The 72089-nt window shown below is 43.1% G+C and overlaps 1 protein-coding gene across 1 annotated transcript; it reads right to left on the reverse strand.

The window, feature by feature from the left end:
- Positions 1 to 20217: 20217 nt before the first annotated feature.
- On the reverse strand, positions 20218 to 58957 carry LOC147428441 (uncharacterized). The gene is made up of 5 exons (XM_086497082.1): positions 58794 to 58957; positions 58556 to 58722; positions 21233 to 21316; positions 20841 to 20976; positions 20218 to 20474 (listed from the first exon to the last, which is right to left on the reverse strand). Exons 1-5 carry the CDS (start codon positions 58876 to 58878, stop codon positions 20350 to 20352), a joined length of 597 nt encoding a protein of 198 aa, XP_086353208.1. The 5' UTR covers positions 58879 to 58957; the 3' UTR covers positions 20218 to 20349.
- Positions 58958 to 72089: the final 13132 nt, after the last annotated feature.

Consider the following 72089-nt stretch of genomic DNA (forward strand, 5'->3'; position numbering starts at 1 on the left):
ATTTAATGTGGGGAAGTGCCAGGGGAGAAAAAGATAGAATATTGGTTAAGCTAGCAGACCGGCCACAGTAGGGATCCAAAGGAGGGAAAATAGGGATCCAAAGGGGGGGCCAAAGGGGGGGCCATCTGCAAAAGAGCCATGTGCAACAATGGGCTAAAAGACCCTAAGGTTTAGCCCATTAAGACTTCCAAAATGCTAAGGTTCCAAAATTCAAAGGTTGTGTCCAAAGGTCAACCCTAGGGAAAATTGGATGCTTTGTGTGTGCCCTAAAAGTCTTTGCACATCCCTACATGGGAGGGGGCGAGCCCTAAAGGTAGGGGATGAGAGAGAAAGCCACACACACACACACAGGCTCCCTTTACACAAAGGGAATGAAGGACACATGTCAGCTCCCTAGGCCAGATGCCCACAAGGTGTGCCCAATTTCTATTGGATGACCCTTGAAGTGGACCAATGAGAATTAAACTAGAGTAAATCTAGTTTAATTAATTTAAAAACATTTAATAAAAGAAACCAATGAGAATTAAGTCTCCTAGAAGACTATTGGGCAGTCTACCAAGAGGTCCAATGAGCATTCAGGAGCCCCATGGCTTGCCTGATTCCTATTGGCCAGGAGGCAAAGGGGTCCAATGAGAGTTTAGTTTAATTATTTAATTACCTAAAGCTCTCACAAAAGGGGAAAGGGGGACACATGTCAGAAGGCTATCACTTATGCTACTTAATTGTAACTGGCTTAACTTTGGGAGGGCCAATGAGGCTTCGGCAAGAGAAATTAGCAAGAGGGCTCGCCCAAGAGAGAGAGAGGGGGCTGATTTTTGCAAGGCATTATCACCCACACACTCACACAATCTCATGTTTGAATAAAGAGAAGACTATCTCTTCCCAAGCTTTAATGGAGAACTCATCACCTACTCCAAGCTTGTGAGATAGAAGCCTACATCAACACTCTCTTGGCATGTGGATGCAAATCCAACCAAGAGCCAAGCTTCAATGCATGCTCATCTCCTCTACCAAGCTAATTACTAAGCTAAGCTATGCTAATATGAGTGATTATGTGAGGAGATGTACATCTTTCTCGTAAGATACTCCTTCTTCCTCTCAATCTACTCTCATACCCTGCTAGCTCTCACCATCTTCGAAGGTGTGTGAGGTCTTGGGTCTGACAACGGGGATAATTCAAGTTGTGTCTATTAAGTGTTTTGCTTAGTGCATGAAGTTTCCATCTTCATTGCACTAGCTAGTCTTGAAGGAACACAAAGAATTGTATTGTACCATGTCTCTCTTGATGGGAGAAACCATAATACAAAGCCTTTTGGAGGGGGGACCGGCTCCATGCAAATCTGGTCCTCAACTGTTGTCAATAGCTTAATTTCTCTCTCTTTTGAAAGTATTGTTGATGCTATCTAACTAAGTGTTATGCTTTTTGTTGCTCTCTCCACCCAAGCACTCTTGTAATTCTCATTAGGAATCTATTCTAATGAAATGCCCACTATGTTCATGCTAATTTCCGCTACACATAAGTTATTAGGCCATTAAATGTTACATTGGTATCAGAGCTCAAGGTTTCTCTTTTCTTGCTCAAGAAGGGAGGTCCTCAAGCTAGCTACAAATGGTTGGTATTATTAATTGCCTGTGAGTAAGTAGAATAGGGATTTTTAAGCCTTGCACTGCGCCTACCTTTGTGCAGTTAACGGGGCATCACCGTCGAGAGCTATGGTCTTAATAGTGGAGTCCTACGGGGCTTGCCTACAGCTTAACCACTATTGAGCTATTAGAAGCTTGACAGGAGCCGGTGCTGTTTTGGTGTTGAAAGACCCTCTCTTCTATTCCTTGCAATTAATGGTATTCGAGCCGCGGGTACAGTAGCTTGAGTGCTTTTTCTAAAGGGGTAAAGAGGAGTAGCAACTAGGGCTTGAAGTGCCAAAGTACACCTAAAAAGTTTACACCTAAAAGTTGTTAGAATGGCTGACAATAGTAAAGAGAGTGAAATTAATGTTCATAACTTTGATTTTGCTCATGAGCAAGCTACTAATGATGCTTCAATGCTTGTTAACTATCTTGTTTCTAGGCTTCAACAAGCCATGGGCAATCCATCTCTCCAAAGTGAAGTGCAACGGCAGCTCCGTGCTCACGGGATTCTTCAAGCTAATCACCATGACGAGAGAACACCTAGGAAACCTCCTTGTGAGACTACCAAAAGAGGTCTCTCTCCAATTCGGGAAGAAGAAGAGAATCCTTATGAAGGGCTCAAGAATTTACTTCTTGATGATGTATCTCCTTCCCAAAGGAGAACTCAAGAGCCTCCACTGAAGGAACGAGAAAGAAGCGAGTCTCCCGCCACCTCGGCGGAGATGGCTCCACGAAGACGGCGGGCTAAACGCTCTCCATCACCACCAAAGCGGAGAAGACCATCGTATTCTTCTCCTCACCACAACTCAAATTGGAATGATAAAAAGCAAGAGAAGAAAAAGGCGAGAAAGAGGACACCCTCTTCTCCATCTTCTTCATCCTCTTCCTCTTATGAAAGCTATGGTGAAGACGACAAAGATCAGGACAAGAAAAAGGCGAGAAAGAGGTCACCCTCTTCTCCACCTTCTTCAAATTCTTCACCTTCTGAAGAAAGTGATGGTGCAACTTTTGAACCATCAAAAAGAAGAGGCCATAGGAAATCCTATGCCGCATGGAAGAGGTCGTCCAAGCTGAAGAAATTCAAAGAGGGAGGGAAGAGCATCTCTTTCCTTACCTATGATGGTACCTTTGGTGCCACGGACAAAGTCTTGGCCTTTATCCAGCAATTTGATGCGGCGTTTGGAGATGAGGGCTTCACGGAGTCCTCTAAGCTACGCCATGTAGCTATGCACTTTCAAAAGTCCGCCAGACAATGGTGGTCTAGCCTACGAGCCAATGGTGAAGCTCCACGAACATGGAAGGCTTTAAGAGCCTCCATTATGAAGCAGTTTTTGGCCACCGATGCCAAAGACAAAGTACTCACCGAATGGCGAAGCTTAAAACTCTCTCCCAATGAATCCATCCACAAATATGTAGACAAGTTTTGGGACTTACAACTCAAAGACACTGTCTTCAAAAAGTTGGATTTTGGAGAGCAAAAGCAACAATTTTGTGCGGGCTTAACCGAAGAAATGGCGGAGTATGTCAACTCCCAAAGGCCACGTACCATATCAACAGTAATACACCATACTATGGTGGCCTCTCAAATCAATTTCCAAACGGGGGTTAAAAGAAATAATAAGCCCCCAGAAAACAAGGGTTCCAATGAGCCTAAGGGGAAGGACAATGTCCAAAAGTATCCTAAGGGCAACTCCAACAAAGCTAAAGAGAAGGGAGTTTACAAAGGTAAGAATAAACTCTCTCTTGAAGAGCTTGAGCGTTATCGTAAGGATAACCGGTGTTTCAAGTGCGGCGAACAAGGGCATGCGTACCGTGCTTGTCCCCAAAACAACAACCACCAAGATCCTCCTAGAGCTTCCTTGGTTGAAATCCAAGAGGAGGAGACTCACCAAACTCACAACAAAGGATCTCCTCTATGCCATGCTTGGGGAAAGCTAAGAGAACATGATGCTTTTATTCTCTTTGACCCTGGTTCTACTCACAATTTTATATCTATGGAGTTAGCCACCAAGCTAGGCATACAATCCTACGAGATGGGAGATGTCCTACCCGCAGACAGTGCCTTCAAGGGGCAAGAAGCTTCAGTCACTCCCTTAATTGGGAAATTGAGGCTTCATGTCCAAGGCTATGTGGACAAAGAGGACTTCTTTATCTCTCCTCTCAAGCATGAGGATGTAATCCTAGGGGCACCATGGTTTGACCGCCTGGCTGCCGATGTTAAATTTCCTGAAAGAAGAATCTCCTTTAAGTTCAGGGAAAAAGACATGTATATAGATGCTAAGGAAATGGGTAACACCATCCCCATTGTACATACACCAGCTTTCAACAAGTCAATAAAGAGCTCTATTTCCGTGTACATGATTTCTGTTAAAGATTCTCAAAATGAACCTAATGCTTTAATAAAAGAAAATAAAAGCAACCAAAAGGAATTAGAGTTATCCAATTTTCTCAAGGGGTTTCAAGATGTTTTTATTGACGACATCCCTTGTGAGCTACCTCCTAAACGAGGTAATGATGACCATGCAATTGAACTTCTTCCAGGAAGTTCACCGCCTAACAAACCTCCTTATAGAGTTTCTCTAGCTCAACAAGAGGAGATTATGCGGCAAGTGCATGAGTTAGTTGAGAAGGGCATGGTTAGGCCTAGCTCATCTCCATTTTGCTTACCTGTGCTATTAGTGCAAAAGAAAGACGGCACATATCATATGTGTGTCGACTATAGAGCACTAAATAGGATTACTATCAAGAATAGGTTTCCCGTTCCACGGGTAGAAGACCTATTTGATAAGCTACAAGGATCGACCTACTTCAGTAGGATTGACCTAAAAAGTGGCTATCATCAAATAAGGATAGTTGATCAAGACATTGTAAAGACCGCATTTCGCACCACATTTGGTCTTTACGAATACATTGTCATGCCTTTTGGCTTGACCAATGCACCAGCCACATTCAACCGCTTGATGGAGAAGCTGTTCAGGCCTCATCGAACCTTCACTGGAGTGTTCTTTGATGATATTATCATCTACTCTAATTCATTGGAGGAACACAAGCAACATCTTCAGGTAATATTTCAAGTTTTAAGAGAGAATAAACTTTATGTTAATCGAAAGAAAAGTGAATTTTTCTTGCAAGAGATTCAGTATTTAGGTCATATTATCTCTCAAGATGTCATCCAAATGGATCCATCCAAGTTAGAGGTAATAAAAGGATGGCCTAAACCAAGGAATCTTCATGAACTAAGAAGCTTTATAGGTATGTGTGCATACTATAGACGCTTCATAGAAAAGTTCTCACAGATTGCGGGACCATTACATCACCTAACAAAGAAAAGCGTTAGGTATACATGATCTGCTAAGGAAAACAATGCTTTCGAAAAGCTTAAAGAAAATCTTATCTCTCAACCTATGCTTACACTACCGGACCTCTCAAAACCATTTGAGGTCCAATGTGATGCTTGTGGTGATTTCCTTGGAGGTGTTTTGCTCCAAGAAGGGCATGCCATAGGCTATGAGAGTCGAAGGCTCGACCCTGTTGAGCAAGCTCTAGGCATATACGAAAAGGAACTCCTTGCAGTTCTACATGCCTTAGACTCATGGAAGCACTATTTATTGGGGACTCCTTTCATTCTGCGAACGGATCACCAAAGTCTTAAGTACTTCATGACGCAGACCAAGCTCTCCGACAAACAAATGAGGTGGGCAAATTTCCTTTCGCAAATTCATTTTGATATTGCTCACATTGCTGGCAAGCATAATCAAGTAGCTGATGCACTCTCAAGACGACCGAGAGTGAATGCGGTTTCCATAGCAACTCACAATGATCTATCTTCAATGATAGATGAGTATGCTATTGATCCCGATTTTAGAAATGTGATTTCAGCCCTTGCATTAGGGAAGAAAGAAGAACCATTTACTTTACAAGATGGTTATCTTCTCTATGGCAATAGACTATGCGTTACTAACTCACTACGTGAGAAAGTAATGTATGAATCTCATGCTCCAGCTTATGTGGGGCATAGAGGGATTCAATCTACCTTAAAGGTAATTGAAACATATTTCTATTGGCCTACCATGAAAGTGAACATACAAGAGTATGTTTCCAAATGTGTGGTATGCCAAAAGACAAAATTTGATAGAGGGAAGCAACTTGGATTGATTCAACCCTTGCCAATCCCTAATTCACCATGGGAGAGCATATCCATGGATTTTATCTTTGGATTGCCTAAGTCTATCCATGGGAATACGGGAATATGGACGATAGTAGACAGGTTTAGTAAACAAGCTCATTTTATACCTGTCAAAAAGACTATCAAAGCCCATCAAATGGCAACCCTCTTCATTTCACAAATTTTCAAGTACCATGGCTTGCCAATGTCCATAGTGTCGGATAGAGATCCTAGAATGACCAGTAATTTCTGGAAGGGTCTCTTTGAGAATTTAAAGACAAGGCTAAACTTCTCTTCGGCCTATCATCCACAAACGGATGGCCAAAATGAAATAGCTAACCTAACCATCCTCGATCTACTAAAAGCCTATGTAACGGAAGTAGATCAAAGATCCCAATGGGAGAAGTACTTACCCTTAGTGGAGTATGCTTACAATAACATTGTACATACTTCCACGGGAAAAGCACCTTTCGAGGTAATTGAGGGAAGATCAAAAAGTCTCTGCTACTTAAGGTACATGGGAAGATCTTCGCTGCAGATGAGTATAGCCGAGACCTACAAGAATCTTTTCAAAAGATTAAGGATGCTATCTCTATCTCACAGCAAAGGCAAAAGGCTGCTGCTGACAAGCACAGAAGAGCCCAAGTCTTTAAAGAAAACGATTGGGTCTTGTTAAAGTTTCCCAAGGCTCGATTAAGGCACACGACGGGCAATAATCCGACGGGCCACCAAAAGTACTATGCTAAACTAGCAAAAGGTACTATGGTCCCTTTCAGATTCTTAGGCCAATCAATGAGATGGCCTATCAACTCAAGCTGCCCAATCATTGGCTCATACACAATGCTTTCCATGTGAGCCTATTAAAGCCTTACAAAGGAGAGCCACCTCAAGAACCAACTATTGAAGACCCACCGGAGATCGAGGACCAAGAGGAGGTGTTGCAGCCTGAGTCCATTCTCCGACATGAAGACAAGGTACTAAGAGGTGGTAAGACTATCCGACGATATCTTATTAAGTTTAAGAATTATCCTTTTGAAGATGCTAGATGGATGCAAGGCATACAATTAAAGGATACCCTAAACCTTTTCAATGCTTACAATGCTTCCCAAGAGTAAGCAAATGTACAAAATGTTAAAAATGAACAAAGTTTTTGTCTTATAAGACTCTCTTTTTCTTTATTTGTGCACAAAGATGAAGTACTATGCATGCTTAGATCAAGTTTGCGGAGACGACGTCTCCCAAACACCAAGTAGAGCTTGTCACTCTACTATGGAAGACTGATAGGACTAATGTGCAGACATGCTTGCGGCAGCCTCAGGCTCTCAAGCGCCAAATGGACTAGTCATCCATTGTGGAATGATGTCGTAGGGTAACATAGGGATCCTCTACCCGCTAAGAAAAGGACTCATGAATATGCTTTATCTTCTCTACACCATAGTCGAGGACGACTATGATTTCAAGAGATAGGTAATGTCATAATAATCAATATCTAATTCTCCTAAATGATTTTCTCATATTAAACTGATCATTTAATGTGGGGAAGTGCCAAGGGAGAAAAAGCTAGAATATTGGTTAAGCTAGCAAACCGGCCACAGTAGGGATCCAAAGGAGGGAAAATAGGGATCCAAAGGGGGGGCCATCTGCAAAAGAGCCATGTGCAACAATGGGCTAAAAAGACCTTAAGGTTCAGCCCATTAAGACTTCCAAAATGCTAAGGTTCCAAAATTCAAAGGTTGTGTCCAAAGGTCAACCCTAGGGAAAATTGGATGCTTTGTGTGTGCCCTAAAAGTCTTTGCACATCCCTACATGGGAGGGGGTGAGCCCTAAAGGTAGGGGATGAGAGAGAAATCCACACACACACACAGGCTCCCTTTACACAAAGGGAATGAAGGACACATGTCAGCTCCCTAGGCCAGATGCCCACAAGGTGTGCCCAATTTCTATTGGATGACCCTTGAAGTGGACCAATGAGAATTAAACTAGAGTAAATCTAGTTTAATTAATTTAAAAACATTTAATAAAAGAAACCAATGAGAATTAAGTCTCCTAGAAGACTATTGGGCAGTCTCCCAAGAGGTCCAATGAGCATTCTGGAGCCCCATGGCTTGCCTGATTCCTATTGGCCAGGAGGCAAAGGGGTCCAATGAGAGTTTAGTTTAATTATTTAATTAACTAAAGCTCTCACAAAAGGGGAAAGGGGGACACATGTCAAAAGGCTATCACTTATGCTACTTAATTGTAACTGGCTTAACTTGGGGAGGGCCAATGAGGCTTCGGCAAGAGCAATTAGCAAGAGGGCTCGCCCAAGAGAGAGAGGGGGCTGATTTTTGCAAGGCATTATCACCCACACACTCACACAATCTCATGTGTGAAGAAAGAGAAGACTATCTCTTCCCAAGCTTTAATGGAGAACTCATCACCTACTCCAAGCTTGTGAGATAGAAGCCTACATCAACACTCTCTTGGCATGTGGATGCAAATCCAACCAAGAGCCAAGCTTAAATGCATGCTCATCTCCTCTACCAAGCCAATTACTAAGCTAAGCTATGCTAATATGAGTGATTATGTGAGGAGATGTACATCTCTCTCGTAAGATACTCCTTCTTCCTCTCAATCTACTCTCATACCCTACTAGCTCTCACCATCTTCGAAGATGTGTGAGGTCTTGGGTCTGAGAACGGGGATAATTCAAGTTGTGTTTATTAAGTGTTTTGCTTAGTGCATGAAGTTTCCATCTTCATTGCACTAGCTAGTCTTGAAGGAACACAAAGAATTGTATTGTACCATGTCTCTCTTGATGGGAGAAACCATAATACAAAGCCTTTTGGAGGGGGGACCGGCTCCATGCAAATCTGGTCCTCAACTGTTGTCAATATCTTAATTTCTCTCTCTTTTGAAAGTATTGTTGATGCTATCTAACTAGGTGTTATGATTTTTGTTGCTCTCTCCACCCAAGCACTCTTGTAATTCTCATTAGGAATCTATTCTAATGAAATGCCCACTATGTTCATGCTAATTTCCGCTACACATAAGTTATTAGGCCATTAAATGTTACATGGAAACACTCATATGGAAGAGAAATAGGGAGAAACTCCTTTATTTTTCTGTTTATAGACTATTTTTTCAATCAGAAAAACATAGTGAGTACACTTCAAAGAGAGAGCAGAAATGTACATCGAGACTCCTATAGGAGGGGGGATAACATAGAGTCCATCACAAAAACGCCACCAAGGGACATAAACAAATCAGTAATAGAGATCAAGTAATTAGGAGGTCAATGAGCCTGGCCAGCATGATATTAGACTTTGCTAGCGTGTGTTTATAGGTCTCCAAATTCTCAGCTATTTCATTCTCCGAGTCCTTCAAAAGGAGGAAGAGAATTTTCAAACTTCTTCTCTTCCTTCAATAATGAGCACTGCGTAGTTTGTTGTAGAATCTTTAAGCACATTTGCCTTTTTCCTCCAAATTTTGGTGAGATTTTGGAAAAGTTGTAGTCATATAGGTAAATATCAACCAACTAGTTTTTAAGAATGGAAGGGTGGTATTCAAATTCATGCAAAATAATATCATCTTCCTCCATATTACCCAAAAAGAATCAGCCCTTATCTTATTCCAAGCTACAAAAAACTCCACTACAAAATGGCCTAACAACAGCATGTTGCCAAGAGGGAGTGTCCCCTAGAGCCTTACTTAGGATCTCTAAAATAGGCATGTTAGTAGGGCAATTAATGAACAAATGAGAAATATCATCAACTGTCCTGTCACACCTACAACATGTTTGCATTCTCAAGTGTCCTTTGAGGAACTTCTTGCCAGTCCATATTGCCTTGTGTAAAATCAACTAGAGGAGTAGGGACTTTTTGGAGGGGATGGTTGGGTTCGGAATGTTCTTGAACTTAAACTCCTCCACTGTTTTCTATCAAGGTTAATCACCCTCTCGAGGATGGTATGCAGAGGAGGAGAGAGGGAGTTTGGAAGGGGGATGCCTTTTATAAGTCCTTGCTAAAGATGTTGGATGAGGTAGTTGAGCCCATCTGTTGTCAATTGCAAAGACTTGAGGGTATCCTTATCAGACATAACAATTTAGAGAGAATGGGTTTGAGAGGAGCCCATTGATGGTAGGGTAAAGCATGGTGGCAAGGTCGAATTTGGAGTGCACAGGGCATAGCATTTTGACGTCATCTGCAAATTCTCATACACTCGATGTATAAGACTTGAGGGTATCCTTATCAGACATAACAATTTAGAGAGAATGGGTTTGAGAGGAGCCCATTGATGGTAGGGTAAAGCATGGTGGCAAGGTCGACTTTGGAGTGCACAGGGCATAGCATTTTGATGCCATCTGCAAATTCTTATACACTCGATGTATAAGAATTGTAGTATAAAATTCAAAAACCAAGTGTCTGATCATGCATGCTATGTGGAGGAAGCGTTGCATGCTTGATTTTTTATTGCCCCCGGTCAATGTTTCTTGACACAATGGTTAGAGGGGTATAACAAAACATTTTCTTTAAAAAAAAGCAATCAATTGTACGGCACACAACGGCCAACCAGGTTGCAAATCTAGACATGAGCTATCTTCATAGCAACATGGAAGATGCAGAGTGGGAGCTGGCAATGCAAGAAAAGAGCATACAAGCTACAATGGGCTCATCCACTGTCAACAGCACGAAGCTCGCACCACGCAAACTCCCACGCACTATGGTTAAGGAGGCAAAGCGGCTTGGAAAGATAAATATGTAAGTTATTTTTAATTGTGAAAGTTCAGATAAGAAGGCGTTTTAACTTAGGAAAATATCATTATGAGTTGTCCTACTAGAGAGATGGTCAAGTATCGAACTAACCAAAGTGGTCATTGGATTAAAAAACCATGACCGTTTAAAAGGAAAAGAGTCTGAATTGAAAAAAAAAGGATATGTTAAAGCATAAAAGGAAAATCGTTGCTTTAGTTACAATGAGGTAGGGCACACCAAAGTCGAGTGCCCAAAGCTCAAAGCTATCACTAGTGGCAGCGAGTCTAAGAGAGATGGTAAATCCTCTAGGAAATCTCACATAGTGCAGATGCTTCCTCTCAATTTTGGAGATTTCAAAGAGGTGATAGTGTGCCATTGTGATGAGTGCCATGCTTAGACACTAGCTATGTGGCAGCCTAGCGTAGGTCCGCATGACATGGTGCACATGTAGGGCACCAAAGGTGGTGGTAGACTCAGTATAGATGATGGAGCTATACATAACTTTTTAAACTACTTGTTAAAAAGTTAAGGTTGCCCAGGGCCACGAGCGATCATGAGTACAATGTTGGTTTGGCCAACGGTTATAACAAGACAGTATGGAATACCATAGTCTTGGGAGTTCAATTATCCATGCGGGACTATGAGGCTACACTTGACTTTTAGGTCATGTATTTAGCTAGAGCAGATGTGTACCTAAGTAGGAAGTGGTAGTACAACCTAGGCCCTAGTATAGTGAGGAGTTATTTACACAACACGCTAGAGTGTAAGCATGGAGGTAGGGTCATCACCCTAGAGGGTCACCATAGTGTCCCCTCTACCCCTCTCATCTCTTCCATGGAGCTACATAGAGCATCTTGCAAAAGCCATATACCAAAGATATCTACTTGCTACCCTCTTTTAAATTTTGTAACCTATAAGCAAAACTACTTGTAGATTGAGCCACTCCGAAGCACAAATAGTTAATGGAATATTTAAGAAAAAGGCTTTATTACGCTTAGTTCTAGTCCACGGGGATCCCCTATTGTTTTGTTAAAAAAGACGGATGGATCTATGCGAATGTATGTAGATTCTAGGGCTCTTAATCATATAATGATTAAGAGCAAATATCATATTTTGCATACGGATGAGTTCTTCAATCAACTCTTTGGTTCCAAGTATTTTTCAAAGATAGACTTGAGATCTTGTTACCATCACCAAGTCACGATTAAACTAGAAGATGTTGTGAAGACAACATTTATGACCCATTTTGGGCATTTCGAGTAATATGTTACTTGGGCTAACCAATGCACCAATGATATTTATGATGCTGATGGACATCATTTTATATCCATACTTACAAAATTCATAGTATTTTTTCTAGATGAAATACTAGTATATAGTAAATCTCAAAAAGAACACTTAGAACATTTGCATCTAGTGTTCGAGTTATTAAGAAAACATAAAATAATTTATTTGCAAAGGAAAGAAAATGTGATTTCATTGAGACCAAGATTCATTATCTCAATCACATAATATCCGCAAAGGGAATGTGGATGGAACCTGAGAAAGTGGAAGCTATTCTCAGGTGGCCAACACCAAAAAATCTCAAGGAACTACATATTTTTCTTGGTATGTCGGTCTTTTACCAAAAATTCATAAGGAAGATGCAAAGATCGCAGTCCCATTGATAGATCGGTTGAGGTCAAAAAGTACGAGTATAAGTTAGGGGAAAGGCCAACAGAAAAGATTTGAAAATTTACTTACCCATTTTGAAATTTTCTTACAATAGTTTCAAACATGCAGCAATTGGATTTACACCATTCATGTTGATGTATGGTTTCTAGCCAAGATCTCTTGTAGGTCTACTAAAGGAAATCATTCAATTTGTCAAGGATTTCCTTAACGATATGATGATATGTTGAAAGCAGCAAAGAAAAGCATTCATAGTGTATAGGATCTTGCTAAAATGTATGTTGATAAAGGAAAAAGAAGAGTTACCTTTGTAGAAGGTGATTGTATTCTTAAAGGTTCCTACAAAGTCAGAAACATGAAAATCAAAAAGTGTGACAAAATTTCTCTTAGATACTCGTTTAACACTAGTTCTATAATTGGACACTAAAGTGTCCTGAGACACTAAAGTGTCCTGTTTTTCTACCATGTTTTGGTAATTTATTTGTCAATTAGACATAAGTTTTTTACACCTTGCTTCTACCATAGATTGGTTATGAGGGAAAGAAAACACTGGATATTTCTCCATATCAAAATACAATCTATATGGAGAGAATTCTAGTAAGTTCTAAGACATAATTTTAGTAAAATTTCAAGCTATTTTGCCAAAAAAGTCATAAAATCATTATATCGTTTTGTAGAGATGGCCTTTTTTATGTTTATAAAAGCCAAGTGCTAGCATTTAGTGTTACAAAACAATGGAATGCACTTTAAAGATAAGTTTTCAAGTCACATGTAAGCTATAGACATACTTTCATACCTGAGCACATGTTGAATAAGAACATAATTTTGGTCTTCCAAAGGTCCCCTCATGAAATTGGTACTATTGTAGTGCAATTTGACAACTAATAATGACTTTATATGTTTAAACCAAGAAACCACGTATTTTTTGGGCTCCCTAACTCAAGTGAATCTCGTTGCTTGAACTCTATCTTGAATTCTTTATCGTGCAAAAACTCTTAATAATCTTGAGTTCTCCATAATAACATTGAAACCAAGGTTTTAAGCACCCCAATTGTATATGTACCACGTACTTTGATACATTTAGTTGATCTACATGGAAAGTTTGATATTATTTCAGGTTTTGAATGCTTATGTCTCAAGAATGAAAATATAAAAGTTTTCTCTTATGCAGTTTTGAATATTTAAGATAATCTAATACTTGTTACATACCAAAGCCCTTCTACTTGCCACCTTGAGTGCTCAATGGAAAGGGCAAGCAATGTATCACTTTCTAAAACTCACAAATACATCAAAAACATTTTATTTTTTTGTATACAGCAATATGCTTGAAATGACCATATCAAACACATGGAACTTTCCATTATTTTATATACTCCAAAGTCAATTGTTTTGCACATGAAACTTTCAATTATCTATAGCAAAATTGTGGAAGAGTCACCTAAAATTTTCTACAAGATCACTTCATTTTTCCTTGAGCTTATAAAGGTGATTTCTTCAAAGCGTCAATCACAGTCTTACAAGGGTCAACTTGATGAGTATAGTTATTGATCATGATAGATTCTAAAATGAAAGGTTATATTTTTAAAAGATCCTCTAGCTAACATATTTAAGCATATCAAGAGGGTTTCCTTAAATAAACCGTCTAATGCAAATTGCATTTAATTTAAATTTGTTAAAAAATAACACTTAAAGTGTCATGTTTTGGTACCAAACTAGTGTTAAAGTTCTTTAAAAGATTGGGAATGTAGCATATAAACTTGAGTTACCGGAGAGTGTTGAAGTTCACCCTGTCTTCTACGTTAGTAAATTGAAGAAATCAATTCACAAGTTGGCGAATGTAGTTTCTTTAGAGATTTTGGTTCATTTGATAGAGCCACCAAAGATACTGCATGAGCCAAAAAGGATTCTAGGGTATCAAGATAGACAAACATGTCATAAAGCATACCAGGAGGTACTAGCTAAGTGGACAGACTTAGGCAAGGAAGGGGCAACTTGGGAACATCGTAGTGTGATTGCCAAGAGATTTCCCCATGTTGTTTTTGAAAATGAAAACTCTTTATGAGGGTGGGAGAGTAATTTTATGTAGCCTGTAATGGCTACAGCCAGGTCGACCGCTTTCCAACCCTTGAAAAACGGGGTTCAAAGGGAGATCACCCAACTGTAGTGCTCAAGCATTCATACCAATGTGGACGATATGCCACATTATAAATGGTTTAGGAATGAAGGGCAAGCCTCATTCTCTCATAGGCTAGGTGGTGAACGTCAAGATCTGACCCTCTTAGGTAGTTTGCCTATAGCTGCACTATAGGCATCTAACACACACACACATCTAACACACACACACACAGTGGAAACAGGCCCAACCACATCCTCTATCCTGGAAGCTCATGTGAGCTTCACCACAGAGAGAGAGAGAGAGAGAGAGAGAGAGAGAGAGAGAGAGAGAGAGAGAGAGAGAGAGATTTTGGGGGTGGGGGGTGGCGTTTGTAGCTAGATCAAGAGAAATGAAAAATTGTGGTTGTTTGTGGAGTGCTAGAAAGTTAGTGATCAAACTATTAAGGACCCATTTCCTTTCCCATTCATGGATATGATGCTGGATCAGGTGGAGGGGCATCGAATGTAAAGATTTATGGATGACTATAGTGGGTATAATCAAATAGCACTGGCTCTTGAAGATAGAGAAAAAAAGACAACATTTATAACTAAATGGGACGCATTTGTGTACTTGGTGATGGCATTTGGCCTATGTAATGCCCATACCACTTTTCAAAGGGCTATGCTGGAAATCTTGAAAGACTATCTTTAGAATCCATGGCAATCTTTGTGGATGATTTCATTGTGTATTTGGCCATGACACGAAAATGAGAGTTAGCTTGAATTGATACATGTGTTTTTGTGGTATTCAAAGGGATATTATCCGGGTATGTAGTGTCTAGCAAGGGAATGGAAATGGATGAGAGCAAAATTAAAGCCATTATGGAAACAAAGCCACCAAATTCTACCAATAAAGTCAATGTTTCTTGAGGTATGTTGAAGTTTACAGATGCTTCATGGAAAAATTTGCTGAGAAGTTTGATGCACTGTGTGCACTGACCAAAAGAGATACCTTGTTGCAATGGACCAATGCATTGTTGGAGGCCTTTCAAGCACTAAAGCAATAAGTACGCAACGAGACAGTGCTTAGACAACCCAAGCACGTGCATGTGGATGTGTCTAGCATAGTGCTGGGTGCAATCCCAACTCAATAGGAGACCTAGATTTCCAATTTGCTATATTAGTAGAGATTTCTTTGATGCAAAAAAAAAAAGAAAAAGAAAATACCACCGTAGAACAAGAAGTGCTATAAATGGTTTACTCAATAGATAAAGTTTGCCATTATTTGCTTGGAAATGACTTCATATTCTTTGAGGACACTAGGCATTTCTCTTCATAATTAACAAAGCGCAAATCCAAGGAAGATTGATGCAATCGATGCTCTTACCTCAGTAATTTGATTTCCAAATCAAGCACAAACTTGGGAATAGGCATTTTGGTGTGGATCTTTTGTCGAGAAAGACACTTGTTTAGGAGGGCCCCCTTCCACATATTTAGGATTAGTTTCCTAATGCAAAATTGTTAGAAAAGTGTTCACTCTACACAAGCAAAACTCATGGAATGACGGAGTCCGATTTCAAAAAATGTTCAAATGCCCTAAAGGGTGGACTTCAACAAATTGGAAGGCTTTGATACTACAATCACACAAGTTTTCCTTGGTTAATAATTTAATTTATCATTTAAGGAAGGAAGATGTTCTTAAACAATTTGTTTATGAAGGTGAAAGAGCTGCTACTTGGACAATAAAACATGAAGGGAATCCGATAGGGCACTATTTATGCAAGACCATAAATTGTATGAAAATCCTACATGCTAGACTATGGTGGAATTCTCTATTCAAAGATGCATGGAAAGTGGTTGGGAAGTGGCCAAGCAGTGTGATGCATGTCATAAATTGGGAAGGCCTACAAATAAAGATATTATGCCCACTATACCTAGTAGCACCATTAGAATCTTTCATCATGGGACCTTTCAAAACAACCAAAGAAAAAACCAATACATAGTAGCTGCTACATATTATCTGAAAAAATGGATGGAAGCTTAGGAATTACCAGATAAAATGGCCCAATAGACTGCAAAATTTCTCTTTAAAAATATGATCACTAAATGGTTTTGAGTTCATTCATGAGGTGGAGCACCTAAATTATGAATTTTTAATCAAGCACTGGCATTCAACTACTTACTAACCATGAAGTAAAGAGAGCTCCAATGAGACTCTCAAATGTATTCTTACTACTATGGTACAACCAAAGAAATAGCCTAAGACACCTACTTGCAAGTAGAACTATAGGGATTCAAAACCGCATTCAAAGCAACTACACAACAAAATGCCATTCAGGTACGTGTATGGGTTGGAATCCATTGTTCCTTTGAGTTTTATGTTCCTAGTCTTCATGTAGCAATTGAACGCAATCTAGAGCCATGAAATCATGCAACAAAAGACCAAGAAACATCATGATCAGGGGATTTTTTTTTTGAAAAAAAAAGATATGGTCGTGTGGTATACATGGAAAATAAAGTACAAGATACCCAACCTGACAACTAAATGGGAAGGACCTTATAAGATTTATTTGATATTTAGTAATGGCTCAGTGCACATTCAAGAGATCACCATGGTTAATTGCTCCATACTAAAATTAAATGACACTAGTGGTCATTTAGGAGCTTGCTTCAAAATGGGATCCATCACAACATCAAGATGGATCATCAATAGACCCACAAAAATCCACACTAGCTTAAAGGTTAGCAGGAGTAAAAAATAGCTAATTTTCCTTGGCCACACTTCATGCATGCAATAGGAATTCAAGTAAGTGGTCACATTGGCATCACGAAAAAAGGCTTGCACTAAATGCTTTCATTAACCTCTCCTTTCCATCATTGCCTTGCTATGGCAAAACAACTCTAGTAGCAACACACATGCTAGAACCTGCAACATCCTCATTCAGAGCCTGTATCCTCAACACAGCCAGTATGCACAACAGACATGCGTACATCAATGCCTTGCACAATATTCCAATCGCCCTTTGAAGCAAGAACATGCCTCATCATGTAAGCCCACATTTGAATAGTTATCCCCATCCAATTTGTCCTCAGCAACAAACATCTTGAAAACATTTGTGTTGTCAGTCATGGTGAGTGAATGCACCTGATGTGAAAATTGCTCCGAAGGAGGAAAACCGGAGTAGGTCCAATACATGTTGTGTAGCACAACCCTAAGAGGATTGTAAGGGACCTATTCTGCAAGAAATTGCATTGAAAAAAATTCTAGACAAAAGGATGAAATTGTCTGCACACTGTTGTCCATAGTGGAAACGGAGGCCCAAATGAGCCAAGCTCTACAAGTTCTCCCGAAGTGTTACTCGACCTGCCGAGGCTCACCAAAGCTCACCCAATTCGAAGAAAGTGAGCAGGGAAGTGCTCACGACACTAACAATTATGCCTGAGAGGACGCAACTTGCTTTAATATCAATTGTTGGAATTAGAATTATAGGGATGCACACAACTTGGAGGAGATGAAGAAGCTCAAGGCACATAAGAGAGAGTGTTTTTCTTAGTGCACAAATAGAAAGATAAGTTAGCCTAGAGTGATGGGCGTATATACAATGCACAGGGAGAAAAACCTCTTAGTGAGAAAAAAAGTGGCATGACGGTCCTAAGTGTGTTCACACACTCAGGTGTTAGTGACGTGTCTACACACATCACTATCACATATATGGTAACAGCATACACTGTACAGCTAACTACGACGGCTGCTTAAGGTTTACAGAACATCGGGTGCTCTACTTGGATGCCTCCACCAACTATATATTCCCCTCCTATGTCACATGTATTGCCTACGTTTGGTTTTCTTCACTTCCGCATGTTTTCTATTCCTACGCATGTTTTTTCTTGGTTTCTGTTTGTTTAAGTTGTATACTTGTATGCACCTTATTTCTTTTGTGTGATTCATGTGCTTGAGGATGAGTGTGTTTTGCATGACTACTTGTGGTAGATGCATGTGCTTAGGGATGAGTGCATTTTGCATGACCACTTGTGGTTGAGGCATGTGGGCATGTATGTTTTCTTCTTCTCCGTGTTTACTAATTGTTCATTTTGTTTTTTCTCTTGTTTGATGAGTGATTTAGGTTTAGACTTGCTTTGGTGGATGTGGGCTAGTGAGTGTGTTGGATAGTTTCAACCTCACCTTCAAATTTGCACCATATATTGCTACTGCCTGCAAGTTGAAGAGTGGCATATTTGCGTTGATCATTTGCTAGGGATGGCTAAAGGCTCTCTTGCGGATTTTTGGTGTAGAGTTTTCTTGCAATGGTGATGTCTCTTCTATTGGGATGCGCAGTTGTATTCAACCTTAGAGATCTAAAATTGACTATGGGAGATTTTTTAGTGGAGTTTTCAGCCTCCTGTCGGTTGCCGTCAAGGAGACCTGTTTTCACTTCACCTCTTTACTACTTTCTTTCCTCAATCCTCTACTCCTAGCTTTTGTTGTATCACCCATCTTTCACAACTTTGCATCACTGGTAATTTTTCCCCTATAGTTTGTAATCATTGAATATCTTCACCATCAAATTTGCTATCCTCCTATGCCTATGGACTGATGTAATGCCTTCGGGGCTATAATTTTGATTACGTAGTATAAAAGGGTACCAAGCCTCACTTCTTATACTAGAGAGAGAGAGATGTTCGCATGTTGGAAGACCGGGATTGCATGTGCTAGTCCAGGTTCCTCTTTTCTCACTATTCCCTTTACTCCCTACAATAACCTACTTAGTGCCAAAAAAAAAATCTTTTTTATAGTTTGTGAAGCCTCCATGCTGCATGGACAGCCTCGCCCCCCCCCCCTCCCCCCCCCCCCCCCCCAGGAAATGTAGGCGACCATCAAGTAATAATAGCTCATGCTAGGGGAAGCCTATGATTTACTTTTGCACCCTATATCAAGGGGTGGGATGCCAACCCATTGTTCCCATTCCCTCATGCCTGTGAGTTAAGTGTTGAGGTCAGGTGCGAGCACACATTGCCTTCCTAACTGAAGGTGAGAAGTAATTAGAGGCTACTACTATTGAAAGATTTGATTGTGATGAATATTCTGCCTGAGGTTGGTTGTAACATGTTGAGAGACTTGAAAATTTCAAGGCCTTATGCCAGTGACCCTCAAAGTGTATCTTAAGTGATGTGAGCTGCGAGCTTAAAGAGTGTTCCGAGTACTCCCGAGTCCCATGTCTCTCAACATGTCAATTGTAAAGTAAGCTGGTCAAGTTATCCAGCTTTTTGCAGCTAGGACTTGTGTACACATCCTTCAAGAGAGCGATACATTGGAATGGCACCTCCCTTTGAGAGCCCACGAGTACTGTAGAAGCCCAGAGGCGCATCAGTGTGCGCCCTTCTGATATAGTAGGTAGCATGCTTGTCCTGTGACCTCCAGTACATAATTTGACTTCATTTGAATATGCAATCACAAGGATTTAGCTGCAAAGAAGCATACTTGTAAAGCACAAGGCTTCATACATGCCAATTAAAAGCAAAGAACTAAAACCTGAATTTGGACAAGAAAAGCGATCCTGATGCACAATCTCAAAATAATGATGACTGTAAAATAAACCTTTACTGCAACTGCATACATACCCTGCTGCTCTTGTCTCATTACAAGGAAAATTCACCATGATTTACTTCCAGTGATGCAGACAAGGAGCCGAAACCAGCTGGATACCATGGGAGCAGCAAGCCCCTACTACATAAGTGGCAGCCTGTTTATAACAACCCTAAAGCTGTAATGCCAAATTCTGGCAGCGATAGCAAGCAGAACAGTCCCTCTCATGTCTGCTGCAAGCTAAATTTTTTCTTGAATGCGCTTCCAGAGATTCTCTAGCTATTGACTGTCCAATCGATCAGCATTAGATAACGCATTGCATTCCAGTAGCCACGCAGCCATTCAAGCTAATATCAGGCTACTTCATGTCGTCATGCTCATCTCAACCTAGAAACCATAGGGATCTATCAACTTTGTTCTTACAGCTGGACGGCAATGAGAATCAAGGTTCTGCTTAGACCATCCTGGTGAAGTTACTTTGGAACTGCAGCTTCTGCTACTTGAGAACCTGGTGGGAGGCGGCCAAGCCCAGGCAATATAACTTTGAAGCTACGCGGCATGGGTGTAGGATCATAGTTGAATCCAGTTAGGATAAACCCTGAACAAAATGCCATTAAGTACAAGACTGTGACCAATAGAAGGAAGCATATATGTGCAAAAACAGAAAAGGAGCTGCTGCAGCCTGCATCATATTGTTCTAACAAAGATGCCATGATTGTCCAGGCTATTATAGAGACAACAGCAGAAACTCCAGCACCCTTTTTTTCCTTGAATTTGACTTAAATTTATATGGGAAGAAAAAGTGATGCTTCGCTATGACGAGTCCCACTTAAACAAGAAGCTGAGCAAATTGATGGTCAAACTTCTTTGAGAAATAATTTTATGGATCGAGGTGTCCTAGCAAAACAATTCCTTCTCAAGTTTCTTTTCATCCTAACCATCACAAATTTGAGATCAAACGCACCGTGGCTTTTGACACCAAGGATCTCTGTAGGAGGTACATTAGCCACCACAAGCACTTTCTTCCCTACTGCATCTTCAACATCCATGACATACTTGCATTCTGAGACCACAGTTCTGCTCTCACATCCAATATCAACCTAAAGAGAATCAGTCAGTTACAAACTGAAAATTGAACATGTAAGCCATTCCCACCAAAACCTTAACAATACCTCCACTGCTGCCATTTCCTGAAGCTCAGTGCTAGCTAGTCTATATACCCCCTCTACTATTATTCCTTGTGTAGTCACCCAAAAACTATTAAGCACCAACCAATGCTCTGTAACAGCTCTCATATGTGGTGCTAACTTGGAATAACTAAACCAACACATTCAAAGTAAGAAAAGACGATCATACAGTCAATTCCAGGTGTCGTCGGCTGTCGGTAGGTTTTCCTCGCTTTGCACTCATTTCAGGGTCGAGCACTGGTTTTGCGCCTGTCTATAATCCACACACATGAATTCAAGTTAGACCAGAATGCTCAAGAGCTGGGGGAATAAGATGAGAGAGAGAGAGAGAGAGAGAGAGAGAGAGAGAGAGAGAGAGAGAGAGAGAGACATGAAAATGAAATGAAATGTTATATTAACGTTTCCAAAAGGCCAAAATGACCTATGAGGCCAAAGAGTTGCATCATGGTGAATCTTATACAAGGTCTGGATAAAAAGAAAGAAATTAACTAAATAGAAACACTACTACAGCTGCAAAAGGTGGGTATCAAGAGCCTGTGAAAGAGAGAGAGAGAGAGAGAGAGAGAGAGAGAGAATGTATTAACGTCTGCAAAAGGCCATGTTGGGCTATGAGACAAAAACAGTACACAATGATGTCCAAGTCCCAGTAGTACCATGCATGAACTAATACGAAAAACTGGTAGATTGTAGATGACAGCACTGAACAAAAACTGAACGACGGGGCATATACAACTCTAATGTGTAGCTGAAACTGTTGATCTATAGAGGCTTCCAAAATGCATCCTAACCCTAGAATGCTATAAGTGTACAATGTGCTCTCTATGGAAGAAAACTACTCCCCTCTTGAGGATATGCTAGCATTAACAATAAAACACATGGGAGACGGTGGGTATGGCCGTTCTGAGTAGAACTGAGAAAGGGGTCCAGTGACGCCTGTCCTCTCACTATGCTGTGTATACAGTATAAATCTCTGCTGCCCGTCAGAGAGTCCAATGTTGACACCAAGGACCACGCAAGTGTAGTCTCCGTCGGGTCTGAACCTCCAATGCCTGCGCATCGAAATGTGTGCCACAGGAAGTCTGCAAGCGTATCGCCACCTCTTCCCTACCAGCCCCAACTCCCACTCATGCTACCCCTCTGCCCCCATCCACCCTGTGCTGCGTGTCGCAACTGCCTTCTGCATTGCGCGAGACTTGCCCTTTGTTACGGCAGCCCATTGCTGCTGGCAGCAGCTGCAGCCTGGCACCCTGTCGCCGCTGGTCGTTTCGTGCTGCCGTGTTCCAGCACCTGCTGCTCCAGCGCTCATCAGCCAACACATACGGCAGGCCCGAAACTTGTGTTGACCGGCTAACGTGGCAAGCTATACGGAAGTTCCACGTTTTGCGCTGGCTGTGCCACGTGGCAGGTTGTACGGATTTCCGCGATTCACACTGGCAGCTTTTGGGAGCAGACGCTTTTTGGGATTGACTGCTTTTGAATTGATTGCTTTTGAGGCTCTGCTTTTAAGGCATCCCTTGTAAGAATAAAAGAGCCCTTGGGGCCTCACTGTGCAGAGCATCTGGAGGCATAGTCTGAGAGCAGAGGTCCCTCGGGAGTTGTACTTTGCAATGATTAACGATAAAGAAATACCGAAAGGGGCGCCAGACTTTGGGGCCAATACCTCGGTAAAAATTTCACGTACGAAGGATCTTTCGAATACTATAGCATCTGCTTGGCACAGGCATCAACCTACTGATGACGCTGCATTTCCATTCATTCATACTCCGTAGGCCGTGGAGGCCCGTACTCTTGTTCCGATTGCCCATTTGAATTTCCCGTATTCTCACCCAATTCGAAATTGTCGGGTGGATTCATTTGATTCTTGCGGGATTCGTCGTTTCAATCCATGTGTGTCGCGGTAAAAGGATCGGATTTCCCGGTGGAAGAAAAATCGGTTGAGCTTTGATACTACTCTTACAAACTTGGGCACCCCAAGTCGGAAATCTGGCACGTTGTCAGTGCGCACTTCACTTGCGCCACGTGGACACGCTTCTGCCATAGTCTAGCGTAGGACCTAGCCTGGCACTTTGTGAGCCTCTAACAGGACGTGCATGCCCAGGCCGGTCACACTTGCATACCCTCTCTTGCCATTTGAGCATGAGCATTTTCTACCGCGTGAACCACCTCTTATAGGTCATTTATTTATAAGTGACTTTTGGAATTCTTTTTAAAAATCATGAGCTTGTTGGAAAAGTAGGTAGTGCAAATTGCTAAAGAGCTATAAAAGAAACCATTGGGCACTCAGTAGAAGCACAAGAAGCAGGACACAGAAGGGCAGGCACTCGCAGCAGAGCAGGCAGGCACCCACAGGTCCCAGCGTTTTCTCAAGATCAGCCCAACGTTTTCAGCCTCAAGCAATCAGCGTTTTCAGCCACCACCACCAACGTTTTCAGTTCTCAACCTTAGCCTCGCGAGAACCCGCATCCTCTGGTTGCAGATCCTCGCTAGATTCCCCATCTAGTATCAGATCAGCCTAGCGTTTTCAGGATTCAACAGATCAGCCAGTGTTTTCAGATTTCAGCCAAGACAGCTTGGCGTTTTTGCATTTCAATATTAGTGCGACTCGGCGGTTGCAGATCCAAGCCGCAGTGCTGCAGCAATAACAGATTCCCAGCAAAAAACCTAGCATTTTCAGTTTTCAGCCTTGACGCCTTCGTCATGTCATCGCAGATCCCTATCGTGACAACGACACCTTCGTCATCGTCATCGCAGTCCCGGACTTGACGACACCGTCGTCGTCGTCACAATCACCGTCGTCGTCGTCGTCACAATCACCATCGTCGTCGCCGTCGACATCATCGTCATCGTCTTCGACATAGACCAACAGTACCCGTCCTCGACATCATCGCCTTTGACACAAAACCGTCGTTGACTTCATTGTCTTCAACACAGTGTCGTCGTGGACTTCATCGTCATCGACAAAGACCCTTAGTACCTCGTCGTCAACTTCATCATCTTTGACATAGAACTCATCGTCGACTTTACCGTCTTCGACATAGAACCTCAGTACCTCAGTACCCCTTCAGTACCTCAATACCCAGTACCCAGCATCAAAAATGTCAGTATCCATAAGCATCATGTCACGTGACACATCCCAACCCTATGTGTTCGCGGACAAGCTACACCATAGCAGGGTTCAATCAGTCCAGTTAGTTTAGATTAGCAGTGATCTGGCACTTTTGTGAGTCTATTCGTAAACCGTGCATGCCCAGTCACTTAGCATAGATGCATATCCTCCGGTTGCACAAAACATGATCATCGGAATTCCCATCAGAATCCATTAGCATCAGTTAGGGGAATTTTCCAGTGCATTTAGCCTATTTTCCTATTTAGTGGGATTTTCACTTATTATTTTTAAGTGACTTTCCAACAAAAGTAGGTAGGGCAATTTTGCTAAGTTAATATATAAGCAAACCCAAGTTGACACTTTCTCGCAACAGAGGTAGCAGGAGCACATGCTCAACAAGCAACTTCTCAGCAGAACCCCCCAAGAGGCCTAGTGTTTTTGGAGCAGATCCATCAACCTAGCGTTTTTGCATGAAGAACCAGCCCTGGCGTTATGCACAACAGATCAGCCCCGGCGACTACAGCAGACAGCAGATCAACCTAGCGTTTTGCCTTTGCAGACAATCGGCGTCAGATTTACAGATTTTCAGCCCTAGCGTTTTTGCATCTGCTACAAACCCTAGCGTTTTGCAGATTCTCCGCGACGGAAGGTCAAAGAACATCAGCGTTTTCAGCCCTTAGTACCCGCAGATCAAGTCCCGAGCCTCGCAGATCTCACCTTCCCGCAGCAATTCCTCGCCGCACGGTCAGTTTCCGCAAGGTTTACAGTTTCAGCCTGGAAAACGCAGATTTCAGCATCTGCGTTTTCAGCGCGGCGTCGTTGCATCGTCATCATCGACATCGTCTGAAACCGGCCTGTTCAATCCAAAAAGGGCGGTAGACTTTACTTTAAACCTTGATTTAGCTTTCACCCATTATTAGTCGTCTATTTTACCTGTACTTTCAAGACACAACAAAGGGGAGAGGGATACAGGCTGCTAGATTGCACCTGTATGAGTAGACGGACACCAGATTGGCCCCTAACTTAGGCGCCCCTTTCGGTATTTCTTTATTATTCAAAAGAGGGAATAAACGCTGTGGTTCCTACAAGCTGCCCCGCACAAACTCGGCTGAATTTCCACTGTTCTAGCCCGATTTCGGCAGCATAACTGTACTAGAACCCTTCACGGTCAGTATTCCCACGCATTGACTGACTTTCCCGACGCATACGGGCACTTTGCAAAACCTGGCGAGAATCTGCAGCACGCTGAATTCTCTGTTTTCAGCCCTGAAAATGCGCCAGATCGCCTGTACAGCGGTCCCCTTGCGTCCCCGAACCTCCTGGGGGTATTAGGGTCCGTTTAGGGCCAAAACCCTAAACCTGCAAAAATACACAGCAGGCTGTAATTTACTGTTTCGGGCTCCGTTTCGCGTGCCGGTCGCATCCTTAGCAAGTCCTCGAGCTCCCGCACCTGTAGGGCTACTTGCCCTTTGAATCGGACGAGATTTCTGGCGTGAAACCTCTCCGAATTCACCTGTACCTGCGGGGGGATTAGCCGCTAGCTAATCCAATACCTGTGCAAGAGGCTCTTGCCTCGGCAATCGCGCATGAACCCACACAACTGTACATTGGTCAAATGAAGAGCCCACTAGAGGGGCATAACATACTGCCAAAGGGGAGAGAGAGGGCAGTGCGTAGCGTGCAGGGCATCACTCTTGGCACCGCACTGTGCATAAGAGGGAAAGCAAGCACTCCATAGCTCTTAACCTGTGACAAAACTGAAAATGAGGCTCTCCCCCTCCTAAATTCAGCGCCACTTCTTGTTGCATGAGGCAAGTGCACCAGAATGTGCCACTTGGCACATTTACAAGCATTTTCCCGTTTCGGGGTTGCCGCCTAAAAGTATCCCAACCGGTTGCCCCGTTGACTTCACGGCAGAGTAAGAAAATGTTCCCTTTGTCATTCCGGAGGTAATGACGCCAACACATTTTCAGGTCCCAAAATAGCAGTTCCCTAAATTTTAGGAGATGCTGCCATTGTATCTTTCTAGGTCATCCGACCCTCTTTGTACACTGCGGCCACATCCAAAACTGAAATGTAGCCTCTGTAGCAAAGGATTCCCTTTTGGCTAGTCAATGACCCCACTTGGCTAACCATAGTCCTTGTCCAACCTTAGTGCTCTCTTGCCCTCAGGCCTGGACTCCCTCTGGACAGTTCCACACTAGCTATGCAATGCAGGGCAGTTAGATTTCCCGAGGGGTGTTTCCAAAAAGTGAAAGTAAATAGATAATAAGAAAGAAATCAACAAAAAGGATAGATAGTAGTCACACGCTGGTGACATACCCCCCTCTTGAAATCTCAAACGTCCTCGTTTGCATCTATGTCGTACAAGCTCCTAGTCAACATTGATGTATTCAACACCTGTCGACACATATACGACACATACATGCTCATTGTCAACCCTGGTGTATTCAACACCTTGTTGACTCATGTATTGCCTGCGTGTGAACCCTGTCCCAATGACATAGTGGTAGCTTCGCACTCTGCCATTGCTTTGAGTCACTAACTTTCCAATGACAAAATGGTAGCTGCACATTTTGCCACTGTCTTATAGTACACGTTGGATCCTGTAACACTTTCGAGCATACCCAAACCGATAGTTTAAGAATGCAGTTACACATGTACTCTTCAATAGAAGCAATCACTGTATCCTTGACAAACTGACAAGAAATACTCACTTCTATAGCACTAACCAAACTTTTGGACATTCCATAAGAGCAATTGCCAAACTGACAATCTGTACAGCTCTAACATTCATGTAGCAGGTATTTCATTTGAGCTCACTTTAAATACCATGTACATCATTTGTTTCAGAAGCCATTGTCACACTGACAATCCATGTAGCTTTGAAACTCAAGGGGTCAAGGTAGGTTGCAAATCGAAGGCTTCCAGGTAAAGTGATAACACAGTTGGTGACTCTGCAAGTTCACCTTCTTCCATCCACTTAGCATCCATTGGTGGATAGTTTCTGAACTTTACCAAGTAACGCCTAGCAACCTTGCCTTTCACTTTCCTTTCTTTGTGTGCCAAAATCTGTTCAGGGACCAAGATCTCGTCAAGTTCCTCGACTTCCGGCTGATCTTCAGCTGGCATATCTTCTGGCACATCACCCACATAGGGTCTGAGAAGACTCACATGAAACGCATTGTGAATCTTCCAACTGTCAGGCAATTTCAGCCTATATGCAACATCACTGATTATGTCGCACACTTGAAAAGGCCCATAGTAACGCATGCTGAGCTTTGGAAACAGTCTTTCCTTGCCCTTCATCTTCTTTAACCTTGCCTTTTCAAAGCGTAAAAGCACCCAATCACCAAGTGAATATACCACTTCACGACGGTGACGATCAGCTGCTTTCTTTTGCTTTGCCTGAGTCTTTTCCAAGGCCACTTTGACCTTCTTGTACATTTCATCCATGTCCTGAACATACTTATCTGCTTCAAATATCTTGTCCTTTGTATGCAGTATGGGAGGAACTTTCTTGCCACCTTCAACTATCTCAAAAGGTGCCTTGCCAGTTGATGAATGCACTGTATTATTGTATGCATACTCCACCAATGGCAAATATTGCTCCCATTTTCCTTTATGCTCTGACACATAGCACTTCAACAGATCTAGGACAGTAGAATTTGCCTCTTCTGACTGCCCATCTGTTTGAGGATGAAATGACGAAGAGAATTTGAGCGTGGTGCCCATATTCTCAAACAAGCCTCTCCAGAACAAACTTGTCATGCGTGGATCACGGTGGCTAATAATCGACTGTGGCATGCCATGATACTTGAAAATATTGCTCATAAACAAGCGTGCCATCTGATCTGGCTTTATCTTCTTCCTGACAGGAATAAAATGAGCCTGTTTGCTGAATCTGCAAATAATGGTCCAAATACCATCATTTCCTGTCTGCGTTCTCGGAAGATCAAAGATAAAATCCATAGCAATACTTTCCCATGGTTTATCTGGAATAGGTAGTGGTTGCAATAACCCTGGTGCCTGGTCTATGATCCCTTGTGTCTTCAAGCCCAAAACTGACCAAGGCTCACTTCTATGGGAAAAAGTGATTCAAATCCCGGCAATGGAACCATGAAACCGGCTTGTTCAATCCAAAAAGGGCGGTAGACTTTACTTTAAACCTTGATTTAGCTTTCACCCATTATTAGTCGTCTATTTTACCTGTACTTTCAAGACACAACAAAGGGGAGAGGGATACAGGCTGCTAGATTGCACCTGTATGAGTAGACGGACACCAGATTGGCCCCTAACTTAGGCGCCCCTTTCGGTATTTCTTTATTATTCAAAAGAGGGAATAAACGCTGTGGTTCCTACAAGCTGCCCCGCACAAACTCGGCTGAATTTCCACTGTTCCAGCCCGATTTCGGCAACATAACTGTACTAGAACCCTTCACGGTCAGTATTCCCACGCATTGACTGACTTTCCCGACGCATACGGGCACTTTGCAAAACCTGGCGAGAATCTGCAGCACGCTGAATTCTCTGTTTTCAGCCCTGAAAATGCGCCAGATCGCCTGTACAGTGGTCCCCTTGCGTCCCCGAACCTCCTGGGGGTATTAGGGTCCGTTTAGGGCCAAAACCCTAAACCTGCAAAAATACACAGCAGGCTGTAATTTACTGTTTCGGGCTCCGTTTCGCGTGCCGGTCGCATCCTTAGCAAGTCCTCGAGCTCCCGCACCTGTAGGGCTACTTGCCCTTTGAATCGGACGAGATTTCTGGCGTGAAACCTCTCCGAATTCACCTGTACCTGCGGGGGGATTAGCCGCTAGCTAATCCAGTACCTGTGCAAGAGGCTCTTGCCTCGGCAATCGCGCATGAACCCACACAACTGTACATTGGTCAAATGAAGAGCCCACTAGAGGGGCATAACATACTGCCAAAGGGGAGAGAGAGGGCAGTGCGTAGCGTGCAGGGCATCACTCCTGGCACCGCACTGTGCATAAGAGGGAAAGCAAGCACTCCATAGCTCTTAACCTGTGACAAAACTGAAAATGAGGCTCTCCCCCTCCTAAATTCAGCGCCACTTCTTGTTGCATGAGGCAAGTGCACCAGAATGTGCCACTTGGCACATTTACAAGCATTTTCCCATTTCGGGGTTGCCGCCTAAAAATATCCCAACCGGTTGCCCCGTTGACTTCACGGCAGAGTAAGAAAATGTTCCCTTTGTCATTCCGGAGGTAATGACGCCAACACATTTTCAGGTCCCAAAATAGCAGTTCCCTAAATTTTAGGAGATGCTGCCATTGTATCTTTCTAGGTCATCCGACCCTCTTTGTACACTGCGGCCACATCCAAAACTGAAATGTAGCCTCTGTAGCAAAGGATTCCCTTTTGGCTAGTCAATGACCCCACTTGGCTAACCATAGTCCTTGTCCAACCTTAGTGCTCTCTTGCCCTCAGGCCTGGACTCCCTCTGGACAGTTCCACACTAGCTATGCAATGCAGGGCAGTTAGATTTCCCGAGGGGTGTTTCCAAAAAGTGAAAGTAAATAGATAATAAGAAAGAAATCAACAAAAAGGATAGATAGTAGTCACACGCTGGTGACATCGTCACCGACATAGAGTCAGAATTAAGCAGATAGAAGATTTGCAGATTGCAGCCCATAGTGTTTTTGGACAGCAGTAGAAAGGTTGCAAATGTTCCCCCATTTTCAGCCATAAGAACACAGCCCAAAACAGTCATTTTCAGCCCTAAAACAGTCCAAGAATTTCAGCCTAAAGAAGATCACAGATTTCAGCCATTGCAGAAACGCAGACTTCAGCCCTTACAAACGCAGATTTTCAGCATATAGAACCGTAGCAGATTCCCCCATTCAGTTGCAGATGATCCCCCAAGTTTAGCCCAACAAAACGCAGCCAAAACAGTCATTTTCAGCCACCGAAACAGTCCCCGAATTCAACGATTAGAAACCTACAGATTTCAGCCGTCGAGTCGTCGTCGTCATCACCGTCGTCTTCACCGACATAGTTCCCGTTGCATCAATCCATTGCATTAGCATTGTACGCATTTGTGCAATCAAGTAGACCACTCTCGCCGACGAGAGTGGGGCCTTCGGAGGAGGGTTTTACAACCTCTCGGGTGTCGTATCTCTTCTCTCTCCTTCTCTTAGTCTCATTCACTTGTACGCACAATCCACTCACTTTGTTCGTGATCATAGCACTCTCCACAAGACGGAAAGCTCTCTCTTTCCCTAAGAACAAAAAGGAACCTTGAGCAATAAAGATCACTAATCTTGAGAAAATACAACATTCATTCCGCTGCACCTAACATTGGTATTAGAGCTTTGGAAGTGTTCTGCATTACTCAAAGAAAGAACCACAAGATTTTTTTTGCTTGTTTCGATCGCACGAACCCAAGTTTACTTGGGCGTCGTGTTTTGTTGAAGAGTGACAGGAATTGTCACAAAGTGATCACGTAGTGGACAGCAGAAACCCTAATTTCTGCCAAAAACCCTAATTTCCGAAAATCGCGGAGGCTTTTTTTTTTATCTTTTTTTTTTTTTTTGGAAAATGAAGAGCGACGCGAATTTTGTTTTTTTTTAATAAAAAAAGAGAAAAAGACTCTCTAAGAGAGAGAGAGAGAGAACTGATGCTTTTGACTTTAAAAGCTTTTGGGGCTCTGCTTTTGGGCATCCCTTGTAACCTTTAAATTAGTGGTGAGGGCCTCACTTCTCAAAGCATCTGGACGCAGAGTCTGAGAGTGAAACCCTAGCCACTCTCTTGTACTTTGATCTGATTAATATAAAAAGAAATACCGAAAGGGGCGCCAGTCTTTGGGGCCAATATCTCTAGGCACGGAACTCCGCCGGGCCAGTGCAAATCTATTGTGATCTGTGAATTGTTTTGAAGTGGTTATTTGGTGCTGTCGCGGTCGATTCTTGATTGGAGTGTCCAAGTCTGTTACAGTGGTATCAGAGCACGGCCGATTTCTCTTCTACGAGAAATCCGATCCCCGAAAATTTTTTTCCGCGGCACCTATGGCTTCAGGCAATGATCAGTCGACTCCCTCTGCATCTGGAGATGCGGGCTGGGATCACAACGAAGATTCAGATAAAGAGTATGGCCCGCCTCGGCCTACTCAGGCGAAGCAAAGAGAGATGGAGCGTCGTCAATTGATTGGCGATACAACAAAGATGATGCTCAATTTTGCCAAGGACCCAAAGATGGCAAAATATATGAACCAAACCTCTTTGGAAGAGGTACAGATGGAGTGCCAGAGAACCACAACACCACTCCCGAAACCCGCTCTCAAGAAACCTTCTACCTCCAAGAAATATACGGAGAAGGAACTGGAGAACGTGGTTGATGCACGGATTGCTCAGCTTTTTGATGCGCAAAAGAAAGCCAAAAAGCACGGCAAAAAGCTAAAGAAAAGCACTGACTTCCCGGGATTTTTGGGTTGTCGGTCGACATTTGACAAGGCAAAGAAATTGAAGAAGCGCGTCAAGTTTGAAGACCTACCCAGTTCTTCTTCTTCTTCTTCTTCTGACAGTTCTTCTAGCTCTTCAGACTCGAGCCAAGAAGACAGAAAAAAAAAAAAGCAAAAAGCGAACCAAGAAACAAAGCTTCGAAAAGGGCAAGAAAAAGGCAAAGAAGGCTACATCTCGCCCAGAGACTGACGGTTCTACTGAGGACTCGTTTACAGACAACTCTGATTCCGATGACGGAAAGTTTTATGCGAACAAGAAGAATTTTTACAAAGCTAACCAGTATGACTTTCTCGAAGATAAAAGCAAGAAAGTCCGAGAGTTTAAGGAAGGTGGCCACTCGATCAAGTTTGATACTTTTCAGGATACTCAGATGCTTCGAAGGCTTTGTCTTTTATACAACAGTTTGACATCGCTTTCGCGGGAGGACGCTATTCAAAGCACTCCAAGATTCGGAGAGCTACCTCTTACCTTAAGGGGAATGCTCGTACTTGGTGGTCCACGCTTCTTTTAATAAGAGTGCGCCAGTTAATTGGTTGAAATTTAAGAAGCTTTTTATTTCTTCTTGGTTGACGCAAGAATATGAACGAGATATACGAGTTGCTTGGAACCATCTTTGGATGACCAAGAGCGATACAGTGAATTCTTATTGTGAAAGATTCTGGAACTCTTTTCTACCCGCCTCTTCATTCAAGAAGATCTCGTTCAGAGATTAGATTGAGCGGTTTACCTTGGGTCTACCTACAAAGATCCGAGATCACTGCTTGGAATAGTAGTCAACTTCTATTTAGGAGTTGATGAGTCCTGCGAAGCGGGGCTTTGCCATTCACTCTGGCAGTTTGACCTACCCCACAGATGAGGCCATGACACAACGAGCGGAACAGACTTCTGGGAATGAAAGTAGAAAGAAAAAAGAGCAACCCAGAGAAAAATGATGCACGACCCAAGCTTACTCCTGAGGAGAGAGCTCGCTTCATCAAAGAGGGGAAGTGCTTTGGATGCGGGGAACATGGACATATCTCCGCAAAGTGCCCTAAAAAGGCACAGAAAGAACAGAATGATAAAGACGACGACAAGCCTGAGAGTTCGAGGGCAGCTGAGGAACGTGGCAAAAAAGACAGATAGAAAAAAAAAGAACTGGTACCACATGGCGTGGAACCTGCACTGAATCTAATGAATGAAAGTACAAACTTTGCTACTTTTGGGGCAAAGTGAAGGATCAGGAAGCTCTTTTAAAGGAGCCAAGGCCAACTTCTTTTCACTTGGAATTGGCGGCTCGATTTGGAAATTACGCCTGAAAAACTAACGCCACAGGCGGAAGTAGTTCGAATGGCACCCGGATGGGATGTTGCCATTACACCGACCATTGGCAAACCTCGTTTGCAATGACAGGGGTGTTCAGGGCACACGAGTGACGTTCTACTCAGGATCCCTTGGTACCACAAGAACTACGCCGTGGTTGACTACCGGGCCGAGAAAGCGACTTTGATAAATGAAGGGCTTAGAGATTGTACTTGATGAACTTCAGTTTTCTTACTCATTCTTTTGGGAGAACTGAACGATGGATAAAGGTTGAATATTTTTGACCTGAAGAAAAGAACGCCAAGATTTTTTTCTCCACGCTCATGCCGATTGCTTTTGAGAGGGCCTGAAGATCATACCATTGATCTGATATCTGGAAGCACGCCACCGAATCGGTCACCTTATCGTGTGAGCCGAGTACAAAATGAAAAGATTATGAACCAAGTGAAAGACCTCTTGGAAAAGGGTCTTGTCCAGCCTAGTACTTCACCGTATTGCTCTCCAATGTTGTTGGTTTTGAGACGGATCTTGGAGAATGTGCATCGATTATAGCGCTCTCAACAAAATCACCATCAAGAACAGATTTCCGATTCCTAGGATCGATGATATACTTGACAGGTTACAGGGATCCTCGTGCTTTAGCAGGATTGACTTGAAGAGTGGATATCATCAAATCGGGATAGCGCTAGGAGATGTCTACAAGACAGCTTTTCGAACGACTTTTGGGTTATTTGAGCTTTTGGTGATGCCTTTTGGCTTAACCAATGCTCCTGCGACATTTAACCGGATGATGGACAGGATTTTTCGAGAGTACAGGCTATTTGTTGGCACTTTCTTTGACGACATCATTGTTTTCTCCAAGAATGAGGCAAAACACAAAGATCATCTGCTTCAAGTCTTTCAGGCATTACGAGATCACACGCTAGTGATTAATGCAAAGAAAAGTGAATTTTTCCTACCAAAGATACACTTTTTGGGACACATTGTGTCAGCAGCAGGAGTCCAAATGGACCCGGCCAAGATATAGACTATCCGTGATTGGCCCGATTTGAGGAATGTCCATGAAGTTAGAAGCTTCTTGGGACTGTGTTCGTACTACAGGCGGTTTATACGAAAGTTTGCAGAGGTTGCTTCCCCTTTGCATGCCTTGACACAGAAAGGAGTACCTTTTTCGTGGGGACCCACAGAGGTGACTGCCTTTCGGACATTGAAAGAGAAATTGACTACGGGACCTGTTTTGACTTTGCCGGACTTGCAGAAGTCATTTGAAGTGTATTGTGATGCTTGTGGTTGTAGTCTGGGTGCAGTCTTGATGCAAGAAGGCCATGTCATAGCTTACGAGAGCCGTTTGTTCTCTAGGCCGGAGATGACAGCACAGATCTATGAGAAAGAGCTTTTGGCGGTTATCCATGCTCTTACTCAGTGGCGGCATTACCTACTCGGAGCGGATTTTACTGTCTTTACAGACCATCAGAGTTTGCGCGACTTCTTGTCACAGAAGCAGCTTTCGGAAAAGCAGATGCGGTGGGTGAACATCTTGTCACAGTTCCACTTCGAGATTGTCCATGTACAAGGACAGAAGAATGTGGTGGCAAATGCTTTGTCTCGGAAACCGTTGGTTCTAGCTATTTCTGCGATACATCATAGGAGCTTCGAGGATAAGGTCGATCAATGTGCCACAGATACAAATTTTGCAGATATTTTCACACGGATACGGGATGGGAAGAGTAGCTGGATACTCCCTTCGGGAAGGCTACTTGATGAAAAAGACTATGTTGTGCCTTACACAGCCGTTGAGGGAAAAGGTTATGACTGATTGCCACTGTCCACCTTTTACGGGTCACCGCGGCATTGCTACCACCATGAAAGGGATAGAGAGATATTTCTTTTGGCGGAGACTCAAGAAGGATGTGGAAGAGTTTGTGCGCAGTTGCTTGGTATGCCAGAAGGTCAAGTTTGACAGGCATAAGGCACATGGATTGTTATAGCCTTTACCCATACCCACCCGCCCCTGGGAAAATATTGCAATGGATTTCATTTTTGATCTCCCAAGAACACAGAATGATCACGATGATTTTCCGATTACATGGCACGTCTGAGACGATTGTCTCCGACAGAGACCCAAGATTTATGAGTTTGTTTTGGAAGGCAATTTGGGAGAACATTTGGCACGCGGTTGCAGTTCTCGTCATCGTTCCACTTGCAGACTGACGGGCAATTTGAGATTGCCAATTCAGTGGTTTTAGATTTATTGAAGTCTTGTATCTTGGATCAGAAGACTCAATGGGAAAAGAACTTACCTTTGGTGGAATTTGCCTACAATAACACGATACACTCTTCGACGGGGAAGACGCCATGTGAGATTATTGAAAGTGCTGCGAAGGTTCCATCCTTCTTGAGCACGAAAGATTAGATATTTGAAGCGGATGAATATTCGCGAGATTTGGATACGGCTTTTGCCAAGATTCGCGAGACTTTGCAGGAGTCTCAAGAACGACAGAAAAAGGCAGCGGATCGCCATCGTCGCGACTTGAAACTGAAGGAGGATGATTGGGTGCTCTTACTTTTGAGAAGGCACGCCTACGAAAGAAAAAGGGAAAGGAGAGGCTTTTTCCAAAGCTTAGTATGCGATACTACGGACCTTTCCAGATCACTGACAAGATAAATGATGTCTCCTTCCGATTGAAACTGCTACATACTTGGAGGATTCATAATGCATTGCATGTGAGTCTCTTGAACCCTATTAAGGGTGATGTGCCTAATGATGGGGAGCCCGATGAGCAACCCGAAGTGGAAGAAAACGAGGAAGTCCTTGTTCCTGAACAGATTTTGGCACATAACGATACGAAGAAAGGTAAAGTCCGAAGGCGGGTTCTTGGTTAAGTTCAAGAACTTTCCTCCATTTGATGCGAAGTGGATGGAGGAGGAGGACCTAGCAGATACTCCTCGGATTGTGAAACTTTACCTCGATATTTTGGTTTAGCATAGTCTACTCCAAACGGAACCCGGAAACTCAGTTGGCCGAAGATCTGGTGCAGTGGGATGCACAAGAGGGGAGTTACTCCGCTCATTTGTCAACAGATGCCTCGATTTTGATACTAAAGTCACTGATGTCTCTTTGAGCTTCACGGATACTCAGAGCTGACAGTATTCTGCTGGATGACTTTATTAAATGGAATTCCTGATAATGATACTGATTTATTCTTGACTTCTTGTAAGTGCACGAACTGATAGACGAAATGACTGCAGCATTTTGGTCTGATTGATCTCGAATAGACATGGTTGCAATAGGGGTTAGTCAATTGGACATCGATGAGGTCCCAATTGGACGTAGATGTGATTGCTAGCTACATTGCCGATAAATCATGGTCTAAGATCCGAATGAATGTTGAATGTCATGTGATGTCCTCTGATGTCTGGTGATGTCCTGTGATGTCGTGTGATGTGACTGTCGATTTTGTACATGTGCTAGATGTGTGTTCCTAGTACGTAGGTACTAACAGTCAGTGTCTGCTAAGACGGTTTATGGCTTTTGTCGGTTTTGCAGGCGTAATCGCGGTCGATTACAATGCTTTCAAGAGGGGGGTATGTCACAAAGTGATGACGTGGCGAACAGCAGAAACCCTAATTTCTGCCAAAAACCCTAAAATTCTTGCAAACCCTAATTTCTGCCAGAAACCCTAATTTCTGGAAATCGCGGAGGCTATTTTTTTTATTATAAAAAAAAATTAAATCTTTTTTTTTAAATCTTTTTTTTTTAGGAAAATAGCGACGTGAATTTTGCTTTTTAAAGACTCTCTAAGAGAGAGAGAGAACTGATGCTTTTGATTTTAAAAGCTTTTGGGGCTCTGCTTTTGGGCATCCCTTGTAACCTTTAAATTAGTGGTGAGGGCCTCACTTCTCAGAGCATCAGGACGCAGAGCCTGAGAGTGAAACCCTAGCCACTCTCTTGTACTTTGATCTGATTAATATAAAAAGAAATACCGAAAGGGGCGCCAGTCTTTGGGGCCAATATCTCTAGGCACGGAACTCCGCCGGGCCAGTGCAAATCTATTGTGATCTGTGAATTGTTTTGAAGTGGTTATTTGGTGCTGTCGCGGTCGATTCTTGACTTGGAGTGTCCAAGTCTGTTACAGGAATCTCAAGAAAGAAGGGCTTTTCCAGCCTCCCCTTGTGTCTCTTTTCACTCATTGAGAGCGGACCATGCACTTAGCGGCCGGCCAATCGACGTGAGGTGGGAAAAAGCAACCTTGGTGTGAGCGCAAGGCCGCCAAGGGGTGCGCCCGCAGGAAAGGGTAGAACTCGGGTGAAGAGAAGATCTTTCTCCAACGCGATTTGCAAGCGAAAGAAAACCTGAAGAACCTCAAGAAACAAGACCCCCAAGAACCCAAGTTCCTCGTGAACTTCAGAACCCAAGACCCTCAAGAACCCAAGTTCCTCGTGAACTTAAGAACACGAGAACCCACAAGAACCCACCATTGCAGAATGGTCATCACTCGAAGCGGAATGGATACTTCGCTTGGAGGTGATGAGCATGAGAGAGGCGAAGAAGAATTTCCCCCACCAGGAGGTTTTTCAGACCCTCCCCCTTTTCCATCTACGACAAAGATTGCACTAACTCCTATGGAGGAGTTGGACCAAGAAAGAGAAGCAGACAGAAAAGCCTACGAAGAAGACATGGCAGCCATCGAGCGTAAGTGCCAAGAAAGAATGGCAGCCATAGCACGCGAGAGCAAAGCAAGACAAGTAGATTTTGATCGCGAGATCAAAGCACAAAAAGAAAAGAGCGACCAACACATGAAAGAGTTCTTGCGACTCTTTTCTATTGTGCAGGCGCAGTTCGCACAAGATCAGGAAAAGGAGACTCTCTCAGTATCTACTTCTCCACAGCATGACACACAGGATTTGCATGATTGTGTGAAGCATGATGATGATTTGATTGACAATGACTTGCATGATGATTTGAATGACAATGATAAGCATGATGATTTGGATGACAATGACAAGCATAATGATTTGCGTGATCAAGATGTGATTTCTCACAAGCATGATGAGTTGCATGATCAAGATGTGATTTCTCACAAGCATGATGAGTTGCATGAAGATGATGTGATTGTTCACAAGGATGATGTGTTAGTGGATGCTTTTCCTAGCGAAGCTAACCTCGCAGATTCGATCAATCACGAAGATCCGGTCTTGGCTTCCGAGTCGAGGTCTAAAGAACCCCCACAGGACGATTCGATCATTCAGGACGAACCGATCTTGGCTCTCGAGCCTTGGTCCAAAGAGCCATCACAGGAAGTATTATGTGTTCGCATGATTGATACGCACGCATTGTTCGAGTGTTTCATTCGTGAAGGTTTCCTGTATTTTAGTCAACATCGTTATGTGATCCCTTTTCCTAGGCATGACATACTGTATGTTGAGCACGTTTCTATCATGGATGAGCACGAATGTATGCGGATTGTTCATGAAAAGCTGCAAAGTTTGTATGTCAGGAAGTCACATTCCATGTCTCTTCCTTGGCATGACACAATTTCTGAACGAGCACATGATCGTATGAGCACCAAGCATGGGTATTTCCATTGTGATTTGCCACAGTTGATTGATTTTGATCAAACAAAAAAGATTCGATCGCATTGTTTGCATGTGTTTGATGAACGGGTTATCACTCCGTCTCTATGTTCATCTACATTGCATACAAAGTCTTTAGAGAAGACAAGATTTTTTCCCTTCACTTTACATGGAATGGGTATGTTCATGGTTTTGTGTTGGAGATGGTTTCAGGAATTTTCAGCCATAGAGATTCTTGAAGACGAAAGAAGCAGGACTCTAAACGAAGTTGAAGCAAGAAAGGAGATTCAGAAGACTTTGTGTCGCTTTCGACGCAGCCCAAAGAAGCAAGCGTTGCAGACCTTTATGAAGTTCAAGTACCGCACGACCCACACATCCGAGTGGGCCGGCGAAAAGTCCCTTCCAGGATTCCGGATGCTGTTGGCGATCTCCCTCGACGCCATACAGTTCGGTACTAGTACCTCACTTTGAAAAGGAGGGGATATCACGTGACACATCCCAACCCTATGTGTTCATGGACAAGCTACACCACAGCAGGGTTCAGTCAGTCCAGTTAGTTTAGATTAGCAGTGATCTGGCACTTTTGTGAGTCTATTCGTAGACCGTGCATGCCCAATCACTTAGCATAGATGCATATCCTCCGGTTGCACACAGCATGATCATCGGAATTCCCATCAGAATCCATTAGCATCAGTTAGGGGAATTTTCCAATGCATTTAGCCTATTTTCCTATTTATTGGGATTTTCACTTATTATTTTTAAGTGACTTTCCAACAAAAGTAGATAGGGCAATTTTGCTAAGTTAATATATAAGCAAACCCAAGTTCACACTTTCTGACAGAAGAGGCAGCAGGAGCACATGCTCAACAGGCAACTTCTCAGCAGAACCCCCCCAAGAGGCCTAGCGTTTTTGGAGCAGATCCATCAACCTAGCGTTTTTGCATGAAGAACCAGCCCTGGCGTTTTGCACAGCAGATCAGCCTAGACTTTTGCCTTTGCAGACAATCAACGTCAGATTTGCAGATTTTCAGCCCTAGCGTTTTTGCATCTACTACAAACCCTAGCGTTTTGCAGATTCTCCACGACGGAAGGTCAAAGAACATCAGCGTTTTCAGCCTTTAGTACCCGCAGATCAAGTCCCGAACCTCGCAGATCTCACCTTCCCGCAGCAGTTCCTTGCCGCACGGTCAGTTTCCGCAAGGTTTACAGTTTCAGCCTGGAAAACGCAGATTTCAGCATCTGCATTTTCAGCACGGCGTCGTCGCATCGTCGTCATCAACATCGTCACCGACATAGAGTCAGAATTAAGCAGATAGAAGATTTGCAGATTGCAGCCCATAGCATTTTTGGACAGCAGTAGAAAGGTTGCAAATGTTCCCCCATTTTCAGCCATAAGAACACAGCACAAAACAGTCATTTTCAGCCCTAAAACAGTCCAAGAATTTCAGCCTAAAGAAGATCACAGATTTCAGCCATTGCAGAAACGCAGACTTCAGCCCTTACAAACGCAGATTTTCAGCATATAGAACCGTAGCAGATTCCCGCATTCAGTTGCAGATGATCCCCCAAATTTAGCCCAACGAAACGCAGCCAAAACGGTCATTTTCAGCCACCGAAACAGTCCCCGAATTCAGTGATTAGAAACCTACAGATTTCAGCCGTTGAGTCGTCGTCGTCATCACCGTCGTCTTCACCGACATAGTTCCCGTTGCATCAGTCCATTGCATTAGCATTATACGCATTTGTGCAATCAAGTAGACCACTCTCGCCGACGAGAGTGGGGCCTTCGGAGGAGGGTTTTACAACCTCTCGGGTGTCGTATCTCTTCTCTCTCCTTCTCTCAGTCTCATTCACGTGCACGCACAATCCACTCACTTTGTTCGTGATCATAGCACTCTCCACAAGACGGAAAGCTCTCTCTTTCCCTAAGAACAAAAAGGAACCTTGAGCAATAAAGATCACTAATCTTGAGAAAATACAACATTCATTCCGCTGCACCTAACACATCAGCATCTTAGCATTTAGTCATTCTATCAGCATTGTGCAAGAATAAAGAAAGTACTTGCTCGCTCTGGCAACAGAGCAAGGGGGCTTTTGAGGGTTGGGACCCGACATCCCTGTGTCATCTCTTTTCTCTCTCTTGTCTCTCTTTCTTTCAGTTCTTTCAAGTGAAGTAAAGCAACCCTTGTGTTTGTGTGCGGAGTACTAGATCCGAGCAAATCCTTATTCTCTTCCGTTGCACCTAACACATGACACACAAGAGAATCACTTAAAACACTTCACAAACTTTATCACAGTTAAATAGAGTCGATACGGCCCGGCGTAGTTTCGTGGCCTAGGTATTGGTCCAAAAGTCTGGCGCCCTTCGGTATTTATTTTATATTAAATACTTAAGCAAAGTATAGAGTCCGAGGGTCCTCTCTGCTCAGCTGCTCGTCAGCAAACTGAGGGGAAGAGTGGCCCTAGGTTTATATTGGAAGGCCCCAAGGGCTCTCAAAAGCAATACAACAAAAAGCTTCAAACTCAAAATCCACTGGCCCAAAAGTTGCCACACGGAAATCCGTGCGCTGCCACGTCAGCAACTATCTGCACGATTTGCGGAAATCCGTATTGTTGCCACATCACCACCTGTCAGCGCCATCTGCAAAAAAAAAAAAAAAAATGTGTGATCACAAGTTCTTATTGACACATTTACTTAATCACACTTAACATAATCACAAACAAGCCGGTTAAGAGCAACCTGGAAACCCACAAAAAGCATGCCGCACTATTCAGTTTTCCCTGTAGGCCCGCCAGGAAAACCCAATAGCCCGATCGGTCCCGCTGGGTGTTATTCTTTGAGCCATCTTGTGTGTGTGTGTGTGTGTGTGTGCGCGCGCGCATGTGTATGTGTGTGTGTGTGTGTGTGTGTGTGTGTGAGAGAGAGAGAGAGAGAGAGGACCGCCTTCGCAGGTACGTCGAGAGGAGAGAGGGAGAGAGGGGGTCGTGTGGGAGCGTGGTCTGCGTCGCAGTGCGCGGCATTAGCGGAGTACCTGACCACACGACCAGGGTATGTGTTGTAACAGACTTGGACACTCCAAGTCAAGAATCAATCATTACAGCACCAAATAACCACTTCAAAACAATTCACAGATCACAATAGATTTGCAATGGTCCGGCGGAGTTCCGTGCCTAGAGATATTGGCCCCAAAGACTGGCGCCCCTTTCGGTATTTCTTTATGAATGAAATCATTGTCAAAGTACAAGATAGCGTGTAAGGTTTCACTCTCAGACTCTGCGTCCAGATGCTCCACAGAGTGAGCCCTAATCCGCTAATTTAAAGATTACAAGGGATGCCCAAAAGCAGAGCCCCAAAAGCTTTCAAAACAAAAGCAAAAGAAATTCTCTCTCTCTCTCTCTGAGAGTAAAAAAAAAAGCAATCAGTTTTTCTCTCTCCCCTTGCCCATGCGTGGAGAAAAGCATCAATTGCATCGCTCAAGGCTGCTTTTTTTCAGCGCAATTTCCGTCGCAGTTTCCGGAAAAACCGTACTGCTGCCACAAATTAAGGTTTGAGCCAATTTAGGGTTTCAACCAGCAGTTAGGGTTAGGGTTTCCAGAAATTAGGGTTTCTGTAAATTAGGGTCTGGCAAAAATTAGGGTTTGCAGGAATTAGGGTTTCTAGCAATTTCTGCTCTCGGTAGCCACATCATCACTTTGTGACATACCCCCCTCTTGAAAGCATTGTAATCGCCCACGATTACGCCTGCAAAACCGACAGAAGCCATAAACCGTCTTAGCAGACACTGACTGTTAGTACCTACGTACTAGGAACACACACACATCTAGCACATGTACCAAATCCACACTCACATCACAGGACATCCAAGGACATCACTAGACATCGCATGACATTCAACATTCATTTGGATCTTAGACCATGATTTATCGGCAATGTAGCTAGCAATCGCATCTAGATCCAATCGCGACCTCGTCAATGTCCGATTGACTAACCCCTATTGCAACCATGTCTATTCGAGATCAATCAGACCAAAATGCTGCAGTCATTTCGTCTATCAGTTCCTGCACTCAAAAGAAGTCAAGAACAAATCAATATCATAATCAAGAATTCCATTTCATAAAGTCATCCAGCAGAATACTGTCAGCTCTCAGTATCCCTGAAGCTCAAAGGGACATCAGTGACTTTAGTATCAAAATCAAGGCATCTGTTGACAAAGGAGCGGAGTAACTTCCCTCTTGTGCATCCCACTGCACCAGATCTCCGGCCAAGCTGAATTTTGGGCTCCATTTGGAGTAGACTATGCTAAACCAAAAGCATCAAGGTAAAGTTTCACAATCTGAGGAGTATCTGCTAGGTCCTCCTCCTCCATCCACTTCGCATCCAATGCAGGATAGTTCTTGAACTTAACCAAGAACCGCCTTCGGACTTTACCTTTATTCTTCGTATCCTTATGTGCCAAAATCTGTTCAGGAACAAGGATCTCCTCGTTTTCTTCCACTTCGGGTTGCTCATCACGCTCCCCAGCATCAGGCACATCACCCTTAAGAGGTTTCAAGAGACTCACATGAAATGCATTGCAAGTAACTGGCAGTTTCAATCGAAAGGAGACATTATTTATCTTTTCAATGATCCGGAAAGGTCCGTAGTATCGCACACTGAGCTTTGGAAAAAGCCTCTCCTTTCCCTTTTTCTTTCTTAGGCGTGCCTTCTCAAAATGTAAGAGCACCCAATCATCCTCCTTCAATTTCAAGTCACGACGATGGCGATCCGCTGCCTTTTTCTGTCGTTCTTGAGACTTCTGCAAAGTCTCGCGAACCTTGGCAAAAGCCGTATCCAAATCTCGCGTATATTCATCCGCTTCAAAAAAAATCTTATCTTTCGTGCTTAGGAAGGGTGGAACCTTCGCAACACCTTCAACAATCTCAAATAGCGCCTTCCCCGTCGAAGAGTGTATCGTGTTATTGTAGGCAAATTCCACCAAAACCACTGAATTTGCAATCTCAGATTCCCATCAATCTGCGGGTGGAACGATGACGAGAACTGCAACCGCGTGCCAATGTTCTCCCAAATTGCCTTCCAAAACAAACTCGTAAATATGGGGTCTTTGTCGGAGACAATCGTCTTAGGCATGCCATGTAATCCGAAGATCTGGGCCACAAACAGTCTCGCTAAATGATCCGGCTTGACTGTTTTCTTCACTCGAATGAAATGAGCCTCCTCTGTCAATAACAGTCCAGATACCATCGTGACTACTCTGTGTTCTTGGGAGATCAAAAATGAAATCCATTGCAATACTTTCCCAGGGCAGGTGGATATGGGTAAAGGCTATAACAATCCCTGTGCCTTATGCCTGTCAAACTTGACCTTCTGGCATACTAAGCAACTGCGCACAAACTCTTCCACATCCTTTTTGAGTATCGGCCAAAAGAAGTCTCTCTCTACCCCCTTCATGGTGGTAGCAATGCCGCGGTGACCCGTAAAAGATGGACAGTGGCATTCAATCATAACCTTTTCCCTCACGGCTGTGTAACGCACAACATGGTTTTTCTCAAGTAGCCTTCCCGAATGGAGTATCCTGCTACTGTCTCCCCATCCCGTATCCGTGTGAAAATATATGCAAAATCTGTATCTGTGGCATACTGGTCGACCATATCCTCGAAGCTCCTATGATGTATCGCGGAAATAGCCTTTTCCAACGGCTTCCGAGACAAAGCATTTGCCACCACATTCTTTTGTCCCTGCACGTGGACAATCTGGAAGTGAAACTATGACAAGATGTTCGCAACCGCATCTGCTTTTCCGAAAGCTGCTTCTGTGACAAGAAGTAGCGCAAACTCTGATGATATGTAAAGACAGTAAAATCGCTCCGAGTAGGTAATGCCGCCACTGAGTAAGAGCATGGATAACCGCCAAAAGCTCTTTCTCACAAATCTGTGTTGTCATCTCCGGCCTTGAGAACAATCGGCTCTCGTAAGCAATGACATGGCCTTCTTGCATTAAGACCGCACCCAGACTACGACCACAAGCATCACTAATATACTTCAAATGACTTTTGCAAGTCCGGCAAAGTCAAAACTGGTCCTGTAGTCAATTTCTCTTTCAATGTCTAAAAGGCAGTCACCTCTGTGGATCCCCACGAGAAAGGGACTCCTTTCTGTGTCAAGATATGCAAAGGGGAAGCAACCTCTGCAAACTTTCGAATGAACCGCTTGTAGTACGAACACAGTCCCAAGAAGCTTCCAACTTCATGGACATTCGTCAAATCGGGCCAATCACGGATAGTGTCTATCTTGGCCGGATCCATTTACACTCCTGTTGCTGAGACAATGTGTCCCAAAAAGTGTATCTCTGAAGCAGATGATCTCTGTGTTCTACCTCAATCTTGGAGAAAACAAGGATATCATCAAAGAAAGTGCCAACAAATAGCCTGTACTCTCGAAAAATCCTGTCCATCATCCGGTTAAATGTCGCAGGAGCATTGGTTAAGCCAAAAGGCATCACCAAAAACTCAAATAACCCAAAAGTCGTCCGGAAAGTTGTCTTGTAGACGACTCCCCACGCGATTCTGATCTAATGATATCCACTCTTCAGATCAATCCTACTAAAGCACGACGATCCCTGTAATCTGTCGAGTATATCATTGATCCTAGGAATCGGAAATCTGTTCTTGATGGTGATTTTGTTGAGAGCTCTAAAATCGATGCACATTCTTCAAGATCCGTCTTTCTTCAAAACCAACAACGAGGTCTTTCACTTGGTTCATAATCTCTTCATTCTGTGCTCGCCTCACAAAGTAAGGTGGCCGGTTCGGTGGCGTGCTTCCAGGTATCAGATCAATGGTATGATCTTCAGGCCCTCTAATAAGCAATCGGCATGAGTGTGGAGAAAAATCTTGGCATTCTTTTGTTCAAGTCAAAACATATTCGACGTTTATCCATCGTTCACTTCTCTCCCAAAAGAATAAGTAAAGAAACTCAAGTTCATCAAGTACAATCTCTGAGCCCTTTATTTGTCGAAGTCGCTTTCTCGGCCCGGTAGTCAACCAAGACGTAGTTCTCATGGTCCCAAGGGATTTCGAGTAGAACGTCACTCGCGTGCCTTGAACACCCCTGTCATTGCAAACGAAGTTTGCCAGTGCTCGGTGTAGTGGCAACATCCCATATCCGGGTGCCAATCGAACTACCTCCGCCTGTGGCGTCAGTCTGTCAGGCGTAATTCCAAATCGAACCGCCAATTCCAAGTGAAAAGAAGTTGGCCTTGGCTTCTTCAAAAGAGCTTCCTAATCCTTTACTTTGCCCTAAAAGCGGCAAAGTTTGTACTTTCATTCATTTGATTCGATTCAGGTCCCACGCCACGTGGTACCAATTCTGCTTTTTATCTGCCTTTTCTGCCACATCTCTCAGCTGCTTTTGAACTTTCTGGCCTTTCTTCATCTTGTTCATTCGGTGCCTTGTTAGGGCACTTCGCGGAGATATGTCCATGTTCCCCGCATCCAAAGCACTTCCCCTCCCTGATGAAGCGAGCTCTCTCCTCAGAAGTAAGCTTGAGTCGTGCATCCTTGTTTTCTCGGTTGCTCTTTCTCTTTCTACTTTCATTCCCAGAAATCTGTTCGGCTCGTTGTGTCATGGCCTCATCGGTGGGGTTAGTCAGACTGCCAGAGTGAATGGCAAAGCCCCGCTTCGCATGACTCATCAACTCCTGAATAGAAGCTGACTTCTGCTCCAAGCAGTGATCTCAGATCTCTGTAGGTAGACCCAAGGTGAGCCGCTCAATCTGTTCTCTGAATGAGATCTTCTTGAATGAAAAGGCGGGTAGAAAAGAGCTCCAGAATCTCTCACAGTAAGCATTTATTGTATCTTTCTTGGTCATCCGAAGATGGTTCCAAGCAGCTCATATATCGCGTTCATACTCTTGCATCAACCAAGAAGAAATAAAAAGCTTCTTAAATTTCAACCATTTAACTGGCGCAATCTTGTTTAAAAGAAGAGTGGACCACGAAGTGCGAGCATTCCCCTTAAAGTAAGAGGCAACTCTCCGAATCCTGGAGAGCTCTGAGTAGCGTCCTGCCGCGAAAGCGATGTCAAGCTGCTATATAAAAGACAACCTTTGAAGCATCTGAGTATCCTGAAAAAGTATCAAATTTGATCGAGTGTCCACCTTCCTTAAACTCTCGGACTTTCTTGCTTTTATCTTCCAGAAAGTCATACTGGTTGGCTTTATAAAAATTCTTCTTGTTCGCATAAAAGTTTCCGTCATCAGAGTCTGAACTGTCTGTAGATAAGTCCTCAGTAGAACTGTCAATCACTGGGCGAGATTTAGCCTTCTTTGCCTTTTTCTTGCCCTTTCCGAAGCGTTGTTTCTTGCTTCGCTTATTGCTGTTTCTGTCTTCTTTGCTCGAATCTGAAGAGTTAGAAGAACTGTCAGAAGAAGGAGAAGAAGAACTGAGTACTCCTTCAAAGTGAACACGCTTCTTCTATTTCTTTGCTTTGTCAAATGTCGACTGACGACCCAAATAACCCGGGAAGTCAGTGCCTTTCTTTTGCTCTTTGGCATGCTTTTTGGCTTTCTTTTGCGCGTCAAAAAGCTGAGCAATCCGTGCATCAACCACCTCTTCTAATTCCTTCTCTGAATATTTATTGTGAGCAAAAGGTTTCTTGAGAGCGGGTTTCGGGGGTGGTGTTATGGTTTTCTGCCACTGCTCGTGCATTTCCTCAAAAGAAGTCTCGCTCATATATTTTGCAAATTTTGGGTCCTTCGCAAAATTGAGCATCATCTTTGTTGCATCGCCGATCAGTTGACGACGCTCCATCTCTCGCCTGAGTAGGCCGAGGCGGGCCATACTCTCTGCCAGAATCTTCGTTGTGATCCCTGCCCGTATCTCCAGATGCAGAGGGAGTCGACTGATCCTTGCGTGAAGCCATAGGTGCCGCGGAAAAAAAAAATTGGGGATGGGATTTCCCGTAGAAGAGAAATGGGTCGTGCTATGATACCACTGTAACAGAATTGGACAATCCAAGTCAAGAATCAATCATTACAATACCAAATAACCACTTCAAAACAATTCACACATCACAATAGCTTTGCACTGGCCCGGCGGAGTTTCGTGCCTAGAGATATTGGCCCCAAAGACTGGCGCCCCTTTCAGTATTTCTTTATGAATTAAATCAATGTCAAAGTACAAGAGAGCGGTTAGGGTTTCACTCTCAGACTCTGCGTCCAGATGCTCTGCAAAGTGAGCCCTAATCCGCTTATTTAAAAATTACAAGGGATGCCCAAAAGCAGAGCCCCAAAAGGTTTCAAAACAAAAGCAAAAGAAATTCTCTCTCTCTCTCTCTCTCTCTCTCTCTCTCTCTCTCTCTCTCTCTCTCTCTCTCTCTCTCTCTCTCTCTTTGAGAGTAAAAAAAAAAGCAATCAGTTTTTCTCTCTCCCCCCTTGCCCATGCGTGGAGAAAAGCATCAATTGCGTCGCTCAAGGTTGCTTTTTGTCAACGCAATTTTCGAAAAAACCGTACTGCTGCCACGTGGTATTTCAGCCGCTAGAAATTAGGGTTTGAGCCAATTTAGGGTTTCAGCCAGCAATTAGGGTTAGGGTTTCCAAAATTTAGGGTTTTTGTAAATTAGGGTTTTTGGCAAAAATTAGGGTTTGCAAGAATTAGGGTTTTTGGCAGTTTCTGCTCTCAGTGGCCACGATCATCACTTTGTGACATGTGTTGTGTGTGTATGAGTTGTATGGTAGCGTGCCTTTTGTCGTATTGCGCGGCAGTCATAAGGTACCTTACCACACAATGGGAGTGTGTGTGTAAGCTGTTCTACGGAACAGTGCTTACCACGGGATCATCACCTCAGTGACGCAGGGAATATGGTGTCCTTGTGGTAAGTATTGGCTCACTGTCTGGGTGCTACGTCGATAACGCGGCGATTCTAGTATCCTTATGGTGAGTCGACTTCCCTTCCCCTTTCCAAAAAAACATATAGACATCGGTCCGTAGCGCGGCTATATGATACTTGTATGCAAACCATTATTTCTCTTTAGATTCAAGTGGGGCACTCGATCGGTAACGCAGCTAATTGAGTGTCGTTTGTTAGAAGCATCTGTTTTTGCATAAATGTGGCGTTCCGATTGTTAACCCGGCCGTATGGTGCAATTCATTTTTTTAAGTATTAAGTATATGAAAAACTTGGTCGGTAACGCGGCCGCGAAGAGTATTTCATATACAAAGTTTGAATTGTTCGATATTGTTGTTTTTAAGTGTTCGTATGAAAATATATACTAGCTAATCATATTCAAAAGAATGCTTTATTCATCGATCATCATCGCTATTTTAAATGCTACATTTACATAAATTCTATGTAAAAAAGTATATGCACACAATTTGCATGTTAAATATTCATTTTTACCTTTTTAAAGAGCGAGACGTTCTTTGCAATTTATGATTGGTTTATATACTTTCAATGTTTTAAAATGAGCTAAAATAAAATTGGCAATATGTACATCACGATACATGTATCTTCTAAGAGGCATGTTTTTTTAAATGACGTGCAAAATATAAACTCAATGTTCTATCGAAAAATTTGGAATTGTTTTGGGTTTTTAACATGTTCTGTTAGATCTGGACAATTTTATTAGGACTTATTTATTTTTATTGCATTTTACACGAGTGAACATACCATTTTAAATTCAAAATGATTATCAACCTAAAGTGATATAATCATGCATAATTTTTTGAAGTCTTTAAGTCAGTGTATGCTTTGTTTGAACTAGTGTGAGAGTGCACGGTGAAAAATATAATTAATAAATTCACAACATACTGAAATGTTCAGGTTTTTAACTATATTGTTTGATATGGATGACGTTCTTAAAAACTCCTAGTTTGCTCTGCATTTTACACGAGTAAACATTGCATTTTACAATGAAAATTGTTTCCAGTGTGTGTCAATATAATCGTGTACATTTCTTAAAGTCTTCAAGTCATGGTTATGGTTTGTCTGAACCAGTGTGAGAGTGTTAGTACAGTGTATACCCATGAAATTGTATTTGATATGTTGTTTTTTATTGTCCGGTGCTAAAATGACGCCAGATCAAAAGAAAATTATTATGCGCGCCATTCAAAAAGAATGTATTTGGCAATATCATCATGTGAAGATACTAGCACTATATGGGAGAACACAAAGCGTAGGCTGCGAGGTGAAGACCAATATGAGTTGTTGATTCCAACAGGGATTCGAGAATTTGACCCCCACCACAGGGTTAGGACAGTGTTGGGCAATATGAAAGTCTATTGCAGAGATCTAAAGGACGATACCCTCCCACCTGCGATATGGCAAAATTAGAGCTTTGGGACAAATTATGGGAGGAACAAAAGGTCAAGATGAAGCGAATGCTAGCTCAGTTGGTAGAGTCATAGCCTCTCTGCCTCAAGTCTTGGGTTCAATCCCCCCTTGGCGGCCTGAAGACATGTTCCAAGTCCTTAGAGACTATTCCAATATGCGTGTGTGTGTGATGAGATGCCTCTCTCCCTACCTCTGAAGCCGTTGTACATAGGGTGTGTGAGTGTGTTTCAAAGTTCTTGTACTCTCTAAAAAAAAAAGATGGAGCGGGTAAAAGCTCAGGAACAAGCTTCCTTACCCAAGAGATTGAAGATGGCCCAAGATGCGCAAGCGACTGTGGGTGGCCGATCAGATGCCAGCGGCACCGGCACAATCATGCGCACGGCATTGAATGCCAAGTGCGCTCATCTGATTGGCATTCCCCACGAGGCCCTCGTAGAAGGTACAAGGGTTGGAGCAAGCTCTTTTGGTGTGTACACATTATACATATACCTTCATAAGTTCAGAATAGTCTGAACTCACGAATTATAAGAGGGAATAAAGCACTCATAAAACTATAAAAGCAAGGGACACAAGAAAAGAAAAGAAAAACAAAAACAAAGAAACAAACAAACTAAATCACTTTGTTTGCTACGAAACAAAACTAGATAAAACAAAGCATTATTAACTTAAAACTGTTTTTAGAAAAGGCATGTGTAAAATAAGATGACGCAACTTACTTGGCTTAAAACAAGTACTCAACTTTAAGTTAAAAAAAAGGATAAGACAACTTAAAAACTTAATCCTAGAAATCAAACTTCACACAACAACTTTTAACGCAACACATTCTTAAGTCCTCAGGTAATCTAAATACGAAAACGAAAAATGAATACTACTACAAACCTACGAAGAGCAAAGAACCAAACTTTGACAATATCTGATCTCAACTTCGCTGCTTGTCCAAACAGGAAGAATAAGATTATCACCTTTATCATGCATAGCTTGGACAACAACTATGACATCCCTACTCACGTCGTCAGTGCCCAAGAGTAGGTGCAGGTTTATATAGAGGTCATTCATGCTTTGAACGTACTCTACAAAACCAACGAGCTGAGTTTCTATCACCCTCCGGAGGTGATAGGCATACTCAGACATCATTAAAGGTATCTCTTTCTTTCCAGAGCACATTACATATGTGGGAAAATGCTACAAGGGAGAGAGTGAGGCAAAATTTGATAGCTTTCAAACAGAGCAAGGAATGCAAACACTTCATCCCTCCATTGTAAGATGCATTGGGTTAACCATTGAAGCTCCCTGGATCACAATCTTCCATACTACAATGGGAGCACCTTGGGGGACATGATATGCCGCTTGCCATTAGCCCACGAAGCATTCAGATGCCACATGCACAGGCTACAACACGGCTGGATAATCATTGTCACCAGCAAATCAACGCTTACCAGAGATAGAGACTGCCCGGATCAAAGCAGTGCTTGAGCAAATGCAAACAATCTGTCACGCTTTAATTGATGGCGTTGCGGCTGCTCACTCGGCTGGTATAGTGCACAGCGACCTGCACCCTATCAACATAATGTTGGACTTTACTCGCACAAATAAACCTCGCATCGGCATCATTGATTGGGGCATGATGCTTAGAATGCCACGCAATTGTGTATCAAATAATTATTTGTATCCAAGCGCTCAATCAGACTTTGCAAATTTGGAGGCACAATCAGCAAGGAAAAGAGAGATTACAAAGCGACCGTGGATTGCTCCAAAATATATGATCCATGGTGCGCAAATGCATGGCTGCAAGCTATCCACAACTCAAAGTAGGTGTAGAATAGGCTTGACAATGGCGTCAAGAGTCTTCGCCTCCTCCCACCAAGCGGCGTCGTCAGCCCATTCTCGGCATTTCAATCCTGTTGCTGATGTAGACTCCGGCATGGCTTGGAACTCATCACTGAGAAAGAGGCCCCTTGGGTTCCCGCCACATGTAGACAAGCCGCCTAGCATAAGCTAATTAAATGCAAATCTTGTCTCTGAATATTTGAGCAGGGACAAGTGGCTCCTCTTTGAGAGCTCGTGGCGCACTTTTTGATGGTTGAGCACAAAGAAGACAATTTGAGAGGCGTCACTAATGGTGGGTGAAATCCATGACAAGCTCCCAATGTCCTTGAGTAGGTTGTTGAGGCAATGCGCCATGCAAAATGTGACATGGATTCTAGAATACATGCCCTCAATAATAGCCCCGGCTGCTGTAACATACTTGGATACTCGTGAAGCGATGATCTCTGTCAGAGACAATTGTCTCAGGCATGCCATGTAATCTAAATAACTGGGCAATGAACAGTCTCGCTAAATGATCCAGCTTGACTGTTTTCTTCACTGGAATGAAATGGGCTTGCTTGCTAAATCTGTCAATAACAGTCCAGATACCATCGAGCCCACTCTGCCTCTTCGGGAGATCAAAAATGAAATTCATAGCAATACTTTCCCAAGGGCGGGTGGGAATGGGTAAAGGCTGTAACAATCCCTGTGCTTGCTTTATGCCTGTCAAACTTGACCTTCTGGCATACCAAGCAACTGTGTACAAAATCGTCCATGTCCTTCTTGAGCCTCGGCCAAGAGAAGTATCACTCCACACCTTTCAAGGTGGTATCAATGCCACAATGACCAGTAAATGGTGGACAGTGGCGTTCGGTTAGAACATTTTCCCTCAACGGCTGTGTAACGCACAACATCATTTTCTTCATTAAGTAGCCATCCCGAATGGAATATCCCGCTACTACCTCCCCATTCTGTATTTGATTGAATACATCTGCAAACTCTGGATATGTGGTGTACTGATCTACCATGTCCTCCAAGCTTCTATGATGTATCGCGGAAATAGCCAAGATCAACGGCTTCCGAGACAAAGCATCTGCCACCAAGTTCTTTTGTCCCTGTACATGGACAATCTGGAAGTGAAACTGTGACAAGATGTTCACCCACCACATCTGCTTTTCCGATAGCTACTTCTATGACAAGAAGTAGCGTAAACTCTGGTGATCTATGAAGACCGTAAAATCGGCTCCGAGTAGGTAATGTCGCCACTGAGTAAGAGAATAGATTAACCGCCAAAAGCTCTTTCTCATATATCTGTGTTGTCAATTCCAGCCTTGAAAACAATCGGCTCTCATAGGCAATTACATGCCCTTCTTGCCTTCTTGCATTAAGGCCGCACCCAGACTACAACCCCAAGCATCACAATATACTTTGAATGACTTCTGCAAATCCGACAAAGTCAAAATTGGTCATGAAAATTGGTCCTGTAGTCAATTTCTCTTTCAATGTCTGAAAGGCAGTCACCTTTGTGAGTCTGTGTCAAGATATGCAAAGGGGAAGCAACCTCTGCAAACTTTCTAATGAACCGCCGGTAGTAAGAACATAAGCCCAAGAAGCTTCTAACTTCGTGGAATGTTAGTCTCAATCTTGACCGGGTCCATCTGCACTCCTGCTGCTGAGACGATATGTCCCAAAAAGTGTATCTCTGATAAGAAAAATTCACTCTTCTTTGCATTGATCACCAACTTGTGATCTCGCAATGCCTAAAAGACCTGTAGCAGATGTTCTCTATGTTCTGCCTCAGCCTTGGAGAAATCAATAATGTCATCAAAGAAAGTGCCAACAAAAGATCTGTACTCTCTGAAAATCATGTCCATCATTCGGTTAAAGGTCGCTGGAGCATTGGTAAGGCAAAAAGCATCACCAAAAATTCAAATAAACCAAAGGTCGTCCGAAAAGCTGTCTTGTAGACATCTCCCGACGCAATTCGGATATGATGATATCCACTCTTCAAATCGATCCTGCTGAAACAAGAGGATCCCTATAGTCGGTCAAGAATATTATCGATCCTCGGAATCTAAAATATGTTCTTGATGGTGATTTTATTGAGAGCTCTATAATCAATGCGCATTCTCCAAGATCCGTCTTTCTTCAAAACCAACAACACAAGAGAGCAGTAAGGTGAAGTACTCGGTTGGATAAGACCCTTTTCCAAGAGGTCTTTCACTTGGTTCATAATTTCTTCATTCTACACGGTAAGGTGGCCGGTTCGGTGGTGTGCTTCCAAGTATCAGATCCATGGTATGATCCTCAGGACGAGTTGGTAGCAACTCGCCTGGCAAGCCCTCCGAAAAGCAATCGGCATGAGTGTGGAGAAAATCTTGGCGTTCTTTATCAAGTTCAGACATATTTGTCCTATGTTCATCATTCAACTCTTCAAAAAGATCGAGTAAACAGACAGACTGGATTTCATTAATTTCGAAACGGCCGAAGCCGATACAATAGGGATAGTCTCGCCCTTCAGTTTCACATCAAGTTTAATGTTTCGGCCCTTTTCAGTAGTCAATGTCGCTTTCTTCGCCCGATAATCGACACGACGTTGTTCTAATGATACCAAGGGACTCCGAGGAGGACATCACAACCTTCCAAGGGCATTACGTAGAAGTCCTCGTGCCCCAAATACCCCTAACAATGCAACCGAAGTTTGCCAATGACAGGTGTAATGGCCACGTCCCTGCCGAGTGCCGCTAGAACTGCCTCTGCTTGTGGTCCCATCCTAATCTCGAGCCGCGCCGCCAATTCAGGTGAAATGAAGTTGGCCTTGGCTCCTCCATCAGATAAAATCAGGGCTTCTTGATCTTTCACTTTGCCCCAAGCTCGGCAAAGTTCTGTACTTTCATCAATAGTGCTTGGGTGAGTACCCATGCGATCTAGAACCAGTCTAGCTTTCATCTTGCCTTTTCGTCCACATTTCTGAGTTGCTTTCAAACTCTCTGGCCTATCTTCATTCTGTTCTTGTTGTGCCTTTTTGAAGCACTTCGCGGAGATGTGCCCATGCGGAAGGAGCTAGAACCAACAGTTTCCGAGACAAAGCATCTGCCACCAAATTCTTATGTCCCTACACATGGACAATCTGGAGTGAAACTGTGACAAGATGTTCGCCCACCGCATCTGCTTTTCCGCTAGCTGCTTCTGTGACAAGAAGTAGAGTAAACTCTGATGGTTTGTAAAGACAGTAAACTCCGCTCCGAGTAGGTAATGTCGCCACCGAGTAAGAGCATGGATAACCACCAAAAGCTCTCTCTCATAAATCTGTGCTGCCAATTCCAGCCTTGAGAACAGTCGACTCTCGTAGGCAATGACATGGCCTTCTTGCATTAAGACCGCACCCAGACTACGACACCAAGCATCACAATATACTTGAAATGACTTCTGCAAGTCCGGCAAAGTCAAAATTGGTCCTGTAGTCAATTTCTCTTTCAATGTCTGAAAGGCAGCCACCTCTGTGGGTCCCCATGAGAAAGAGACTCGTTTCTATGTCAAGATATACAAAGGAGAAGCAACCTCTGCAAACTTTCTAATGAACCGCCTGTAGTACGAACACAAGCCCAGGAAGCTTCAAACTTCATGGACATTCATCAAATCGGGCCAATCACAGATAGTCTCTATCTTGGCCGGGTCCATCTGCACTCCTGCTACTGTGTCCCAAAAAGTGTATCTCTCGTAGGAAAATTTCACTTTTCTTCGCATTAATCACCAACTTGCTGAAAGACCTGAAGCAGATGTTCTCTATGTTCTGTCTCATCTTTGGAGAAAACAATGATGTCGTCAAAGAAAGTGCCAACAAATAGTCTGTACTCTCGAAAAATCCTATCCATCGTCCGGTTAAATGTCGCAGGAGCATTGGTTAGGCCAAAAGGCATCACCAAAAACTCAAATAACCCAAAAGTCGTCCGAAAAGCTGTCTTGTAGACGTCTTCCAATGCAATTTGGATATGATGATATCCACTTTTCAAGTCGATCCTCTAAAGCACGAGGATCCCTATAGTCAGTCAAGTATATCGTTGATCCTAGGAATCGAAAATCTATTCTTACGGTGATTTTGTTGAGAGCTCTATAATCGATGCACATTCTCCAAGATCCGTCTTTCTTCAAAACCAACAACACTGGAGAGCAATACAGTGAAGTACTAAGCTGGACAAGATCCTTTTCCAAGAGGTCTTTCACTTGGTTCATAATTTCTTCATTTTGGGCTCGGCTCACACTTTAAGGTGGCCGGTTCGGTGGTGTGCTTCCAGGTATCTCGCCTTAAACTCTCCTTAAACTCTCGAACTTTCTTGCTTTTATCTTTCCAACAAGTCATACTGGTTGGCTTTATAAAAATCCTTCTTCTTTGCATAAAAGCTGTTGTCGTCATAGTCCGAACTATCCGAAGATCTTTTTCTTGCCCTTTCCGAAGCCTTGAATTTTGCTTCGCTTTTTGCCCTTTCTGTCTTCTTCGCTCAAGTCAAAGGAGCTAGAAGAACTCGAAGAAGAAGAAGAAGAAGAACTTGGTACTCCTTCAAATCAAACATGCTTCTTCTACTTTCTTGCCGACGCAAATGTAGCCTGACAACCCAAATAACCCAGGAAATCGGTTCCTTTCTTCTGCTTTTTGTCATGCTTTTCTGCTTTGTTCTGCGCATCAAAAAGCTGAGCAATTCGTGCATCAACCACCTCTTCTCATTCCTTGGAGTAGGAGGTTTCTTCAGTGCCGGTTTGAGGGGTGGTTCTGTGGTCTGCCGCGACTGTGAATGCACCTCGTCGAAGGAGGTCTGGCTCATAAATTTTGCAAATTTCGAATCCTTCGCAAAATTTAGCATCATCTTTGTTGCATCGCCGATCAATCGTCGACGCTCCATCTCTCTGAGCTCCGCCTAAGTAGGCCAAGGTGGGCCATACTCCTCGCGTGAATATTCGTCGTGATCTCTTCCCGCATCTCCGGATGCAAAGGAAGTCGAGTGATCTCTGCTTGAAGCCATAGGTGCCGCGTAAAAAGGATCGGATTTCTCGTGGAAGAGAAATCGGCCGTGCTCTGATACCATTGTAACAGACTTCGACACTCCAAGTCAAGATTCTACCGCGACACCACAAGAATTCACTTCAAAACAGTTCACAATTCACAATTGATTCAACACTGGCCCGGCGAAGTTCCGTGCCTAGAGATATCGGCCCCAAAGACTGCCGCCCCTTTCGGTATTTCTTTTTGTATTAATCTGCAACTCAAAGTACAAGTGAGTGGTCAGGATTCACTCTCAGACTTTGCGTCCAGATGCTCTGAGAAGTGAGAGCCCAAGCCACTATTAAATAGGTTTACAAGGGATGCTAAAAGCAGAGCCCCAAAAGTTGGTAAATCAAAAGCCTTCTTGAAATAAAGCATAAGAGCTCTCTCCCTCTCTCTCTCTCTCTCTCTCAAATTGCGTATCCAAAAAAGCAAATCCAAAACTGTCGCAAAACATGCTTTTTTGTACGTTGCTGCCACGTCAACATTCCACGATTTGCATCGGATTTTGCGGGCTTGTCCGTATGACAGTGCCACGTCAACAGTCCGTCATTTCTTCCCCGCAACTGTATGCCAGGAGTGTGTGTACTAGGCAGCCAACGGCCACGTCACCAGTTTGTGACAACAAGTGTCGCGAGAAAAAAGGATTGGATTTCCCGGTAGAAGAGAAATCGGCCACGCTCTGATACCATTGTAACAAACTTGGACACTCCAAGTAAAGATTCTACCTCGACACAACATAGATTCACTTTAAAACAGTTCACAATTCACAATTGATTCGACAAGGCCCGTCAGAGTTCCGTGCCTAGTGATGTTGGCTCTAAAGACCGACGCCCCTTTCGGTATTTCTTTTTTAAGTAATCTAAATTCAAAGTACAAGAGAGTGGGAGGGTTCTCACTCTCAGACTCTGCGTCCAGATGCTCTGTAGAGTGGGAACCTTGCCCACACTTATAAAGGTTTACAAGGGATGCTAAAAGCAGAGCGCCAAAAGCTGCCAATTAAAACCAATTCCTCTCACAAGCCTTGCTTGATAAAATAAAGCAACTCAAAATAAAGCTCTCTCTCTCTTTTGCCTAGGATTTTTGCGTAGCCAAAAGCTGTTGTTTGTACGCTTTTTGCCACGTCAGTCAATCCGTACAGCCTCCGCAGAACGCGCCGCAGATTCCCGATCCGTACAACACTGCCACGTCAGCACAGCAGCGTACAATCCGGGCCTGCTGCCTGCTAGAGAGAGAGTGTGTCTGGTTTGCAACCCATTTGGGTATCTAGGGTTATGCCACGTCACTGGTTCGTGACAGCCGGCAAGCCCCGTCCCCGATCCGGTTACAGCCGTCCACCGCCCCTAAGCCCCGTCCCCTCCGTCCCCTGTAACTATGGGTGCACCGCCTGATTTTGTTGTGAAGCAAAATTTACATTGCCACTCCATATATCGACCACATATGTTGTGAGCATAATCCCACTCTTTGCCATGAGTTTTTTTATTCTTTGGCTTCTTTGTACCACTTGTGCCGACATTTTGATCCTAACATTAATCACATAATCACATAATCTAGGACATCCTTCTACATTTGAAACCAATAAAACTTGCAAGGTGTTTAGAGTAACACTATATGCCACCCCAAGTGGACTCTCTTTTTCTACAAAGTTCAATGCAGCTGTGTACAAATGTCTGTTTTGCATTGCCCCATAGGAACTATCTATTGGAGCTTGTATACATGTACAACCTTGCAATAAATAGTAGAATTAATACGACGGCGTTATCCAATTCGATAACCACCGATTCTGACACATACATCTTAGCAAAGAAAAACAAGACAATGTTCTGACATATACATCTTAGCAAGGGAAAAAAATGTTCTTACAATAAGCCCCACACGCAGGTCCACATTAGAGAATGCGGCTGGATCAATTTCTGCTTTCACAGACGGGCAGGCCTTCCTATCGACAGAATCTAGCACTTGTGTTTCATTGTGGCAGCGGATACTCCATGTTCCAGGCCTTTTCACAGTTACAAACCTCTTCTTCAAGCCTGCAGAAAAACAAGCGAGCTTAGGATGTGTAAACGTCGAGCTCAAAACATCCGAATGGACTGGCACTCACCTGCTGCGGGCAGACAAGAGAAGCTAGTACCCTGCGCACAGAATCCTGGGAATAGAACTTGTTTGCAATGCAAACCTGACGCCATAGCTCCTTCAAGCGCCTGAGCCTACGACATAAAAATTACGCGAGTGAATATCTGCAACTAGATCGCATATGTAATTCTCAACCACCCCAAGTAAGAAGAAGAAGAGAGTTTTAACGTTGTAGGAAACTATCTCAAGAGACCTTAACCGACAAGGAGTTGAACTCAAGACGTGCTACGCAAGAGGGAAATGGCATAACCAATTTACCACACTTGAGAGAGAGAAGAGAAAATAAAATTTTAGGGTATGGGGGCCAATTAAAAACTGTCCCCCTTTTAGAGGGACATCGGACCTCCCAACATTAATAATCCTCTTCTCCAATGGTGGGACACGAAAAAGCCACCAGTGGGTTGGTTAGCGCAAATCTTTAGAGTCTTGCAGTTGTTGGATTTGAGTTCGATCCTTGGTGGCTACTTTAGCGCACTATTCCCCCTTGACGTGCTTCTCATTCATGCCTCATTTTGTTACACTGCGGATTGTCCCAAGCGTCGTATGGCCTCTGTCGAGATTGGTTCATCACTATATTTCGTTTGGAGATAGCCACACTGTTCAGCTTTCGAATGCGCCCCTCAGCTTCTAATTTGGTGAAGTGCAAAGCTCACGAACTTCCTCGTGGCTTAGGTGGCTTTAAGTTCGGTGTTTTACCCTAGCATCACAGCGAGAGACCGCAAAGAGGTATTCAATGTGTCTTGAACTCAAGATCAAGGGAGCTAGAATAACCAATCTACGCACTTGGGTGATAGAAAAAGAGAGTGCACACACTCTCCAAAAAATAGGGGGATCGTTGAAGAGATCCTTACAATTTCACAGTAGTTACCAATGGTTTGAAAAAGTCTCACAAAATGTTTTTCTTCCTCTCCTATGTTATCCTCGACAACCAATCATAATAATAGATTACAATACTTATTTGGTTACAGTTATTGAGCACTATTTACTTTGGTTCACACTCTAAGTTGTGAGTGAGCATGCATACTACACACACAATTGTTAAACAATCATGTAGTGGTGAAACAATCACGAGAGAAGAACTGTTCTTTTCATTAGATGAGAGATTCCTAGTATTAGGTTGGGTACAGAGACAGGACGGCGAAAGGGACAAGTGAAGGGGCATCCCTTTCAAGTGCCCTCTTCCGGGCCCATCAGCAAACCCGACGACACTCCCCCTCGGTAAAGAACTTTGTCACGTCTGTTTTGAAGTGTAAAAAACACCTCTCTGATCAGAAGCCACTGCATTCAAAGCAGATTGGTCGATTCAACTATGTGCAGAATATTAACATCACTCTGTGTGAATCATGGGGTGTGGTGGCCACTTAAGGTGAGCTCTTTGTCGTCAGACTCGTATGAACCTAGCATTAGAAGCCAAGTTTGAAATCTCACTATAGAAGTGATAAAATTTAAGGCTAAATGTGCTCGCAAGATGGATATTGAAGCGGTCCCATCATCATCCCATTGTCCCAATACACTAAAATGAAGTAGGAGATCCATGTCTTCCGAGCATGGATTTGCATGCAAAGAAAAAAAAAATTCCTTAAAAGTGATACCCACCCTTCATCATCATCTCCATGTTTTTACTAATGCTTTGGTGATGAATGATGATCTGAGAAAGTGACATTGAATCATGCCATGGTGATGATTGAAGAGTTCAAACAACAAGCTTAAATAGAGGAGTTATGACAGCTTAGAGCAATCCAAAATTACTACATTGCCATCAATTGCAAAAGCATATTAATGTCTGAGAGATGATCTATTAAACTCACCCATAGATGTTTGAGCATATCTCCCCATCTGCACTTTGCACCTTAGCAATGATCCAGCTTAGCTCCCACTCCCTTTGATGTGAGACATATTTTGATGAAGTTTGGTCCCACCCACCAAGTTACAACTCTACCGCCCATTCCACACGATCTGCAAGTTTGCATTTTCTTGCCTCTCTCTCTCTCTCTCTCTCTCTCTCTCTCTCTCTCTCTCTCTCTCTCTCTGTCTCTGTGGCACATATAGACACATACATAGAGAGAGAAAGAGAGAGTGGGAAGTCGATTAGAATGTTGGATGGTTGAAAATCATTATTTCTTTCTTTCCCTCACTCTGAATCTAATGTTTACCTAGCTACGTCAGTAGACCAAGCTCCATATAGTTTTTTACATGTGGTTATACCCTCGCGATTTCTTGGATCCTTTTTGTTGTAATGCCAATGGCAAACCGAGGGGGGTTACAGATCTAGGTGTGGACACGGGATTCTAAATCTGACGACAAAGGGCCTATATAACGGGTGGTAGGGTGGAGAATCCTCATGGCAGTTCCCTTTGTCTTGTACTGGTACTGACGGCCAAGGGCCTATATAACGGGTGGTAGGGTGGAGAATCATCATGGCAGTTCCCTCTATTTTATATTGGTACGAGTATAAGACAGAGGAAACTGCCATAAGGATTCTCCGCTAGCTATATAGGCCCTTGGCTGTAAGATTTAGAATCCCATGTCCACACCTAGCAGTCGGCCCTTGGTCTGGGTCCGTGACCCCCCTGGGTTTGCCCTTCGCATTACATTTGTAAGGCCTTAGATGACCTTATAATGGATCTTGGCAAGAGTGAGTGGGCTAGGGTAGCAATGGGGAGAGTTGTGAGCATTATGCTAGGCTAAACAACGTTTGAGTGTAGTAATGACATGGGGTTACATGGGAGCACTCTCATTTATCTTTGTTGAAGCAAAGTGATTAAGAGAGAAAGAATGTGTTACTAGATTGGGCACTCTCCTGTTGTATGTGGTTACATTACAACTGGGATAGCTGGCGTGTAATGGTTAATTATTGCGCTATCTTTTATTTTCATTGATAGTGAGTTGATACTATGTAGATTCAAACTTTGGGAACTGAGGAGAAGGCGCCAGGAATACGATAATACTTCTCAGCTATTTACCTATGCATAGTGTTGTAGTTATTTTTCCAATAAGCTGATATGGCTCCATTATACATATTTAGTGAGAACCCACCCTATAAAGGGTCATGCAATAAGTGATAGGTACCACACATGAACTAAAGTGTAAAGAGGGGCCTCAAATGTTTGGCACCTAAATAAGTCAATAATAAAATTAAACACTTAACTCCACAAGGGGTGTCGTGGAGTTTGGGAGCTACAATTTTAGGCCATTCTCTTGCAAGATTCCCCTCTCTCATCTCTTATGTTAAGCTGTGTGTGCAAAATTTGTGTTTACATCTTCTTTGGATGAGTTGATGAGAGAGCCAATGTTCATTGGATTTTTCTTGGCTTGAGACCAGTATTTTTAAGGTGGTATGAGCAATAATCTCTATTTATTCTTGGTACTAGCTTGACATGATCGTTGCATGCTCGTCAACTGACTCTTTAATTGGCTACCAAAGAGGTTTTGTGCCATCTGAGAATCCATTTCACTTGCATGTGATTGCGTATAGATACGCTTATCATTTCAAACCGACTATTCCCTATTAGCTGCTGATTTTGATAAATATTGAAATGGTTATAGGCCTACAAGGTAGGGTTTTATTTTGCACATGTTATTAGTCACAAGGTGTGCAACATGGTCTAGGAACTCATGGTGTTTGGTTTAGCCAATGTGGAGCAAGATTTATGAGGGTTCCTCTCACTCATGTCGTTGAGTGTTTTTGGTTACCTCCACACACAAGTACTTTTCGTACTTGATGGATGTCATATTTCCTGACACCACTATATGAGACATATTCCACATGTGGAGAATATGAGTCTCTAGAGGTGACACTAGCACCTTTTCCTTGATTATGTGTTGCAACAAAGTCCCTATATGCTGGTCAAGTCCATTTATTATACCACTTCAAGCATGCGATATCAAGAACAATTTTAGTGGCAAAAAATTATCGGATACCTAGTAAGAATTGTTAATGTTACAAGTACCATTAAGAACATTAATGGATGGTTACTTCAACTTTAAGGTTGCAATTTTGCATACCTATTTTGTTACTCATTGCAATTTGACTATGTCATGTCAATGAAAATGTTTCATCATTTATACCTAGATGTGGTTTATGCTCACATTTTATTATGGTTTATGTGTTTTAGCAAGACTATCTAGTACTTGTTCCATGTGCATAGCTACGGTTCAAGGTGGAAAACAATTAATTCTTTTTACAAAAGTTACTTACACATATACTTCCTCAAGTTTCATGTATGCTATGAGCATAAACCATTCCAAACATGAAAATGCCAGTTCAGATAAGTTTTTTCCAATGTATGCACACTAAGTATTATGAGCCTTAGTGTTTAGCCACTAAATATCTGTAGCAGTGTGCAAATTTATGCATTTGATCGCTTGTGAAGTTTTTTAGTCATAAGTATAGTATTTCTATAGAGTTATTACAAGTCTACCAATCATCTGTTGGAATTAGGGTTGCAGAGAAACACACACAGCGTGGAAAAGACGAAGGAAGCTCAAGGCACACAATAGAGTGTGTTACTTAGTATGCAATGGAAAGATAGATAGCCCTAGTGATGGGCGTATATACAATGCACGGGGGAAAAAACCTCCTAAAGAGGGGAAAAATGCCCCGGTGGTCCTAGTGTGTTCACACACGTCACTACCACACGTATATGGTAACAAATCCCCCCTCGAGTGATGCGGTGAACGAGAGCTGGCACATGAGTAAAGGGAAGTGCCATGCCCTGAGGACATGATCAGTCCACAAAGGGGAGTAAGCCCAAAGCTTTGTGGAAAGCCTCAAGCTTCTCACGAGACAATGCCTTTGTGAAAAGATCTGCAAGGTTGTCTTGTGTTGGCACATAAGCCAAGCTGATCTCTCCTGCTGAGAGCCTCTCCCTGACATAGTGGTAATGCACCTCAATATGCTCTGTGCGAGCATGAAAAACTGGGTTCCTCGCAACTGCCAATGCGCTCTGATTGTCAGTGTAGATAGTGTTGGCAGTGTCCTGTCCAACACCCAAATCAACAATAAGGCGTCTGAGCCATACACACTCAACCGTAGCTGTGGAGACTGCCTTGTACTCAGCCTCACAACTCGAAGTGGCCACAGTAGGTTGCTTCTTGCTCAACCATGATATACATGAACTGCCAAGCATGAAACAAAAACCACTTGTGGACACTCTCGTGTCAAAACAACCAGCCTAATCTGAGTCCGAAAAAGCATGTAAGTCTGGCGGCAATGATCCCCCCTTGGGATAAAACAAGCCAAGATGTAAAGTGCCACTAAGGTAGCGGAAAATCCTCTTGACAACCTGCCAATACTTAGACCCTAGGCTGTGCATAAATTTGCTGACCTATGAGACTACAAACTGAATATCCGGCCTTGTGTTGCATACATAAATGAGGCAGCCAACAGCAGTTTGGTAAAGAGTGACATCAGCAGGATCGCCAGCATCATGTAGACTCAACTTCAAACCTGTTTCCACGGGAGTGGCAATAGGTTTGCAATCCTCAAGTCCAAACTTACATAGCAATGTCTCTATGTAACTTTTCTGACACAAGGCAATACCACCATCACACTGCTTATACTGTATACCCAAGTAATGATGCAACATCCCCAAATCTTTCATCTTGAAATTAGCATTCAAATCAGCCTTAAATTCAGCAATATGTCTCTCATTTGGTCCAGTGATCAGCAAAAATCATCAACATAAAGAACCACAATGAGAAGTACATCACCCTCACGCTTTACATACAATGTGCTTTCTGTTGGACTCTTATGAAAGCCTCGTTTAACCAAATGAGTGTCAGCTTTCTCATACCAAACACGAGGAGATTGCTTCAACCCATACAAAGCCTTCTTACATCTGCACACTTTGTCCTCTTGTCCTTTTATGACAAAACCACGAGGCTGCGTTACATAAACTTCCTCAAATATGTCACCATTCAAGAAAGCAGTAACAATGTTTGATTGATGTACATCCCAACCAAAATGAGCTGCCAATGCACATAGAAAACGCACAGTAGTCATACAACAAGTGGGAGCAAAAGTCTCTTCATAATATATGCCTTTTTGCTGTGCATAACCCTTTGCAACAAGTCGAGCCTTATGGCGATCGATCTCACCATCCGGCTTGTGTTTCAACTTGTAAACCCACTTCGTACCAATGGCCTTTTTGCCAGGAGGAAAATCACATAAAGTCCATGTGTCATTTTCTATAAGTGCATCATATTCTATGGCAGCCATCCAATTTTCTGAATTCTATGCTTCATCAAAAGACCGAGGCTCCTCAACATCATGTAAGCTAGACACAGCCAAAGCATAACAATCTGATGCATAAGATGCATGGCGAGAGCCTGAACGAGTACGACTAGACAAAGGTGCATCCAATTTACTGTCACGCAAAGTGTGCACCAGCCATTTTGGCATACCTCTAGCCTGCTCATTTTCAGCCCTTTCCTCATCAAGTACATCATGTACATCAACATCAGTAATAGGCTGATCTAAAACATTTTCAGAAACCCCCATAGGCTGTACATTTGCCTCATTGGAACTTACATTCGTATTTCCACCACTGAAAAGAGGCAACAAAGTGTCATAAATGTCCTGTGAGCTTACATTACTGTCTCTAGTACATGACATCAAGGGCTGAATAGAATCTTCCACAAACACTACATCCCGAGAAACCATAATACTTTTTGTTTGCGGATGATACAACCTGTAACCTTTGCTTTCAGCACTATAACCAACAAAAATACATTTGACAGCCTTATCATCCAATTTTCTGCGTTGCACTTGTGGCACCAAAGCATATGCCAAACAGTCAAAAACACGCATGTGCTCAGTAGAAGGCTTTCTATCATGCCATGCTTCATATGGAGTAATAGACTGCAAAGCTTTCGTAGGACACCTGTTAAGTACATAAGTGGCACACATGATGGCCTCAAGCCAAAAAGAATGCGACAAAGCTTGACTTTTGACCATACATCGTGCCATTACCGTTAGTGACCTGTTTTTCCTCTCAGCAACACCATTTTGCTGAGGTGTATAAGGCACTGTACATTGGTGTTTTATCCCATGACGAGCTAGAAATGCATTAAATTCATGAGACATATACTCCCCCCCTCGATCGGAACGGAGGGTGCCCATAGTACATTTCGAGACATTTTCAGCCATAGCCAGAAATTGTTTTAAGCACATAAAAACTTCGGACTTCGCTTTAAGTGGAAATACCCACACATGCCTGGAGTAATCATCAGTGAAAGTCACGATGTACAAGTAATTGCCCAAGGACGAAGTTTGCATGGGCCCACAAACATCACTATGCACAAGCTGTAACCTGCATGTGGCCCTAATTGAACCATCCTTTGGAAACTTAGAACGCTGCATTTTACCCAGAATACAACCTTCACAAACATGTTTGACATGTGCTTCAAGAGGCGGCAAAGAAGCAACCATATCAGATTTCTGCAAACACAGCAAACTGGCAAAATTCAGATGACCAAAACGTGGATGCCAAAGTTTTGCATCTGAAATAGCCCTTGCATTTGCAACAGTATTTGCAAAATTTTGTCCACACTTGTCATACAAAGTGAGCTTATACAGCCCACGGCACAAAAGCCCAGATGCAACAATTTCATCACCAAAATTGAGATCATGAACTGTACATCTGTCATCCACAAATTTGACTACAAGTCCAAGTCTAGCAAGTGCGGATATAGACAAGAGATTCTTCTTGATCCCAAATACATAAATTCAACAAGTGTGAAGGAACTGTCATTTGCAGCAGTAAGCACAATCTTTCCAACTCCCTGAACTGGATAAGAGGCGTTGTTGGCACAAGTGACTGAATTCCCATGAGGGACAGACTCGAGAGAGGTAAACAATTCACGATGTGAGGTAATGTGCTTTGTAGCACCACTGTCGAAATACCACACATGTGAATCTACAGCAACTGACAAGCATGCATCATGGACAGCAGGATTGTAAGTGCACTCTGCGCTAAAAGCCCATTCTGCATCAACATCAGCATTATAGTCTCCTTTCACAGAAGACTCAACAATGGCTGCATTTGTAGTGGAACCAGCATTTGCAGTGGAACCACCCTCTTTCTTCTTAGCCTCTTTGGCCTTCAACTTAGGACACGACTCGATCAAGTGATCATTAGCTTTACAATAATGGCATCGCATCTTCTTTTTGCCCTTGTCACCAGAATTTCCAGAAGAATTGTTGCCAGCAGAAGCATTAGGAACAGAATTTTTGCCACTCGCAGCAGAACCATAAGAAGTGGCTGCATTACTGTTACAACCCTTTCTTTGAGAAGCAATAAAAGCCTGTTCAACTGCACGTTGCCTAGTCCTGTTTTTTCTGGAAAGTGACTCTTGCAACAATAATGTACATAATGCATCAAACTTGACAACTTTTGGATTTCCTTGGGTCATAAGTCTCCAAGTACTAGCAAAAGTCTGGTAAGAATCTGGTAAGGCATCAAGAACAGTATGCACCAGGGAACTGTCTGAAATGACTTCTCCTGCAGAAATAAGTTGCTCATTGATATCCTTGACACTAGCAAGGAAAGTGTCCATATCATCTTCCTCATGCATAATCTTTGACTCCAAGTCTTTACGCAGCAAAGCAATTTTAGCCTCATTGCGACTTGCATAAAGACCAGCCAAAATATCCCAAGCCTGTTTTGCAGATTTTGCTGAACGGATGTGAGGAACAATGGTGCGCTTCACAGACAATGCAATTAATGCATGAGCCTGCGCATCCTTAACATCCCAACGAGCTTGTTCTGCCGTAGGAAAAACAACTCTAACAACAACAATTCTTGCAGCAAGACCTGCAACATCCTCAACATCGCCTACATCCTCGAAACCAGGACGTACATCAATGCCCTGCACAATGTTCCAGACACCCTTTGACACAAGAACATGTTGCATCATATAAGCCCACATAGGGTAGTTGTCCCCATCCAACCTGTCCTCAGCAGCAAACATCTTGAACACATATGTGTTGTTGTTGTCAGCCATGGTAAATGATGCACCTGATGTGAAAACTGCCCGAAAATAGGAGAAACGGAGCGCGAACAACCTGTGCTGTATAGCACAAACCGTAGAAGACTATAAGGCACCTGTTATGCAGAAAACGGAACTGACAAAAATTTTGCACAAAATGACGAAATAGCCTGTGCAGTACTGCCTGTAGTGGAAACGGAGGCCGAAATGAGCCCAAATCAAAATTCTGAGCAGACCGAGCTCTTTGAGCTCACCCAAAATTTTTGTCGACCTGCGAACGCTCGCCAAAGCTCACTGAAATCGAAGAAAGTTAGCAGGCGTGTGCTGGAGCAGCTGGCGACTAAGCCCGGGAGGACGTGACCTGCTCTGATACCAATTGTTGGAATTAGGGTTGCAGAGAAACACACACAGCTTGGAGAAGACGAAGGAAGTTCAAGGCACACAATAGAGAGTGTTTCACTTAGTGTGCAATGGAAAGATTGATAGCCCTAGAGTGATGGGCGTATACACAATGCACGGGGGAAAAAACCTCCTAAAGAGGGAAAAAATGCCCCGGTGGTCCTAGTGTGTTCACACACATCACTACCACACGTTTATGGTAACATCATCGTTTGAAGTCATGACTTGGTATGGGGGGATATTTCTGGGCGAGCAGTTTCCGGCGAGCGCTTTTTAGGAATCAGGTGAGCAGATTCCTAAAAAGATTCTCCCTTCCTCTTTGTGGACTATCTCTCTCTCTGAGAGAGAGAGAGAGAGAGAGAGAGAGAGAGAGAGAGAGAGAGAGAGAGAGAGAGAGAGAGAGAGAGAGAGAGAGAGAGAGAGATAACTATAGGTATGGAAGCTTGACAAATTGTTTCAAAAACAATATAGACAGGGGTACTTAAAACAAGAACTCCCATTAATAATAAAAAAGTTACATTTTATTAAACTTGCATTACATAAACAAGAAGTGTTCATCTGTTGGAAGGCCCGGTTTTAGTAGTTGATGTGCTACCTTCGATTGGCATATTAAGATTCACCACGTTGCTTAGCTGTTGCCTCATTTCCTCCTCATCCTCCTCTATGATGAGCCCAATTTTCTTCCAGCAAGAGAAAGCTAGTTGTCCCGTCTTGTTCAAATTGATTAAGCTCTGTATATTGAGTTCCTTGCGGCATTGATAGAGGCAATACACGGTGATGGTTGCCTTGAGAGCCTGACGAAACCAGTCGGCTCCATACAATGCCTCTCCATTTGGAATGGCTTCCATGGCATCCCAGGCAGACTTTATTTTACTCGCAAGATCGTCGGACATAGTGAAAGAAGGAGAGGTGTGCTAGGAAGCTAGTGGACGCTTTCACAAAAAATAACTCAAGTTATGGCAATTTATAGCCACTGTGGTAATATTATATTATTTTATACACGATTTGACACATAAACAACCAGTACTCAAACATGAAAAAAAGTTGCAAATGAATGTATCCCAATGTGACCATCCTAAGATAAAATTAGAAAGTAGTACAATTGTTTAGGTAAAGCATACTAAGAAGAAGTGAGCATTATCAAATGCTATGCATCCATGCTTGGATAAGTCCGGCTTCGACTTAGTGCCCTGAAGATATCAACATCTGCCAGGATTGGTTGATGGATAAACATGTTCTCATTTTGGCTTAGCCCTAGCACATGCAGATAAATAAAATACAAATGTTTACATGCAAGATATGGTTTTTGCTTTGACACCCGTTCCATGAAGTCTGGGCATGTGCACGATGGCTAGTTGCTAATACAAACTTTGTACATCCCGACATGACCATCTTCACTGTTCGTCTCTAGTTTGAAGACCTCACTAACACCATTTGCTGCACATATCTCTTGTACGACCTTCGCTCTCAGGGCTAGTGCTAGACTGATCTTGCGAGCAGCATCCTCGAAAATGGAAGTCCGATACCGTACACGTAGACCATCTCGCACTGTGGCTCTTGCACTGCCTTCAGGAGTGGATGCATCTTTTGACTTGAAAGGAGAGTTTGTCATATTTTGTTTTTGAGCAACTGGCGTTACATTACATACTCCTTCTTTGCTTAGCTCCACGTGATACCCCCCTTCATGCAATATTTGCACCTCATCCTCCGATAGGTTGGTGCCCACATGCACGGGCCAAGTGTGTGGTGGATGAAGAGGCTGCGGCTCAATGTTCTGGTCTACTATATGGCAATGCAAGACATGATCCGGACAAAACCAAAACCATTGACGCACCACACCATTTGGATGTTTTTGATATCCTTCAAACGATGGGGCTGGTATACCAAGGCTAGAACCTGCTATACTGCATCCACACCTGCGTCCGCCTCTTGGTGTGCCGCTACATGTGACCCTACTACCTTGTGGAGTTCGACGTATGGCCCACATTGCCTCATTGACCTTGCGCTCAACTACATACTGCCCACTAGAACCTATACTTTGTTTTGGGGTTTGTGATATCCCTTCTTCTGCAAGGTTGATCTTACGTGGTCTTCCACACTTCTTGCGATCTTTGGTGACCGAGTTGTACTCAGGCCTATGTGATGCATCATCTTCCACGTTGATAACCTCATTTGGCTTCCGTTTTTGCCTTGATGTCTCCTTATCTCCTGTTAATGGAGTTGGTTGTTTATACATTGGAGTGCCCTCAGTAGCCGCATTCACTGCTCTAATCACTTGGCTAGGACGTTTTTCATGGCGTTCCGTAAGCTTTTGTATTGATGGACCCTTCCCAATGCGTTTTCCATGGCTGTATGAAATGGCCTTTGTGCTCTGTAAGATGGAATTTGCAAGGTCGGTTGTACATGCATCATATAATGATATGCGTTTACGGAAACCCTCCCCTGCTAGCCAGCTGCCATGCTTGCTCTCTGCAAGGTTAGTGCGTGGAGTGTTTGGTCCATCAGAGCTACTTTCTACGCATGTCATAATGCCACCCCAATGTGCAATACGAATTTCCCACCAACTAAGCCATGAATCCATGTATGGAATGTTACGGTCTATGCAATGACCGTTACGCCACCATTGACGTATCAGACAAGCCTCTGCTGCTGTTGCCTCTTTTGTTGGTGCTTGCCTCCACTTCTCACACATTTCTTTGTGTGTGTGTTGAGAAGCTTGCACCACATACTTCATTGTGTGTTGATTCAAGCTTTGCTTCCAATGGAAAAGACAAGAACGCTCTCGGCCGCTCATTGTATTGGTCTTGTCACCACCATTGAAAACAATTCGAACTGCATTCCAATTTGCTTGGGCTTCATCAACCATGTAGCCAAAGAAATTTGCTTTGTCACACCCACATGATATCATTACATCATTAAGGCACTCCCAAAACAAACATTGCGTTTCCATGTCTTCCTGTTTCATTTCACAAGTTGCAATAGTCAAAAGGTCCTGCATGCTGCAAACAAATTGTTTTAGAGAGAGTGAATGGAAATCCACAAAGCTCTTAAGATAGGCCATGTACCTTGGATCATAGACATGACAGGCCATAGTCACCCAATCGTTAACACGTCTGGTGTGATCAAATTGGATCCACGCATGTCGAAGATCACCATCCCAGTCTTGTCTCATTCGGTTGACTAGGTCCACACCGGATGCCGGACCAATTGTGGACATTTTGAAGACATAACATTTCTCCCCCTCCATACCTTGACCAGGAAACCGTCTTCCATGGAAAAACTCATATGTGCAGTCTCGCTTCAGTTTTAGGAGTGCATCAATGCCAAAAGATTCTTTGTCAACCCCTCTACGTAAAATAGATACTGACCTCCGAAACCTGTCAATGTTAAAAGTGTTTAGATTAAAAAATAATTTAGCATAGAGTTTTGCATCGAAATAAGAATCTGCGAAATGCTCATACCAGTTATCTTGCACCAACGGGCCCAACTCCTCAGCGATTGCAAATAGCTGTTGCTCGCCTAAAATACCTTCGTTGGTGTTGTTGCGAAGAAGTGTTGTACTTATAATTTCTTTTGCCAAACACATTTGAACCTTCCTGGCTCGTGCGTGTGGGTCAACAGTCAAAATCCTTTGCACCATCAGCTTGGTGTTGTCCGTTAGTGTTTTGGATGTGCCGCTACGCACATCGTGTCGATGTGTGCCACGATGAATCATGACTCTAGTGGCAGTCTCATCGGATGGCATGACATAGTATACTACACAATCACATGTTGCAATACAAAAAGAAATTGCCTTACAAAAATTGCATGTAAGGCTCTTATCTCCAATCTTACAATATTCCCCAGGTCCAGTTGCTTTTTGTATGTACCCGTT

This window comes from Adiantum capillus-veneris, chromosome 23, assembly GCF_014529385.1.
Source record: "Adiantum capillus-veneris isolate H3 chromosome 23, ASM1452938v2, whole genome shotgun sequence".
In the NCBI taxonomy this organism is placed as follows: Eukaryota; Viridiplantae; Streptophyta; class Polypodiopsida; order Polypodiales; family Pteridaceae; genus Adiantum; species Adiantum capillus-veneris.

Bases quoted from the DNA above. Each gene is read 5' to 3' on its own strand.
- LOC147428441 (XM_086497082.1), bottom strand. From the start codon at position 58,878: ATGGCGTCAGGTTTGCATTGCAAACAAGTTCTATTCCCAGGATTCTGT. The intron at 58,723-58,793 runs GTGAGTGCCAGT...GTTTTTCTGCAG, and splicing joins CTCTTGTCTGCCCGCAGCAG to GCTTGAAGAAGAGGTTTGTA. The intron at 20,977-21,232 runs GTATGATCGTCT...GATTCTCTTTAG, and splicing joins GACGACACCTGGAATTGACT to GTTGATATTGGATGTGAGAG.